This window comes from Hetaerina americana, unplaced genomic scaffold (genome assembly GCF_022747635.1).
Source record: "Hetaerina americana unplaced genomic scaffold, ioHetAmer1.1.p SCAF_52, whole genome shotgun sequence".
Classification (NCBI taxonomy): domain Eukaryota; kingdom Metazoa; phylum Arthropoda; class Insecta; order Odonata; family Calopterygidae; genus Hetaerina; species Hetaerina americana.
In genome coordinates, this window is record NW_027287117.1 from 3176884 (window position 1) to 3248972 (window position 72089).

At 39.1% G+C, this 72089-nt stretch overlaps 2 protein-coding genes across 3 annotated transcripts; one reads left to right on the forward strand and one right to left on the reverse strand.

The window, feature by feature from the left end:
- Positions 1-1793: 1793 nt before the first annotated feature.
- On the reverse strand, positions 1794-49079 carry LOC139694676 (SMC5-SMC6 complex localization factor protein 1-like). The gene is made up of 13 exons (XM_071593173.1): positions 49006-49079; positions 48636-48818; positions 46543-46701; positions 46312-46449; positions 40668-41029; positions 32979-33141; positions 27306-27426; positions 24538-24680; positions 19906-19986; positions 15726-15786; positions 12778-12996; positions 6605-6745; positions 1794-2534 (listed from the first exon to the last, which is right to left on the reverse strand). Exons 1-13 carry the CDS (start codon positions 49006-49008, stop codon positions 2104-2106), a joined length of 2205 nt encoding a protein of 734 aa, XP_071449274.1. The 5' UTR covers positions 49009-49079; the 3' UTR covers positions 1794-2103.
- Positions 49080-49138: 59 nt separating this feature from the next.
- LOC139694673 (protein C19orf12 homolog) lies at positions 49139-54607 on the forward strand. Of its 2 annotated transcripts, none has more exons than XM_071593169.1 (3): positions 49139-49492; positions 49602-49774; positions 53522-54607. In XM_071593169.1, exons 2-3 carry the CDS (start codon positions 49621-49623, stop codon positions 53788-53790), a joined length of 423 nt encoding a protein of 140 aa, XP_071449270.1. In that variant the 5' UTR covers positions 49139-49492; positions 49602-49620; the 3' UTR covers positions 53791-54607. The 2 variants fall into 2 exon arrangements, with proteins under 2 accessions (XP_071449270.1, XP_071449269.1); XM_071593168.1 differs by having other exon boundaries at positions 49139-49464.
- The last annotated feature ends 17482 nt before the right edge of the window (positions 54608-72089 follow it).

Below are 72089 nucleotides of genomic sequence, written 5' to 3' on the forward strand. Positions count from 1 at the left end.
CTTTAATTCGTATGATGTATGAATCATGATATCAGCCATTTCTGAAGTGAAAAATAATTTGAATGTGTCGAGAATTGACTGCATGTTGGTGTTCATATTAGGTCCACATCTCTGTCGCACAACATTATGCCTTGCCACTTGATGTACACGTGTTGATGCCTCAGCCCCCCAAGTACCATCTTTTGCTCTCACTCCTGACCCATTAACTGTCAGTTCTGTTTCACTTTCTTGATCTTCATCATCTTTGTTGAGTGCATTCTCATCAACTTCCCCTAAAAATATACACAATGTATATAATGTAATACATATCAAAACTATTGTTGCACACATTAGAAAATAGAAATGTAAATTACCAGCATCATCAAAATCAGAAACTGCCACTTTACTCTCTGGAAAACGCTCATCGTCGTCACCAGTCAACACTCGGTCGTCGTCACATTCATCTGCTTTGAATATTTCACCTAAATGCTCTCTTCTCTGACAATGGGTGCTTCTATTGGACAAAGTTTTCAGTTTATTATTTACTATTTTTTGAAATATTAAACATATAACATCGAAAACTTACCGTCAAAAACTTGATGAATATACCATCGTTCTACACAATCAATTATTTATAATATTGATAATTTCTTCTCCTTTGCTGTTTGTGATGAGAAGGGAGATGGAGAGGGGGGTGGACCTCCACCAAACGTGTCTGTGCCCGCCTAGTAGCCTAACCGCTCAGCCACGGAACGAGTATGGAGGTATAAGTGACGTGCAGTAGGTGGGTATAGAACAAACGGTGAAAGTTTGGTTATGGACCGGACGGTTTATGTCCTTCCTATCACCATCATTCAAATAGGCCACCCCATTGGGGCCACATGCCTCACTGAGTGACAAATGCTGTCCAGGCTACCTTCTGTCTGACTCCTACCCTTTGACCTATCTGGCATGGGCAAACATACCAGGACAAATATTATTGCTCTCACTAGCACAGCTCGAGGGGTCGTCAGAATGCACAAGCCCTTCCCCTACGTTGAGGTTTGTAGTCCATGGGGAGGGCAACACACCATATGTTCTATATTTTCCTTTTACTGTTATTTATAGCCAGTGCTTCTCAAATAAGATTGACTTGCATGCCCAAGCTAAAAACTTTCATTAAACCACACCATACCTATACACTTTTAGTCACTGTACTTGGGAAATAGTCACCCGAGCACTGAAACGTAAAGATTTGATGAAAGCCGACTGACCAAGAATGGCCAACTCCCTGCTCCCCATTTAGGCAGAATTTAAGGTATTTTTTCTTAGTCAATGTCAGGCATCTGACACCTGATTGGGTACCAGAGAACTCTCCCATGGGATCCCCTTCCCTCTTTAACTCCCCCCCCCCTTCTCCAGCCACAGCACACAACTGGTCGGACCATGAAACAGCTTGTAGGGCCACTGAGCCGTAGTTCCACAGACTGCTAAAATACAACCCTAATTGAATTATTGGGTGTTTGCTTTGAGGGTTTTCTCTCCCCTCTTTTAGCTGCCTCTTAGGACAAGCAGGGAAACTTTGGGAGAATTCCTCTTCCCCCTATCTGCAGCATTGCGTTTTCAGTTGAAAAATCATATTTCACTCATCTTAAATTACAATTTGTTATAGAAACATACCAGATTAAGAATCCATGATTTCACACAATTTAAACACCAGTAGATAACAATCGGGAATCTAAATACTGGATACCAAGGGCAATAAAAGCCTATTTTAAAATGCACCACACCATGTGGCATTTATTCAAAAAATACTTACATTGTTTTTCATTGGAAATAGAGTTTATGTATAAAAATAATTGGCATTATGACAAAATTGTTTTCAGCGGTATACCATCATACACTTAAAGAACAAGCTTCACAATGAGGTTTAAGGTAATGCACGTAACATGGTCAGAATTTCAGAAAGCTGAAATATGATGTAGAGTGAGACACAATAAATTTGAATGACATATGCATACATAAAATTTAAATATGTATACCTCAAAGAAAAAGATCACTGATATGTTTTAAACATTATAAAAATAATTAAATATCTGTATTCTACATTTTCTCTCACACAAACACTGCACTAAATAGAACAATTTAGCATAGGAATATAATTAAATATGCCTCAGGCAAAGATATTTTTCCAGAAAGACGGGATTTAAGATACTTCTGGAAATATCTAAGGGCTTTTATGTCGTGAGACTTTTCCACATAATCAATGTTCTTAGCTACTGAAGACTTATGGCTTGGAGGTTTTCCTGCAATAACTTTTAATTTCGCAGTGATATCATTGAGGCAATGAGTCGCCAGGTAGCAATGCAGTAACATACAGCGTAGACTTATACAATTTTGATCACTCGGAACATTTGGAATCTGAATATCCTTGGACTTCATTTCCAACAGCCATTTCTTTTCCATGATACGACCCTCTTCTTTCCTGTTCATTAGAACATTCTTCATTTTTTCATTAATGGCCAAGTCCAGCGGAGTAAGGCCAGCATTAGTTGTGTCATTCAACAAGCTGGGTCCTGGAAACAAAAAATACTCTGTTTAACAAAATAACTTTACTATTGACACTCACAGAAGCCACTTTAGGCGTGAATATTTATTAATTTATTTACACAGTAAAAAGTTAACTTAGTCAAGTTATCCACATTTTCGTACAAAGAAACTCATTTTGACAATGCCATTAAAAAATTGGAACATTATGATCACATAAAAGCTTGATTAATTACCTAAAAGTGTAAAAAGGTTGCCACAAAAGATGACAATGGTCATGAGTTTTCTGCATTCTTTAGAACTTAATCAAGATTTTCCCATAAGTATTCAGTAATTTTAAGTCAGAACCACAATCTATACAAATAGAAAAAAGAAAAAAGTATATGAGAAATTTGGAATATTAATTATGCGCTAATGTATTACCAGTAACATTTGGGCTGGCAAGATATTTCCAAATCTTACAGTAGATAAAGAGTAAAGATAGAGTTCCCACTCCTCTGGAACAAGAGCTCCATAGAATTTAGGCTATAGAAACACAGGCACAGATAAATAAACATTATCACGGCCAATACGCCACAATACTGGGACATGAATAAGTGCTGAGGAGGGAACTCTCCCAATAATGGCACCCCAGGACTTAATTCTTATTTGCAGAGGCTAGAATACACAGTCTCCTTCCTTCCTACTGTTGAAAAGATGATTGTAACAGAATTATTGGCACCATGGCGGCTTCACCAGCAGATGGAAAAGCAGCAAGTTATTTGCGACTACAAGATTCTTTTCCGAGATGCTCTATTTCCCTTAAGAGTCAATAAGATCATCTTAAGCAAAGCTAGCCCGATAAGTATAAACTAGGCTCTTATTTTATTTTTTGTACATTTAGTAACGAGAAATGGCACAAAAGCTTTGTTAAACGACTGATATTAAAGAAAAACATTAATGAACAATGTAAAAAAATTTACAACAATACAACAGTAATTTATCTAAAATAAAACCACATTTTTTTTTCTCCATGAGAAGAGAATGAATGCAGGCATTGGAACTTTGAGAAATATGAGACAAGTCTTTTTCCATAGGACATTCTCACCCATTGCAGAAATGCAGCTTTATATTTTAAGAAATATGTGATAATGTGACACTATCACCGAAATGACCACCCCCTGGGGTCAGATGCCTTCTTGGCAGTGGCCTCATTGAGGAGTGCACACGGCTTGAACTACCTTTTGTCTGGCTCCTAATACTCGACCTATCTGGTATCATGGGTGACTCACCAGGAATGTGTCATTGCTTCTACCAACAGAGATATAGGGGCAATTTGAATGCGCCAGCCCTTCCCCCACATCAAGGTTTTAGTCCATGGGAAGGGATCAGCCATTTAAGGACTATAGAACCATATGTATGATTTCCCAAGCAGCTAATGTGATTTTCAGGATTATCAATCAATTAGAGGATGGAGAGGTGAGACACACAGATGCAATAGCAGTAATGAGGTCCCCAGCAGAGAGGAACATGGAATACAACCAGGATGTACTTGTCTGTTTTGTAGATTTCGAAAAGGCATTTGATAGCATGATTTGGGAAAACTAATTAATGCAATGCAGAAAATATGAACAGATTGGAGGAATAGGAAACAAATCCATGACCTGTACATGTCTCATAGTGCTCAGGTGCGAGTGGTGGATGGAGAGTCCGGATGGGCAGTGTTAAGAAGAGGAGGATGTCCATTATAATCTGTGCTGTTCAACATTCACGGGTATTTTGAAAAGTTCTCGGAATCGCCACCAGATGTCAGTGCTGCCACAACTAATTTCCTGTAAATGAATAGGTAATCCTTTATGTGTAAACATGCAATGCATCAGTGCTCTAGGAAGAGATCTGTGATGTGGATGCCCCTCTGCTGTTGCTCCCGTGTAGTGATTTGTGAAGATGGAAAAAACTGCGATTCGAGTATGGATTGAATACTCGGTAATGAGAGGTATGAAAGCCAAGGAAATTCATACAGACTTTTGGTGTTCTACTCTGGGGGACACTGCTCCTTCATATTCAACCTTCACCAAGTGGACAAACGAGTTTCACAAAAGCATCAGAATGGAAATTTCCGAATAATGTTTGGCCCGTTTTAAGAGGAAACAACGAGATTTCCTGCCCTGGTTTGTGACCACAAATGAAACTTGGATCGACTACCATACCCCATGGACAAAGCAGCAGTCAAAGCAGCGGAAATATGTTGATTCGACACCACCAAAGAAAACAAAGCCAATATTGTCGGCTGGAATGGTGGTGGCTTCAGTTTTCTGGGATGCGGAAGGGATTTTGCTGATAGATTATCTTCCCACTGGTCAATCAATTACTGAACAATACTATGCTAACCTCCTGGACCAACCACAACAACATCTACGCGAAAAAAGACCAGGTTTGGCAAGGAAGAAAGTCATCTTTCATCAAGACAGTGCATGCCCACATTCAAGTGTCATTGCCAAACTCCCATTAAACTCTTAAATTTCCTCAGTGGGTGGAGATTCTCTTCAAACAAATAACTAAGACCCAAAGTAGATGGATAGTATTTTGCAGGCCTGAAGGAATCTAATTTTTGAAATGGGATCAAAATATTAGAACAACGCTGGGCCAAGTGTATTAGTGTACTGGGAGACTACATTGAAAAATAAAGAAGTTTCAATGAGTTAATTTGTTTCTTTTTTTTTGTTCCATTTATTAATCTACTCGATTCCGAGAGCTTTCCAAATTACCCTTGTTTATGTGGATTAAATAATTAAAGCGGCTTGGGAAGAACGGGAGATAGGAATAAAAGTCAGCAGGGGATTAATAAAATCAGAGAGGTTTAAAGATAATTCATTTTTAGTTTGCCCAACAACCAAGTGTGGCAGACATTGGTGATCACATTGAAAACCACTACACATATTTAACCTCTCTTCTTTAAGTTTACTTTGTCATTTTACATCAAATATATCAACATTTTTTATATAATTAATGTTTACATGGTGAAAACCATTTAAAAAAAAATAGTTTGGCAATACAGGACACTTTTCTGCTGAGGACAATACTTAAATCTATTAATATTTGAAACTAGCATTAGTTTTCATTTACCAGGAAAAGAATAAAGAGGATGGATTTGCAGAAAGTAAAGTCTTTAAAGACAGTTGCTCTGCTTCTCCACTTTTTTTGTAGTGCTGACTATCCTTGTGAATAGTCTTGTATTTAATAAATGAAAAAGCAACACTTTGTTCCAATCCACCACTTTATTTCAGGTACGACTAGTTTCGACGCTACGGCGTCATCCTCAGGTACAAAGTTTAAAGTCACAATCATTGTATATATACCCTCTTCTGGAAAGGGTGGGGGAGTTGTGGGAAGAGGGGGCGGGGAGGGGAGTACGGGGGTAGGTACGAAAGAATGTGGGAGAGGGTAGGGAACACCAGGAAAAGTGTTAGTGAGTGGGGGGGATTGGAAGGTGGGTTAAGAAAGGGGAAAATTTCATTGGTCGGTATAATTTGAGTCAATGGCTAATGGGGATAAAGGTACGGGTTAGGAGTCAATGGGAGTTAGGGGGAAGGGGTTAGAGGTTTTGTTTTTCCCCTGAAACCCCTTCCCCCTAACTCCCATTGACTCCTAACCCGTACCTTTATCCCCATTAGCCATTGACTCAAATTATACCGACCAATGAAATTTTCCCCTTTCTTAACCCACCTTCCAATCCCCCCCCACTCACTAACGCTTTTCCTGGTGTTTCCTACCCTCTCCCACATTCTTTCGTACCTACCCCCGTACTCCCCTCCCCGCCCCATCTTCCCACAACTCCCCCACCCTTTCCAGAAGAGGGTATATATACAATGATTGTGACTTTAAACTTTGTACCTGAGGATGACGGCGTAGCGTCGAAACTAGTCGTACCTGTAATAAAGTGGTGGATTGGAACAAAGTGTTGCTTTTTCATTTATTAAAATGAACTTCCACAAAGTTCAGGCTGAAACTATTGAACTAGTCTTGTATTTAATAATTATATATTTTCTTTTTATAACTATATAACACTAGAATTGAAACAGTGATGAATGGTGGATCCCATACTGCAGCAGCATCTTACCTCCATACTTCAGTAGAAGATCGGCAATACGAATTTGATTCTGAGTTACAGCATCATGGAGAGGTGTGTATCCCATATCACCACCTTTGGCGTGCAAATCCACCGCCAATGAAGATCCATCACTCTTACTCGAACCCTCAACTGAAAGACAGAGATTTCAAGTCCACTCAATGCAGTTGCATTACTTTGCCAGTTGCATGCATTACTTTTGAAGTAAGAATGTATAAAATGTGGTGCATTATTAATTTTCTAGAATGTACCTCATAAACAGCACTCATACAGTCAAGCTTTAGTTTCTCATGCCTATATTAGTCGAAGTTTAGATCCCTCAGAGGAAATTTGATTTATGGTGTCCTTATTCACAGTTTACCAGACAAATTCATTCAGTATCTTTAAGCTTATAGCTCAAAAGTTTCTCTATGTTAAAAAGACATTTTGATTGAGTGAAAACGTCTCTAACACCAAGTATTTTCCACAAGAGTATAATCATTTAAACAATGTGAGGCACATGACAATCTTTTAGGGAGGAAACTCTACAGGAAGTCTTCGCTCGCATTTCAGAGTTTGAAAACCCTCTTTCTTTGTTAGCGGCAGTTTGCCTCTTTCCAGTGGATGCCAAAGCAAAAACTCTTTGCCCTCACATATACGTGGGCTATTGGGTTCTTGGCATTTATCACTTTTTGATTTCTAGAAATTTCAATCACTAAAGCTATTCAGTACATAGTAGTAGTAGTTTTTAGGGGAGGTGACCGACAGCTAAGGTCATTTGCGCCATAGGGGATGGATAGGAAAGGATGAAGGGTGGAGAGAAACCCGGCGTCGGCATTAGCCTACTCTTTACGAAAGGCGCCAAGGGGTCCGCAGTTTTACGTCCCATCCGACGGACGGCGTACTCGCTCAAAGTGCCCTCCAGTACATATACACATGCATTGAGATCTCACAACCGCTCTGGGTGAGAATTTCCTCTTGCAGCATAGAGACATGGAAAAAAAGACACGAGCGCCAAAATCCTAGAGCAGTAGGAATAAAGGTAGGAGTGCAGCGGAGAATGGATTGAAGAAGAAGGCTATTGTGGTGAAATGCCTCCAACCACATTGTCCATGATATTTAAGGATGAAGAATATATTCATCTGGCTTTTGAAAAGAATTTTACATTGGAATGAAAAGGCTAAAAACATATAATCATCCACAGTTAAAGAAAGTAGTGTTCTTATGACCAAATAACATCAGGAACAAGAGTAATAACATTCCACAAACTTTATTTCATCAGCAGTCAGAATGATTTGCTAAGAGTTTGAGCATTGAACCATCCAGGCAAATACTGGAAACATTAATTAGGCAAGATAAATTAAAGAGGCAAAAAGGAATTGTTCAAAAAATCATTTCCGGGGAGGGTGCACATGCATGTTTTCATGTGGGGATAAAAAGCAACGGAAGGTAATGACTGGGACGGGAAGATAATAATTGAGGCTTCTTATAATTTGTAAAGAGGTGAAGCCAAGGTGTTCTTGAGGGGGTGAGTGAGATCTTAGTCTCCCAATTATGTTCCCAAAAAGAGAACATAAATGACAAGTTCAATTTAAGAACCTTCGATAAAAAATCTAGGTAAAAAGTTTAGTAGGACGAGAGAAATATCCTACTTTTTGTAGATAATTGCCCAAATAAGCTGAGAATTGCAAAAGACCTGAAGGCTGTCAGGGTGATAAAATTGCACCAAACATGAGATTCAAGTGGAAAGCAATGGAGCAAGGTATAAATAAGCATTTGAAGCACATATTTTGGAAAAAAGTATCGACAATTTTACAACACAACATAAATGGAAACTTAATTGAAGACAGAAACTTGGTCGAAGCAAATGTTCAGCTTAAATGAAAACTTTAAAATAAAAATATAAATAAAAATGTAATGAACTTAAATAATCTGTGACATGTACATTTTCTTCCAAATGAAATTTGTATAACCCCAAGCATCTTTTCAACCCTGAGGATATTTGACTTATAAAGGTTAGACTATATGCACAATCAAGAGGTTCTTACTGCAATAGGGCAGGTTTAAGACAATAGGAAAAATTTGGTATTAGCATTTTAACTGGGATGTGGTATCCCTTACAGCAAGAGAGGCAAGACCTCCCTTTTGTCATTACATGAAATCCTTGCAAAGTGGAAGAAAAGACAGAAGACGACCATATCAGTAAGAATAAGATATTAGGACAATAGGACAAATTTGGTATTAGCATTTTAACTGGGATGTGGTATCCCTTACAGCAAGAGAGGCAAGACCTCCCTTTTGTCATTACATGAAATCCTTGCAAAGTGGAAGAAAAGACAGAAGACGACCATACCAGTTAGAATAAGATATTGGAATGTTAGGAAGACGCTGAGGCTAAGTAAATTAGAAAATATATAGCCGGAGATAGGGAGGGGAAATAAGGATATGTTAGAGCTGTGTGATGTGAGATGGAAGGATGGTCGGTATCCCTGGAGCGATAGTTATAGAGTCATATTCAGTGGGTATGAAGAGAATCGGTCAGGGATGGCAATAGTATTGAGCAAAAAGGTAGAAAGCAGTAAAGTAAACTTGGAGCAGGTGATTGACAGGATATTATTAGTAGAAGTAAATGGTGAACCAATGAATTTGATCTTTTAAATGAGTTATTCAACACATGCCTAACTTCTCACTCCAGAGCAAAAGGAATCAAAGATGAACATTTGTGCTGACCTTTTAAACAACATTGATAATTAAAAGAAATTTGGGAATGTCGCAAAGTAACTTTTAATGCAGTCATTGGCTAATATGCATTAAATTGCAGAAATTTCAAACAGTAAAAAGCATTCACCTTGACTGGGATTTGAACCTGGATCCCTTGATGTCCAACCGAGTGTGTTAGTCAATAGCAAGCTACCAAGGCATCCTCTGACTCAGGAATTTTGGGGGCTCTAAGGTTAACACCTTTATGTTTAAAATGTTGGCTTTAACCTCATGGACTTAGGCACATAGCACATGAATTCAAACAACAGTGGTATTTCAACGCAACGTCTTGTTACTCAAAAGCCCCCAAAATTATGGAGAGTAAGGGGATGCCTCAGATGCTTGACCGGCTAAAGCATTTGGCCGAACATTGAGGGATATGGGTCGAAATCTCGGTCAAGGCAGATGATTTTTACACTTTGAAATTGTTATTATTAAAAATACACATGTGCTAATAGACATTGTCAGGTGGCACACAAGTCCCAAATAATTGCAAAAGATAATACATAAAACTAGACTTCAAAACACAAATCTCTTTAACAAAACAAGTGAATCCCCATCCCATTTACAACCATTAATTAGCAAGAAACAAAAAGATAAATTAAAAAAAAATTAAGCTATTACATATAATACCATACACCACACATCAATCAAATTATTACATATATGCCTTACATCTATTCTTAAAAGTATACACTCTGTCAGGAAAGGGCTCGAATATTTTTGCAGGTAAGGTGTTCCACTCAACAATTGTTCTATTTAGAAAAGAAAATTTTTTTTATTTGTTCTCTGTGCCCGGCATTTTACCTTAAATTTGTGATCATTTCTGCCTATAAAATTTGGGTTCCCCGCCTCTTTCCTGAGATCTGCCCAAGCTTTCTCCCCTTCAGAATTCGGAACATTCCACAAAGTCTGCTTACTTTCCTTCTAGTTTCTAGAGGTTCCCAGCCCAGCGTTTCTAGCATGTCAGACACACTCTCCATCCTCCCATGCTTCCCCAGTACATATCGGGCAACCTTTTCCAGTTTTTTAATATGACCTTCTTCATGAGGGTCCCATACAAGAGAAGCATTGTAATTGTAAATTGTAGCATTAAGAATGATCAAGAATTGTTAGAGTGATTACCTGTGATGAATTGTGGTTTTTTACCTATGATCCTGAAACATAGCACCAATCGGTGCATTGGAAGAGCCCAAACTCACCATGGCAAAAAAAAAAGCAAAAATGAGCAAATCACTATTGAAAGCAATGATAATTGTTTTTTTTTGGACAAGCGCAAAATTATCTCCATTCACTGGGTCCCTGAAGACCAGATAGTCAATCAAAATAATTACGTCGATGTTCTGACTGCCTTACGTGAATGAGTGAGGAGACGAAGACCCGATTTGTGGAGAAGCAATTCCTGGATACTTCACGAGGACAATGCCATGTCAGCCCATTCTGCCTGGTCTGTGTGAAAGCGTTCTTTGCAAAATACGGCACCACCCACCTGACCTGGTCCCCTCTGGATTTTTTTCATTCCCTATGGTCAAATTGGAGCTTAAGGGAATGAGATTTGAGAGTGTGAAAGTGGTCAAAGCAAAAGTGAAGAACTACAGTCCTTAACAATCTGACAGAAGTGGACTCACGGCATCTCTTTAAACAACGGAAAATTTGTACGGAGAGTTGAAGGGATCAGCAAGGAGAGTACACTGAAGGTGATAAACTTTCTAATGTAAATGGCGATCAATAAAATGTTTTGCAGCACCAGTCCAGTTATTTAAATACCACGCCTCGTTCAAACATGCTTGATGGCATGGAGGGTGATTTCTTATATGAGGACACTTTCTGAAGAAGAGTCTTCACATGATTCTTCATTTATCTCTGGAGATGAATTTCTGGGTTTTGAAATTGGCATTGAAAGGTACCAACTAACTCCCTAGTTATATTGTTATAGACATTAATAAATACAAATTTAATCATTTTCGAAATTCATGAAAAATGTAGACATTTTTTTCCTTAAAAACATCATATGTGCATCCTCTACACTGGATAATACAGTAATGTATATTTTAACTTTTATTCCACAAGTTACCAACCTAGTTCCTTTATTAATGTTGATACACTACACAGATAATCATAATTTCTTTCAAATCTAGCTCATCCTCAGACATTTCTAGTTCGTAAACTATAGTAGCCTATGTTCAAATTCCAATCACTATCAAATGTTTCCTTCCAAGAACATCTGAAATTATATCCCCTACCTAATCATACACTGCATTCATTGGTTCACCTTTTACTTCTACCAATAATATTCTATTATTCTCTTGCTCTATGTTTAATAGTCTTCTTCCAAACTTTTTGTTCTATATTATTGCCACCCCTGTATGGATATGATATTCACTTAATTACGCTTGGTAGGTTCAAGACAAATAGGTATATTTTAATACAATGTTGCAGTTTTGATTTTTGCTTTCTGTGCCGCTTACAAATTCAAATATTCTATTTCTCAGAATTTTAACAGGCATCGAAAAAACCCGGCTTATTTTGAATTACACTGCAGTAATCAGAGCACTTGCAGCCTTCTGTTTAATCATTATGCCATCAGAGTTATGGAGCATAACTGCACGCATTCAGAATGTACAAATCATATTCACTACTCAAATTACTTTATGGTCAGGAAATCTGATATGGACATGAAAGTATCGTGGTGATGAAGTACGTAGAGACTGATACATTTTCATGAATTTTGAAAAATCTCAGTCCAGAAATATTGCCTCTTTGTGTGCCATTAATCATTCGAAATTTTGCCACAAAAATATTTTATCCATCCAAAATGTGAATGAACATAGAAAATGTGCAATTATTCAGGAAAAATTCATGAAAATCTTGCCAATGATATTAATAATTTCTCATATAAACAATGTCAGTGTTAAATAACATGGCACTATATTACCACTTATGCTTGAGTGCCTGTTGACTTTGAGTTTACGACAAGAGAGACAATGTCTGAGCAGAGGGGCGACATCCCCGAAAGTGCTACGTACATACATTTCGCAGCAGCACCACAGGGGAAGCGTAACTAAACCTGCCACACTGCACATATTTGCGATTTAATAGGGAATTTTTAAGGAAGTACTTTCGACAAAATATTAAAACCGTTGCTTACTGCTGACTCAAAACAGTACTATTATCGCAATTTGTGATCAAGACAACCATTTTCTAGGCCTGATTAAGGAAAGAATACTTAATAGTAAGTTTGTTCCCAGCAAATCGGTCCGAGACTAATAGAATGAGGTCATACCCTTAATATCCTCAGACCATTAGATGCAAGCTAGATTTAGAGCACATTTTGGAGTAAAAAAATAGTGCATTTTATGGCCCGGGAAATACAGTACTATGAGCACCTTAGTTAACGAAGAAATGATTACTCTTTTCTAATTTACCTGAAATCCTATGACGTTGTTTCTTCTGGCGCTGTTCCCCTCTGGGCTTGTATTGGCATAACACCCTAACACATTCCAGTTGGCCATGAGTAACTGCTTCATGCACTGGAGTCCACCCGGCATAATCTGCTACGTTAATGAGGTTACCACCTTTTTCCAGAGCCTGGGACAGCTTTTCACTCTTCCCAGCACGAGCGAGGATATGCAACTGAGTCTCACCTGAAGCAGATAAAGAAAGGATGCCATAGATGGCAAAGACAAATTACGGCACCTTGACAAGCTCTTTAGTTTGAAATTCATGCATGCATTGAACCCTCGATGTTATTCAATGTGCTAATGGAGGCATGATGAAGCAGAGATTAACAAAATAACATGGACAACTGAAATAAGTGGAAAATATGGTCATCATATAAATGAATATATATGATATACGTGAAATCGCATGACTTCCACATCACATTTAGCCTGCCCTTCTTCTTTAGCCTCTTCACACTTCTTGAAGACTAGTGGAGTTTCTGAAAAAGCCGGGATTTATTTTTCAAATTGCTGCTGGCATTTGAGCAGAATGGCAGTGTAAGAAAGGCTTTCTTTGACTTGTGGCAACACAACACATTCTCCTTGCTGTTACATGTGCACGTATGGGTTCCCTTTGGCATCTTATTCCAGAGGACAACTGACTGGTCACGATCGAAAACCTTTTGCGGTATGTAACCTTGAGTTTCTTGAAGTCACCAATTAAGTTCTCTGCTGCCATTGAGCTTACTGCTTTACCATGCCCCGCAATGCCATGGATTATGGTTCTCTCTAACACTTCTTGAACAACACAATGTTTCCCTTTAATACTTCTTCAGCTGTTGATGGCCCTGGCATCTTCTGAATGACTGGAAAAAATCACTTGCCCCTTCTCACAAATGATATTCTCATTAGCACTGTCACATGGCCATTGCTTTTCATTTATTAACATGAGAAGTAGCCTTTCAACATTGTTGAGCATACATAACCGCAGCGTAGACATTCTTGTCACTCCCTTTCAAGCATTTATCTCCTTCATTTTGGCCTTGAGGATAGTGCCAATCGTTGATGTTGACTCATTGCATGGGCATGATAGATCAGCCACACTCACAACTTATACTCCCTTTTCAATGATTTTTCTTTTCATTTCTACTGTTATATGATATTCTTTTAAGGATGTCTTCTTGTGGATTTTTCCTATGGGACATTTTTAAAACTATGCCGAAATTAAAACTTTGCACAAAACAATAAAATGTAATGTCAGCGCAAAAGTTTTGAAAAATGTGTGATTGCTAGCAAAACTAAGATGCTAACAAAATGAGTGCTTAACACACAGTGCAGTAGGATGAAACAAATCTGGGAATTCCTCTCTGCACTAGCTACGCAAGTCAATTTTGGGCAAAATATTTTTATAATATGGCAACACAGATGTATGCAAATTATTCACAATGTGACATGCTCGTAACGTGAGATTCCACCATACTTGCTCGCCTTAGAGAGAATATGGAATTCCAAGGCATAGTGAATGTGAGGGAAACGATAAAGGGAAAGCACATTTAAAACTTAAATTTTTTGAAAAGTATATCAAAGTTTCACAGCACTTCATTATCTTCACCATTGTAATTTTATTAAAATTTTGAGGCACTGGAAACAGATTGGCAGAATCTACATAATGGTTAGTCCGCACGGGGTAACACTAATACCCCTCTGATTTCTACACTCAAACGATCTTCCCATTTTCCTGTTGGTGATCCGTGACACTTAATAGGCTAAAAAAACTGCCGTCTGTCTTCCTCTATTTTCATAACAGTCAAAGCATCTACATGTATTAAATTTTTTACCCTCATGAATTTCATACAACTTCATGAAAACTAAAATATGACCTGTGCCTGCATCTGCTGTCAAAGAAGAGTAAGAATTGATGAAGCTCTTCCTAAATCTATACTCTACCATCATAAGTGTAAGCGATATCTCTGAGAATCTCATCACACTTTTCACATGCAACTTCATCGGCAACCAATAGTAATTATAGTAAAATGCATCCATTAAACAAATATGGGCTGTTTTTTAGAAAGAGGTGTCTGTTTGATATGAACTCTGCCACTGGAGAATATGGAGCAGTGAATTTGCAGATGTCTACATCAACACATGGTAGAAATATTCAGTGTGGCATTGCATTGCATTTTCAAATGCAGCCAGAATTTGCCAGCCAATCGCTAAAAACAATTTATTTTCTTGCCACTCCACAGTTGCATCTTGAACAAAATGAGAGAAATGGCTGTATGTATGCACTTCTCGAACTAAACGTTAATGACTCAATCCCAGGCAACGTTTTATTTTTAAAATTATTATTCTTTGGAGAGCCAGCCTTATCTGGTGCGTTAACGTTTTATCTGTCCTCCAAAATAAATGAAGACCTACCTATCATTTTTTCCAAAATTTACCAGTCTTGTAATTATTATTATAATTGCTACTCTACTAGTTAAGGTAGGTTTTGGATGGGCACAGGCTACACAATGGTAATTCTCTTGCCTTTCCCACAAAATACAACCTGGCTTAGATGTACATTAAGCCCCTCTTCGATTCAGCATGCTTCCTATCTCCCTTCATCCCTTCTTACGGGCCAACTCTATTCCTGCCCCTTCCTCGACCCATTTAAAAAATTATGGAATTAAAATTCTAAATATTACAACATCCAGCGTAGTCAACAGATGAGTGACTTTATTAAATTTTCAAACTTGAAAACATGGCGCAGGGGAAAACAATTCACACTGAACGAGGAGATGTCATCTTTCAAACTTTTCAAATGACTTATGATCTTAGTGTTAAATATACCCTCCTGTGAGATGGCACAAGCTGCCAGACCATGGTTGAATGAATTAAAATAATAGGATTTACTACGTAATTGTTGCTACTGCTATGGAAAATAATCTTACCTTTGGCATTTCTTTTTACTCCGCATTTTCTTCTTCCTCTCCTGCTCGTAGTGGGTTCTTCCTGCAAAGGGTATGATCTCATATGAGATGAAATACTATATTTCATGAAAACCAGGACGTAACACTTGAACTGATGTGCAAGCATATCATAAATTATTTCCCATGGAATTTGAAAATGTTGAAATACTTGTACATTAGAATAATCCTCTTTACATATTAGCATAGGAATTTATAAATTAACTGACGACTGGTTACATACAAAATAGTAGATGAGCTGATAGAAATTCATTCTTAATGGCTGCAAAAAGTAACAAATCATGTAGTGTCCGTCTTACTTTTAGGGAATTACACCAATCATTTTGCTTTACACATCAAGCATAAAATAAATCAAAATATTTTAGAGTATTTTTATTCATTGCAATCATTAAACATTTTGTTAATCAAATGACTGCATACTATTACATTTCTGGACTTGATTCATTCTATGGTGATTCCACTAACTATTAGTTTTGATACCCTTTTGCAGAGTGAGTGGAATCACAGAAAAATAATTCTCAAAGCATAAAAATTTCAGTAAATAATACTATTAACCCATTTAGGTTATTATGAAGTGAATTATTTTTCAACAAGGATAATAAGCAGTATTTATATTAGTTCACTGAAAATGACCATGGTAATCACTTCCCCTATTATTGTATAGACTTTCCATATTCAATCATCAAAGGTTTGCTGCCTTTTAAAGGTGCATATGTAGGTTTTGGCCAATCTCTAACAACTATCACACATGCATGTAATATGTGTTATATGAACTTCTATTTCTCCTATATTATTTCTTTCCTCAGTCATCATACATTCCACCAGCTTTCATGCCATCTATAAAAGCCGCCTTCACTTCCTTCTTCCCCACTTAACTTCCTCCTTCTATTAATGGCCTTTTAACCCTCTTAGTACGGCAGACCGATCTTTCGGCTTTTGCTTCTCGGGCCAAAAGTGCGGCGGACCAATATATCAGCATAAGCTATTGCCAATTTCGCTATAATTTATTGAATTTTTATTGCATATTGTGCACTGTTTCTTTAATCATAAATATGACATATCTGCTTTAATTAATGCGTTCATTTTTATTTTCTATTTCAAATACTTCTCGTTAGATATAAATCTTACTGTAATTTTTACGCTCAACTGTTTAAATACAAGGAAGCTCATTCTAATGGTATGCTTGTTTCTTTCGCTGAGTGGTCTTTTCTCAATGAAATCCTACTGAACAACAAATCTGTTTGTGTTACTTATCTCCTTGTGTTTGTAAATCAAATGACGGACTGGAGCAACTTCAAGGTAAAAAAATTTGGAATTGTGTAGTTTGTAGCAGAATACATGGCCAGGAGAGAAAAAGGTCCCAAACAATGCACATACCTTGTAAAAAAGGTGTCCATGGCATTTGTTTGGTTAGCTATGGATGCTAGATGAACCATCCGACAAAGCCTATAAATACAGACTTTTCTACAAAATGTGACTTTGCAGAGGAAGACAGAAAGTTATGCAACTCAAAAAGAAAGTCTTTATTATTTATTATTTTTTCCATGTCTTTTTGGTTAATTTTTTAGGTAAGAATAAGGTTTCCAAAAGAAAATGTAACGAAAAACATATTACTATTGTTTCGTTAAATTACATTTTTATTCTTTCAAGAAATTGTTCCTGTTTAGCAGACAAAAAATTACAATTTTTATCTGACTCAATGTAAAATTTATTCCTAACTGTTACCTAATTCAGTTACTATACAATAAAAAACCCTCACATGGATTTCTTTAAAAATTACTTCAAAATATTTTTTTACATCAGATGATACATTTGATTAAACTACCCTCTGCACCTTTTGCTAGGACTACTGGTAGAACGCAGCACTAAGAGGGTTTAATTTCCACCAACTCTCAATATTTCCTCCACCTGCTTTTTTTAAACTCATTTGGATTTCGATCATCAACTTCTTCTCTCCTCACTCGCATTAACACTCCATATTTGCAATAAGCAATGGCCATAAAAAGCATTTTCGTATCACAGTCCGCAGTATTTAAAGATTTTAAGCGGTGCTCGATCCCATTTCTGGGAGATCTTTCATATAGGATTTCCAACTGCCTACCCACCTCACTCAAAGCAGCCTTCTACCCACCCATAACCCTCTCCAAACTTCTAGCCAATGGAAAAGACACCCAGGATTGCCTTCTCAAATCAGGCATTTATAAAGTGAAATGCGAGGATTGCAACAGCGTTTATGTCGGTCAGACCGGCAGGAATATCAAGTTACGAGTCAAGGAACACGCTAGGTGTCACAAAAATCAGAATAACAACTCTCTCTTCGCCAAGCATTTACTAGAATTCGACCTCAGCAGTGACTTTGTCCCAGAGATATTACACACACTCCCAAAAGGATTAAAAATGGACGCTCTCGAGCAATTAGAGATTAGAAGGCACTTGGTGAACCCCAACACGACACTTTGTAATGAGCAATTATTCCCATACCCCTCCCCACTCCTCTCCGAGAAATTAGCCTGGAAATGGTCAAAACAATCCATCAACGCACCTGCGAGCCCCCACCTCTCTCAAATCCTTCCAACCCTCCCCACCCCCACTCTGTCCTGAGGGTATATATGCTTGCTCTGTCTGTTTCGCAAATTTGTACCTGATGATGCCGCAAGTCGGAGAAACGCATTGTACCGTGCAATAAAATCTGTGGAAAAGTACGAGTCATTCTTTTTAGTATGGACTCCATATTTGCTTTATTAATTTTTCCTAAGCCTATAATTTCTTCACTCATCATTAACTCCCTTCCTCAATGCTTAACCCCTTGCTACTGCACCCATTTCTCTCCATGGCAAATACATCCATTTTCCTCCAAAATACTTGAACTTCTCCACATGCTCCAGTTTAATCCATCCTACTGTTGTGTTAGGGCAACCGTCATAAGATGGTGTGGGTGGAGTGGGTGTTCTCTCAGCGACCGTGACGACCGAGGCTGGTGAACTTTGGACCATTTACTAATGCCAGAGTCCCCTACCCAGTCATTACGCATCATATGATGATGCAAGTGGAGTGAGTGGTTGCCCATGACAATGGTGACGGATCTGGACCCTTGACCCATGCCCGAGTCACCTACTCCTTTATTATACATCTTGATGATGATTACGGATGGCTGAAGCTACCAGGTTGGAGGAGAGGCCGTCAGGGACTTGCAACAGGGTGTCACATTTGGGCTGGGCCTCTCTGGTGGAAGGACAATTTGTGTGGTTTAAGTTTGTATTAAGTTGTTCTTGTCTTTATTAAAATCAGGGGTTAAAATCAGAGCATTGTTGGACTGGCCTTCTTATTTTCCAATATTTTCCCAACACTCATCTAAATCAAGGCCCCAGTTACCTGCAAAGCAGTTGCTCGACTCGCCGGGTAATCTCAAATTGTCGTCCATATCCTACACGAAGACACAGAGACACCACTTTAAATTTTAACTCGGCATTTCTACTTCTTGAAATACTCACCACTTTGGTTTTCATGTGGTTAATAGTTAGTCCATATTTTTTGCAGTGATCCTGTGAAGTACTCCACTTCCATCTCTTGGCTGCCTGGCTATTAGCAATTAAACATTGTTTGATCACCCAAAAACCCAATTAAATCACCTCCTACTGTCCTGCTGAAGTTTCTAGGTATATAAGGACATAAAAACTGCCAAGAACACAGCCCTGAGTATATGATAGCTATTTCTAGCACAACAAATGCAGCACAGCAGACTGCATCCACTGCTGAACTTGGCTTCTCTGCTGTCACCATGCTAATTAATTAATTCTGATGAAGTAGCACATAGGGAGTAATTTTTGTAAACATTTTTCCTGAGGATGATTCATCATTTTTTTCCTTGTATATTTAGAGATCCATAAAATAAAGAACATTCCTACAACTATCCCAAGAACAGATTATTGAAATAATACCAAAATTATAAATTCAATAAAACTTTGACACTTAAAGTCCTTCATAGGAATTAGCCATGAAAGGTAAATATCTCTGAACCCATTAAAATATTTATGTTAAATATTATCCCTTGGTTTTTCCTACAATATGTGTAACTTAAGTGTGTTCCTGTGTTTAAGGGATAAATTAAATTCAAACATAAAAAAGTTTAATATAAATTATTCACCTCATCTTCTGAGCATATACTTGAGTCAAAACTGCAGTCAGCTTCATCTCCCCAAAATACTCCCTGAATTATCACTTTGGCCTGAAAATAATAACACACATCCAATCATGAATAAACAACATGGATATTTTTCAGTTCTACAAGCATTCTATTGAAAGTGATAAATTACGGCCAAATTTTACGTGACTTGAATTTGAAATCTTCTAGCCAAATTAAACCAAAAATTTCAGCTGAAAAATCAGCAATAGAGAGTTTTCACAAGGTTTGGGCATTCTGTTCTTTTAATTAAGATTCATAAGGATAAGTACGAACACAATGAATTTTATTACAGTGGAAAATAAGAAGGCACTCACACAACATTTGAAAATTTAACTCTCAAGATTCATTTCTTCACTGTACAAGGTCAGTCCCTAAGGTATTACGACTTATTTCTTCCTGGATAGACGGAAGGGTGGGGGGTGGATTCTCTGGCTGGGCCATAGGGAGGGGAGTCCCAGGAAAGGCCTCGTTGGCTCCCAGCCTTCGTGGAGTGCCGATCGTTTGTTTGTGAAACTTCTACCATGAGACCTCATTATGCTCTGTTATGAACTGGCCGTTGGAACAGCGCTACACCATCAAATTTGGCGTGAAACTGGGCAAACAGGGAAACAGACTCATGCAGTATGCTCAAGGAAGCTTATGGTTACAACTCCATGAAGTGGATCAGATGTTTTTGAGTGGCACAAGCTGTTTTGGGAGGTTGGAGAAGATGTTGAAGACGCCGAACATTCAGGAGGACGCCCTTCGACCTCAAAAAGTTGTGACATTCTTGCAACAGTGATTCTTTGTTAGACAGGGATTGCAGATTCTTATTAAAATTTCTGGTGATCTAGGCATCCCTAAAATGATGTGTATCGACTTGTTAAGAGTGTCAACACCGCCGGGAGGAAGTATTATAACAGACCGTGATGAGGGAACTTAGCAGCATTCCGAGCGCCACCTTCTAGAAGGCATACGATGCATAGAAAACTCCCTGGCAGTGGTGTTTGGACGCACAAGGGTGCCACTTTGAAGACTTTAGAGCGAATGTATCAAGTCTGGCAATGAATCTTTTTTAATCGACTCAGTCCTACCACTTTCGGGACAGACCCTGTATATTTTTCATCAACCCTAGAAATTTTCATTTTTCTGAGTATCTGCAATTGGTCTTTTAAACTGAACAGATGACTGAGGTCATTTCACAATGCAAATTCAACTCAGGTTCCTTGACAGCATGTTCTCCAAGCTAGCATGGCCATTCTTTCATGTTACGGCCCCAAATCATACAAAAAATTAATGCACTGAGTAAGTCTTAGTCACCTCTTTTGAATGTTCCATGAAAGACCAAAATTTAAATTTGTCCCTAGATGGCTAGACAATCCAAAGGTGAAATATCCAAAAACATATTAGAAAAGAGATACTTTCTCAGATAGCATGATCAAATCACAGTGAAAAAGGAATAATTACAAAAAATAGGAATGCTCTATTTTGTTTTTTCACGGCAAATCTTCAACGTGTATTTATAGTGATGTCTGTTTTAATATGCTAGTGGGCATATTATCATAATGGTGTGAGCTAAGTATTTTATATCATCAGAAGTGAGAAAGGTACAGTAACATCAATCAAGGAGACACACGTACATTGTTGAAAGGCATATTTTAACAAAGGAAAGGTGTAGATTTCTCCAAGAAGTGTACAAAAACCCACATATGAAATTATTTTGATTAAATTAATAGAGGCAGTGGTTATAACTCTTGTGGCCATTATAATATTTTTAAATGTTTATTTTTGGTAATATTTAATGTTTATTTTGGATTAAAATTCAAGGATATATTCAGTAAGCTCTTTTCCTAGCGCAATTCTTCGCCTTACGTCACTACTACTTTGGCCGTGTTAATCCAAAACACTTCCACGATACGTAAACTGTTCTACGTGCTCTAGTTTTTGCCCTCCTATTTTAATATTTAGCTTGGCTTTTTTCTTTCTAGAAAATCGCATAACCTTTGTTTTATTAATGTTGTTTCTGATTCCATGTCGCACTAACTTTCCAATTCACTCAGCAATGCTTGCAGCCCCTTGGCTGACTGACAAACTAAAGCTTGGTCGTCTGCAAACCTAACTGATTTTACGAATTCCCCGCCCACTTTCATTCCTACCGCCAGTTCTTCCCATGCCTCTTTGATCATATCCTCTGCATACAGGTTGAACAGCAACGGTGACAATGGGCAACCCTGCCTTACACCTCTTCCTAACACTGCCCATCCTCACTCCCCGTTCCCCACTCGCACCTGAGCAGTGTGAAACATGTACAGGTTGCGGATTAGCCTCCTTTCCCTCCAATCTATTCCTATTTTCTGCAATATTCTCATTAGTTTTTCCCAATTCACTCTATCAAACGCTTTTTTGAAATCTACGAAACAGGCAAATACCTCCTGGTTGTGTTCTATATTCCTCTCGATTAATAATCTCATCACTGCAATGGCATCATGCGTACCTCTCCCCTTCCTAAACCCAAACTGATCATCCCCTAAGTAATAATTTGCTCTACTCTCTATCCTTTTGTTTATAATCCTGAGAACAACTTAAGCTGCATGGGATATCAAACTTATTGCCCTGTAGTCCTTACATGATGTAGCCTTTACCTTTTTCGGAATAGGAACTAAAACTGATCTCACCAAGTCTTCCGACCAGATTCCTTCCTCATAGATATTACGAATCTGTCTACATAGACTTTTCCTCTCACATTTTCCTAAATCTTTCAGTAGTTCTGCAGGCAACTCATGCCACTAGTGGGACTATATCTCACTAGTGGCATGAGTTGCCTGAGACCCAATGAGCCATCTGTGCTTGGCGGATCGTTGAGCTGTGCATGTGGTTCCAGTTATGTTAGTTTCTGTTGTCCTTATTTTTACTGTTTGTCGAATATGGTAATTGACGAAATCATGGAGCAATGACTCAATATCAAATTTTTCGTGAAGTGCGGCATTAGTTATCAAGAAATTACTGAAATGTTGACAGCTGTTTACAGTGATAATGCTCAGGAGAAAACATCCATTTTCAAGTGGATTAAACATTTTAAAATGGCTGACAAGAGGCCACTTTTGTTGCAAGGCCAGGACGACCTTCAACCACTTGTGTTGACGACAACACTGATCATGTGCAGTCCCTTGTCCTTACCGATCGTCAAAAAACTGTCCGAATGGTAGCTGATGAACTGACTTTAGGAAAATCAACAGGGCTTGCTATTTTAACCTAATGTGATGGATGGATCCTTCACCATGACAATGCACCTGCACATTCAACATTGATTGTTTGTCAGTTTCTGGCAAAAAAATTCAATCACTATCCTTTCTCATCCTCAGCATTTGCCAGACCTTGATCCCTGCGACTTTTTCTTATTCCCAAAATGCAAAAATGTAATGAGGGGACATCACTGGGAAGATGTGGGCACAATAAAGCAAAAAACGACGAGAAATCTAATGAGGAAGCCTGACTGCCGAGGACTTCCAAGGGTGCTTTACACAGTGGAAAAGAAGATGGAATTAGTGCATATCAACAAATGGAGAGTACTCTGAAGAAGGGGGCAAAATCAATGTAGACTAAATTTACCAAAAGTTTTTATGGCCTCAGTTTGCATATTTATAGGACAGTGTAGTATACAGGGTTCTTCCGGAAAATAAGTGTACTGACTCCTGGGCTGGGCGCGCCGCTCCAGGCGCGCCCAGCACCGCTCTGACGGGCTGCGATTGGAGGGGGGTATGTTGGCAAGCGACGCTGAAAAAGGCAGTCGGCTCTCAGCTGTGGTGTAGTGAGGAGCTCTGTTAACGTGAACCTCCACGCTTCGACCCACGTCACAGAACGCGATGCCGAAGTTTTTGGAGCAGCGTTATTCCATCAAATTTGCGGTAAAGCTTGGGAAATCATCTACCGAAACTGTCGGTATGATTAACCAGGCTTACGGGGAGTCAGCCATGTCCAGAAACATGATCTTTCGGTGGCACAAGATGTTCGTGGAGGGCAGAGAAGAGGTCGACGACGAGTCTTCGAGAGGTTCCCGATGATGCCTTCGCGGGAGCGTTCCAGGAATGGGAACGCCGCTGGAACAAGTGTATCGACTCACAAGGGTCCTATTTTGAGGAATATTAGCTTAAGATATGTAAAAGTGTAATAATTTTTTTTTCCTGAGCTCAGTACACTTATTTTCCGGACGAACCCTGTACATATATTTCATAATATTAACTAAATGGAGTTGCACCTCTATTCTCCCATCATAGAATGAGCATGTTAATATCTAATTAAAACTGCAGAACTATGAGGACCCTCTTACAATCATGGTATATAACTACCCATATTTCCATGCATAAATATGGCCTTATATTAAGAACACCTTTAGCAATGCAGCAGTATTTACATCAAAATACAATAAATTAATATTCAATAGCACAGAAGATAAACCGAACTATTTGCCGGCTCACAGCAAACAACTACTAAACAGTTGCACTTCCTAACTGGGCTACTAAATCATTGTCAAATTAAAGGATGCATCATTGAAATAATAATTTTGGAGCAATGATTCATGTGAAAAATATAAACTGGGTTCCACATTGCACTCACAAGCTGGGCAACATTCAGGGGCAAATCTCCACAGGATTGACTCGAGCGGTGGCTGTGAATCTTGCTGTTGACAATTAATCTCAACCAATCGGGAGATAGGCTTGAAAGTGCCCTGTCAACTGTTCCCTCAGCGACACCAGAATCTAAAGTTTTCAGAATAGAATAGAACACAATCCTTACTGTCCTTCGACAAGTCCTGTTGGAAAAACATTATACAATAACATTTTTGGTCTAGCACACAAGGTACAGAGACAACACCTCATGCGGTAATCATTTTCATGAAGCAGAAGTAGAGAAAAATCATTAAAAAGTGTCTTTTTTGGCAAAATGGCAGAATGGCAAAATTGCAAAATTTCAATGTTAACTTGATAAACACAATGCCATGCCCTATTTTCACTGTGCTGTAATTATATGATGCTAAACATTTATTTGATACAAAATTTGAGTAATTATCCCTTCAAAATATTTGGTGAACCAAAAAACTTGGGGAGGAGAAAATATGATATAATTCCTGGCATGCTGTGGTCTTATGTTTTCGCACCATGCAAAACTATGCTCCATATCAAAATTTTGACAACCCTTTTTTAACATCCTTACTCAACATTTCTGTCGAGAATTTCTTCCTCCTTAAGAAAGCTTCTTTGCCTAACATACCTGGGACCATTTTGGTCCAAAACACTTCCAAGATAGGTTCATCAGGATAGGTTTTTAAGAGTTGCTATTTATACCTGTATTTTCAACCTAATAATGAAAAGACAGTAATTCATCGCTGAAAATGGCTTCATTGTTCTCCGAAGTATTCTCCATGATAATCAATACACTTTTGCATGCGCTCAAACCAATTTCCATAGCACTTTTTCCCCTCTGATTAAAGTACCCCCAACAAATGGTTTTTGAATGCATGCATCAATGGCTTCTTCAGGTGCTGTTTTTTCAGTGCAATTTTTTCTTGATAAATGGGAATGCAATTTTTTCTTGATAAACCAGAATAAAAAGAAGTCATTTGGTGCTAAATCAGGGCTGTACCATCAATCCAATGTTTTGGCCAGTCAGATAGGTAGTCGTCTCAGCCCATCTGTGAGAGCTTTACATTGCCATGATGAAAAGTGATCCTTCATTGCCAATTCATTTTCAACATTTCACCAAGCACTCCTGGCAAACAAATGCTCATGTACTTACCATTCATTCATAATTCACAGTTCTACGTTACTCTACACTTGCCACGTGTCCAGTTATTCCGCAGAAACAGGCAATCATTTGCTTTGATGTGCTTTGTGAACGAATCACTTTTGTCGGATTTGGCTTGCCTTGGAAGGCCCATGCAGTGGATTGCTCTTTTGTTTCGGGCTCGTACGCACAGATCCAATTTTCGTCACCAGTTTAGATGTTTTACACAGCTTTTGATGTGCCGTGATTATATTTCTTGAGCATTTCTTTGCACCAATTGACACGAGCATCTTTTTGAGCTTTTGTCAAATTATGCGGGATCCAACATGAACTAATTTTTCACACAGCTAAATGTTCATGTGATATCTTGTTGATGCTCGTCATACTAATCCCCAAGGATGCCTCGATCTCACGATAAGTCACATGACGATCTTCTCTCACTTGTTCTTGCAAAGCACCAATTTTTTCTGGAACAACAACTGATTTTGGACCAACTTCACGACTTTCATTGCTGAGGGAACGGTGGCAATGATGGGATTCGTTATACCAGCGTCTCACAGTGGCAAAGGATGGGGCTTCATCGCCAAAAGTGGAAGTAAGTTGATCAATCCACTCCTGTCTTGATAATTCCATGGCGAAAGTCGTAAAAAAATCATCGCACGAAAGTGTTCACGAGTAACTCCATTTTTTTGCTGAGGCAAAATTTTTCCAATCACTGTAAACAACACAAGTTATGATCAAATGACAAAATGATCTGCAGAAATATAGCATTAAAAAGGCCAAACTTTAGATGTAAACGTTAGATGGCAACTAAAGCACTTAAGTGTTGTCAAGGCTCAGAATATAAATAGCAACCCTCGTATCGGAATGATTCAACAGCCCACAAAGGTGCCAGAGCAATGGGGAAACTAGGGAATCTAAATACAGTGTGCTAGGAGATTCACCGTATTCACCAGATTTGGTTACCTTGGACTTCCGACTATTCTTTAATCTTAAAAAATTTGCAGTCAGACAATGATTAGGATCAAATGAAGAGGTGATAGCAGCTGTGGATGGGTACTCAGCAAATGTTCCAGAAATTCAATTCAGGGATAACATTTATACATTTAGGAAAAAAGTATGAGCTTAAGGGGGGACTAATTAAAAAATTAATTCACCATTAAATAAAGTTTTCACCATGCCCTCATACGTGGTGTGCTGAATGAAGGGAAGATTTTAAGTAAACTTGGAATCAGGGAAAAAGGTCATATTCTGAATGACATTATTTTTCAAAGATATTCCGCACTGATCTGATATGTATTTGGAAGGCGTTTCGATGAGAATTTCTCAAGACAAGTAATGGATATCATTAAATACACAGGCTGTTCACAGAATTGTTCATGTCTTAAGTACAGCACAGATAGGGTGTCCACTCATTATGGGGAAGGAAATTCCTGGGTTTTTGGATTTTACTGGATTTAAGAAATATCATTAAATGTGAGCAGAGAATTGAGATAAAAATGTAAGTGATTCACTCAACATATGTATCTAAGTTCTAAGGCAAAAGTGACAGTGGTGATTAAAGCAAAACTGATCTTAGATGTAGGACCGAGTCAACTCACCAATTAGCGCCATAGCAACATGTTGTGCAAAAACTCTTCTTTGATGTGAATCTGGGGGATATCCATCCCCTCCATCCAGTGGACTAGAAGGCAGAGTCAGGGCAATGAAGTTAACAAGCCGCTGAGGAAGAAGAAACAAATTTTTAATGCATGCATAAAGTCATGACACAATAAGCTAAAGCAAATAAACACCACAAACTCCAACAATGAATTCATTTTCCCAATAAGTATACTTCCTAAAATTAAGCTAAATAATTTGGTAAATAAAAGTATAAAATTAATCCTCCCGTTTGCATAAACTACTCTTAATACTATTATTGGTAATCTACAGTAGGTTTTTGATGAACACAAGCTACCAAAAAGTACAGCGACAATTCCCTTGCCTCGTATAACTAAACAAAACTAGACATTCAAACTTACAACAGGCCTCTCTTCAATTATGCATACTTCCTTCTTCCCTTCATCCCGTCCAACATCCCTATCTATTTCTGCCCCTTCCTCGTTTGCCCAACGCTCTCCCCTATATAACAGTCTTCAACATCCCACTGCCAATCAATATGCAATATGCCCTTCATCCATTTTCCCTGCCTCCTTTGGATTTCCTGGCCCCTAAGGCTCTTCCTTAAGCATGTATTACCAAAATGTCCAGAGCATGCACAACAAAATATCAACGTGCAACTCCCACGACCATGAGCTATCCAAATTTGATATTATAGCTCTCTCTGAGACATGGCTGACTCCATCTTTCAGTGACAGTGAGTTGTTCTTCTCGCGCTCTCACTCAATTTATAGACGAATTTATTTAATACCATGGCAACCCATCGTTGGCTCTCGCCCCGCCGCTGTATATTATTCTATCCGGCCAATTATCACTATAGTAATCCCCGCTATCCTTCCATCTCACCTTGCATAGACCTAAAATATCTACTTTTCCCCTTCCCATCTCTTGCTTAATATTCTCCTGTTTACCTGCCCTGAACATTGTCCTAACATTCCCTGTTATTATTCTAACTAGTCTGGTCATCTTCTCCTGCATCTTCTGTCCTGCTGCTGCTGGTTTTCCCTTGCAAGGGTTTCGTGGGATGACGACCATGTAAGCCTTGCCTTACCCGCTGCCGGGCACAACACACGGCTGCTTGGGCCGAGCCCCGTGGTTGTCAGGACTCAAAATCTCTTTAGTGACCATCATATTTATCTTGGGAATGATAATTGAGGTGGTTCCTCATGGCCTTCCTCAATAGTGTTTTTAACGTAACACCATCACTTATTGGCCGCCCCACTGGGGTCAGACGCCATTGCAGCCGCCTCACTGAGGAACAGACGCTGCGTGGACTACCTTTCGTCTGGCTCCTAACCTTCCACCTATCTGGCATGGGTGACCCTACCAGGAGCAATTATTATTACTCCCGCCAGCACAGCTCTAGGGGTCATCGGAACGCGCAAGCCCTTCCACCACGTCAAGGTGGTAGTCTAGGGTGTATGTGTATGATGTTTTAAACTAAATAAATTTCTCCAAAAATCCCCTCTCCTCCCCCACCAAGCTTAGCACTTCCTCATTTGTTTTCCTTTAGGTACCCTTTACCTTCTCCATTATTCTCCACACCCACATTTCAAAAGCCTCCGATCTGTGCATATCATCCTGATGCAATGACCCTGTTTCCATTCTGTACAAAACCACGCTCCAGATGTAGGTTTTGACAAGTCTTTTCTTAAGATCTTTACTCAACATCCCTGGCATCAGTTTCCTCCTCCTCGTGAAAGCTTCTTTGCCTAACACAATTCTTATCCTTGTGTTGCTATAACTTTGACCATTGCGGTCTCAGACACTTCTGAGACATATTGTTCCACCTGCTTAAGTTGCTGCACTCCCATTTTAACATTTAAAGTAACCATCCTCTTTCTTGAAAACCACAGCAACTTAGTTTTACTTTCATGTATTCACATTACAAACCTATCGCCCTGATCTTCCCCAAGTGCTCAGAAATGTTTGAAAACCCTTTGCTGATGGGCCAACTAATGTTTGGCCATCAGGAAACCTTGCTGACTCCATACATTCCCTACTGTTTCTCATTCCTTCTTCTAGCTCCTCAAATACATCTTTAAACATTTCCTCCAGATATACAGGGTTGGTACAATTAGTATTGTGACTGGTTGGCTGTAGCCTCAACAAAGCGGGGGATGGGGGTCCGACTGGTCGGCTCGGTGGATGGGTCCCCCACCACTCAGGTGCACTTTAGTTCAGTCGCATCCGAGCATGCGTTGAGACAGTAGGCAAATTTTTAGTGACGCGTGATTGTTTGTGGTGTCGTTGCACCAGCATGGGCCGCACCATCGAGCAATGCTACAATACAAAGTTTTGCGTAACTCTGGAAATCCACGTCGGAGACCCTTTAACTCATTACACAGGCTTATGGGGATGATGCCTTAAGCCACACAAGAGGTTTTGAGTGGCACAAAATGTTTAGGAAGGCTGGGAGCTTGTCAAAGACAAGCACTGCGTCGGATGCCTGACGACCACTCACACCGATGCAAAAGGGGGTGAAAGTGAAAAAAGTTTTAGACTCTGACAGGCGTTTAACCATCGCTCTTATCAGTGAGGAGACTGGCCTTTCAGTCGGAACCATCCACGCCATTGTAACAGAGGATCTTGCGATGAGTAAAGTGTGCGCGAAGCTGGCGCTGAAAGTCTTGAACGAGGAACAAAAACTGTCACGGGTGGAAATTTCACAAGAAATGTTGGACTGCATCCAGAAAGATGAATATTTTCTCGACAACATTATTACCTCAAAGGATAGCTCAAAAGGAACTCAAAGGATATCGGTTAGACTCCATCAAGGCGGTTCAAGCGGCGATGACAAAGGCTCTCAAAGAGTATTCCAGAAACAGACTTCCAGCTGTCTTTTGACGAGGGGCAGACGTGTCGAACTAAGTGTTTCAATGCAGGAGGAATGTATTTGGAAGATTATTTAGTAATTGTAATGATAACTGCAATAAATTTTGATTTTTGGAACCGGTCCCGATACTTAATTTACGGACCCTGTGTACTGAAAAGTACAGGCGATATTGACTACTCCTGTCTTACTGCTCTTCCTAACATGCCTATCTATACTCTCCATCCCCTACTCGTACCTGAGCAGCCTGAGACGTTTTTGAGCAGACTGAGAATTTTCCATAACATATAATTAATTCTACCTATTCACTTAATCGAATGGCTTTTTTAAAATCTTCGAAACAGACATACACATCCAGATTGCATTCTTTGTTCCTCTCTATTAGTGGTCTCATTACTGCAGTGGCAGCATCATACGTGCCTCTTCCCTTTGTGAAACCAAAACGATCATCCTCTACGTAATGATTTCCCTTGCTCTCCATTCTTCTACTGATGATTCCAAGAACCACTTTAGCTGCATGCAAAATCAGACACCATTCTGTAGTCCACACATATTGAAGCCTTTTCCTTTTTTGGAATAGGGACTGACACTGATCTGACTTCCAGTCTTCCAGCCAATTTCTTTTCACATAATTACAACGAATTAGTTCATAAAAACTATTACTCCCACATTTTCCTAAACCTTTAAGTAGTTCCATAGGATTGTTGTCTACTTCCACAGCCTTAGTTGATTTCAATTCCCTACCTATCTCACCATCGAGTAAGCCTGAACCTAAGATATCTTCATCTACATCAATTCTCTGTTTGATCTGACTGCTCTTATTTCTTCACCAAAGAGTTCCTCTACATATTTCTTCCGCCTCTCTTGGATTTCTTCTGGTTCAACTAATATATATTTCCTGACTTGTCTAATTATTTATAACAATTTTTCCTTCTTACTTTCTGATACGGTTTTAAACTTCCTGTATAATGCAACAATTTCACCCTTTTCCAGTAGACTTTACATATACTTGAACTGCATTTCCAACCATGCTTTTTTTGCTGAGTGTTTATATTTGTCTGTTCCCTTCCCTCATCTATCTTTCTAATAATTTAATTTGCAACCCATAGTTTGTTTCCTTGTCCTTTTCCTATTTACAGTTCCTTTAGTATTGCTCCTTTGATATTCCTTTTTTTTTATACGTACCCATTTTTCCTCTAAGTACCCTATTCCCTTTCCTCACTCAAGATTTTCTCCAAAGCCTGCTTGCCATTCCAGTTGATACTTCTACATTCCATTTCGTAAACTGCCTCGCGTGTTTTATCTTTTTGAATCAAAAGCTAGACTTTATAATTACTAAATAGGGATCTGAGTCTGCATCCACTTCCAGCAGACTGCGCGAATTGATAATAATCTTCCTAAATTGTGCCTAGCCATAATACAAGGTTTGCACAAAAAGTATTGGGAACCATATTTTCCTGACGTGACTGTACGTCCCAGCTCGTTAGAAGCAAGTAGGTGGTGGGAGGGCTGTCCTTCAGCAAGCACAAATCGCCTGTGGATGTTTGTTCAGGCTAGATTGTGTTTGTAGATTTGTGGACCCCTGCCGAGTGACTTGGTGCAAATGCAAAATGAGACGAACGATTGAACATAGGTACGCCCATAAATTTTTTTGTTCGACTGGGGAAATTGGGTGCAGAGACTTGGGCATGATCTGCCACGTGCTCAAGGATCAAAGCATGTCACATACTGCAATTTGTAATTGGCACAGGCTCTTCGAAGATGGCTAAGAGGGTGCGGAGGATGAGCCCTGCGCTGGATGGCTGTCAACATCAAGAGCCAACAGCAACGTGTGTGAGAAGCGCCGAATTCAGACAATCTGTTAAATGGGCGCATGACTGCAGATCGTATTGGCATTGATGACAGTGCACACTATTATTAGTGAAAATTTGGCAATGCAAAAGATCTGCGCTGAACTCGTCCCAAAGGTCTCCATGGACAACCAAGGACAGAGTCTGCTTTCGAAGACATTCTGCAACAGCATCCCGACGATTCCCAGATGGTCCCAACTTGGCACCAGCAGACTATTTGCTATTCCCCATAAAAATGCAATCCTCCCTCAAAGGACACCACCATGGGGATGCTAATTGCCATCAAAGAAGCTTGCACGCATACCCTTGAGGACCTTCCAGAATCTGCCACCCCGGAAACCTTCAAGTCGTGGCAAAGCCACTGGTAAAAGACTGTCAGTACTCAAAGGACGTACTTGGAAGAGTCTTGAGGCACTGTAACCATATCTGAAACATATTTTTCCTAAACCTTTCCTGATACTTATTATACAAACCTTATATAATCAAATTGATACTTTTCTGAGTCACCTGGCATTTTCCATTGTTATGAAGAGACACCATTTGATTACATTTGTGAAGGTGATACTGAAGACATTGACTTCAGCAACTAAGCATGTAAAAGTGAAAATTCGCCTTTCCTAGCTATTTGAATTTTCTTGCATTTTATACTCTTTTCAGGGGTCCTTATAAAAGTGTAAATAAGGGGTTTTACTGATTGCAAACAGGACCTGCCAAAAGTTGTGGCTGACATGGATTCTGATATCATTCCTGAAAGACGACCTGTAGTTAATATTTGGTATCATACCAGTTTAAGTACGTTTTGGATGGACACCGGCTACGAAATGACACAACAATTCATTTACTCGCCGACCTGTAATAATAATACATATTTAAATGGGTCTTTTGCTTGGAATGCATTCATATTAAATTTCAATAAATATAAAAAATATTACCTCTATCTGAGAAACAACTTCCAAGAGATCATTTCTAAGGCAAACTGCATACATGTTTACAACCATCTTGACTATCATCGCAGAAGGATTTCCCAGATCATAAGGCCAAAGCAACCGGCTTATGATAGGACGGGCCAAGGGATGCCTTTGAGCCTCCTCTGATCTGCAAAAAGATTTCCTAGAATAAGCGAATGAAGAATGAAGATCCAAATCTTCTGAGATTTTTTGAGTTGGTCCATTTTTGTAGGACACCATTTTTGCCGTCATTTTAGTTGGTGTCTTCAGGTCAGAAGTGGCAGATGCTTATTTTTGTCAGTCTCATTTAAGTCTACCTCTGACGAGGAAGAATGGACAACTATGCCCATCAGCCTCCTGTTTAGAGCACACCAGGATAGGTCAAACACAAAATATCAACTTTGAAGAAGCTAAACTGTTCAAAGCTGCTATTCCCCACGACTCATTTGTCAAGCCATGGAAATAGCCAAGAAGGCCAACAGTAGCAACAGGGAAAAGAGCCTCAGACTTAAGTAAGCCGTCTAAGTCCCGCCCAAGCCTAAGGCTTACATAAGATGGGCAAAAATAAGCATCCACCACTTCTGACAGGAAGATGCCAACTGCAATGCCAGCGATATTGTTGTCCTGAAAAATGGATCCATGCAGAAGAAATCCTGGAAGACTTGGCTCTTAAATCATTACACTTTGCAGAAGCCTTTACAGTGAGGGCATCATGATATTCGTTTGAAGTAAAGAGAAGCCTAGACACAAAAGAACAAAATGCTCCAAGCAACATGAAAACATTCCACTGTTCAGTGTTTGGATCTGAACACGTTTTTAACCTTTTTTTGGCTAAATGTCATTGAGAACATTCAGGGAACATGAACTGAACATACAAAAACATCCCAGAAGTTTTGAAACCAAATTTTTCTGTGTAACTGTACCCAGTTTTAATTATATTAAGGTTCCTCGAAATGGTCCATAGGTAACTAATCATTAATCACTCTACTTTTACCTGGACCAAAATGTAACGTGAATACCAAAAGAAATTTCACTCTCTCCAGAGAATGAGACTTGTAAATTTTCCTGAATCTGTGGACTAATGTTTAGCCATCATATATGTCACCAGGAATGATTGAATGGAAACTGGATATTTTGCTGAAATTGGGTGAATGATGGCCAATGATTATCTCCCTGATTTGTGCCAATGCTGGCTGTCCATTTCGGGCCAACCAAATATTGGTCTTCACCCATCGCTCATAATTCAAGTGGTCTTTTAATAAGACTCCTTCTTAATTCCTTGCAGTAGCTACAAAAAACCTATTTTCTAAAAATATTTTGGTCCTGCTAGAGCAAAGATAGCACTTATCATTTGAAAAAATGTAAGAAGAAGACTGGGAATAATTACTTAAGAGGATGTTTTGGTTTGGACAGGGGATTGGAATACGTGATAATGAAGTCTATCATAGAAAGTAATATATCATAAAGCCAGGCTGTATTTGCTTGCTATATTGATTTCAATTACGCATTTAACAAAATAAATTTCATTTGATAAATAAATGTACTGCAGAGGAGAGGAGTAGACTGCAAGGATAGGTGATTTATCAAAACACTTGCACGTCTCCAACTATTTAGGCGTGAAACTTTTTAATGGCTTACCAAGGGATGCAAAGAAAGTCTCTAACTTCTCACAGTATAAATTTAAACTATTTACACATCTCCTGAACAGTAAACTTATCTCCAACACTGAATCCATTTATTTGTAAACTATGTGTTTATATTAATCTGACTCTTTATGTAATGTGTGCTATATTCACATGACTTATTCTACAAATGTGAACCTCAAAACCAGGAGCCAACTAAAATCATTGGTATTATTATAATTACTATATAGGTATGGGTAGTGGATAAAGAGTGAAGATGGGCAGTCTTAAGCAAGGGGTAAAGACACAGTGGTCCAGGATCACCTGTACTTTTTAACCTATGGAAAGTTATGCCAGCTATTTCAAGCTATGGAAATATTTAGAGGCATGGGAAGTGATGGCAATAAGAATCAAAGCAGCTTGTAACTGAGGAAGTCAGTTGATTGGCACTAATTCATTTCCGACTGGTTTCAATGCATTACATCATATTCTTGTGCAGAATGAGTACAAGTGGCATCATATATATATATATATATATATATATATATATATATATATATATATATATATATATATATATATATATATATATATATATATGTATATGTATATATATATATATATATGTATATATATAAATATGTATATATATATATATATATGTATATATATATATGTATATATATATATATATATATATATGTATATATATATATGTATATATATGTATATATATATATATATATACATATATATAATCCGCAACCTGTACATGTCTCAGACTGCTCAGGTGAGGGTGGGAAACGGGGAGTCAGGATGGGCAGTGTTAGGAAGGGGTGTAAGGCAGGGTTGCCCATTATCACCGTTGCTGTTCAACCTGTACGCAGAAGAAATGATCAAAGAGGCATGGGAAGAACTCGAGGTAGGAATGAAAGTGGGCGGGGAATTCGTAAAATCAGTTAGGTTTGCTGATGACCAAGCTTTAGTTTGTCAGTCAGCCAAGGGGCTGCAAGCATTGCTTAGTGAATTGGAAATTCAGTGCGACAGGTATGGGATGAGAATCAATATTAATAAAACAAAGGTTATGCGATTTTCTAGAAAGAAAAAGGCCAAGCTTAACATTAAAATAGGAGGGCAAAAGCTAGAGCAGGTAGAACAGTTTACGTATCTCGGTAGTGTTTTGGACCAACACGGTCAAAGTAGTAGGGACGTAAGGAGAAGAATTGCGCTAGGCAAAGAGGCTTTCACAAGGAGGAGGGAGTTGATGACAGGGACTTTGAGTAAGGATGTTAAGAAAAGACTCGTAAAAACTTTGATATGGAGCGTAGCTATGTACGGCGCGGAAACGTGGTCATTGAAGCAGGAGGATAGACGTAGACTGGAGGCTTTTGAAATGTGGGTGTGGAGAAGAATGGAGAAGGTGAAATGGACAGAGAAGAAAACAAATGAGGAAGTACTTGGTATGGTGGGCGAAGAGAGGGGTTTGTTGGGAGCAATCCTATGGAGGCAGGAAAAGTGGATGAAGGGGGTGTTGACCGGCAGTGGGATGTTGAAGACTGTGATAGAGGGTAGAATGTTGGGCAAAAGAGGAAAGGGAAGGAACAGGATAGGGTTTTTGGACGGGATGAAGGGAGGAAGGAAGTACTGAGAGATGAAGAGGGACCTGATATAGAGTAGGATGATTGATTTTGTGTTTTGTTAGGAGTAATAAAATATTTGTTTGGTAGTTGTGTCAGTCCAAAAACCTACCTTAACCGGTAGATTACTTAAAAAAAAAATACATATATATATATATATACATATATATATATATACACACATATATACATATATATACATATATATATATATATATATATATATATATATATATATATATATATATATATGTATATATATATATATATATATATATATGTATATATATATATATATATATATATATATATATATATATAGTATATGCATATATATATATATATGTATATATATATATTCGTATATATATGTATATATGTATATATATATATATATATATATATATATATATATATATATATATTTTTTTTTTAAGGTAATCTACCGGTTAAGGTAGGTTTTTCGATGGACACAACTACCAAACAAATATTTTGTGACTACTAACAAAACACAACCCTAAATTCTACTCTACACCAGGTCCCTCTTCATCTCTGAGTACTTTCTTCCGCCCTTCATCCCGTCCAACATCCCTATCCTGTTCCTTCCCTTTCCTCTTTTGCCCAACATTCTACCCTCTATCACAGTCTTCAACATCCCACTGCCGGTCAACACCCCCTTCATCCACTTGTCCTGCCTCCATAGGATTGCTCCCAACAAACCCCTCTCTTCGCCCACCATACCAAGTACTTCCTCATTTGTTTTCTTCTCTGTCCATTTCACCTTCTCCATTCTTCTCCACACCCACATTTCAAAAGCCTCCAGTCTACGTCTATCCTCCTGCTTCAATGACCACGTTTCCGCGCCGTACATAGCTACGCTCCATATCAAAGTTTTTACGAGTCTTTTCTTAACATCCTTACTCAAAGTCCCCGTCATCAACTCCCTCCTCCTCGTGAAAGCCTCTTTGCCTAGCGCAATTCTTCTCCTTACGTCCCTACTACTTTGACCGTGTTGGTCCAAAACACTACTGAGATACGTAAACTGTTCTACCTGCTCTAGTTTTTGCCCTCCTATTTTAATGTTAAGCTTGCCCTTTTTCTTTCTAGAAAATCGCATAACCTTTGTTTTATTAATGTTGATTCTCATCCCATACCTGTCGCACTGAATTTCCAATTCACTCAGCAATGCTTGCAGCCCCTTGGCTGACTGACAAACTAAAGCTTGGTCATCAGCAAACCTAACTGATTTTACGAATTCCCCGCCCACTTTCATTCCTACCTCTAGTTCTTCCCATGCCTCTTTGATCATTTCCTCTGCATACAGGTTGAACAGCAACGGTGATAATGGGCAACCCTGCCTTACACCCCTTCCTAACACTGCCCATCCTGACTCCCCGTTTCCCACCCGCACCTGAGCAGTCTGAGACATGTACAGGTTGCGGATTAGCCTCCTTTCCCTCCAATCTATTCCTATTTTCTGCAATATACTCATTATTTTTTCCCAATTCACTCTATCAAACGCTTTTTCGAAATCTACGAAGCAGGCAAATACATCCTGGTTGTATTCTATATTCCTCTCGATTAATAATCTCATTACTGCAATGGCATCACGCGTACCTCTCCCCTTCCTAAACCCAAACTGGTCATCCCCTAAGTAATCATTGGCCCTATTCTCTATCCTTTTGTTTATGATCCTGAGAACAACTTTAGCTGCGTGGGATATCAAACTAATTGTCCTATAGTCCTCACATGACGTGGCCTTCACCTTTTTCGGAATCGGAACTAAAACTGCTCTCACAAAGTCTTCCGGCCAGATTCCCTCCTCATAAATGCTACGGATCAGCCCATATAGCCTCTTCCTCCCACATTTTCCTAAGCATTTTAAAAGTTCCACGGGAATGTTATCTACCCCCACGGCCTTATTTAGTTTCATCTCCCTTAATGCCCTTTCTATCTCATTGTCTAGTATGCCTGGACCTAAGCTGTCTTCCTCTACGTCATTTTCTTTTTCAATGTCTAACTGTGTTGGTCTGAGTTCTTTACTATACAGTTCTTCTTTATACTCCTTCCATCTCTCTTGGATCTTTCCTGCGTCAACTATTACCTTACCCGCCTTATCTCTAACTATTAGCATAGCTCTTCCTTTCTTACTTCCCGATAACGATTTAACTTTGCTGTACAGCGCACCGATTTCACCCTTCCTCTGGAGACTTTCCATATCCTCGCACTGCGTCTTCCACCATGTGTCTTTTGCCTTATTTGTTGCCCGCCTCAATTTATTGTTCAATTCTTTGTACTTCATTTTGCCTAATTCTGTATTTATATTCTTCCATTTTCGCCGCTTATCCATCTTTGTAATCATCTCATCCGTGATCCATGGTTTCCTAGTCCTTTTAGCGTTAACGGTTCCAATAGTGTCTTTTGCGGCTTTAGACAACCCTTTTTTGATCATTTCCCATTTTTCATCGATAGTAATAAGCCCTTTACCATCCTCCATGATTTTCTCTACCGCCTGTTTGTATTCCTTCCTTTTCAACCCATTTAATGCTTCTACAATCCATTTTCTAACTCGCCGCCCCTGCCTTATCTTTTTGAAACGTACGCTACATTTCATAACAACTAAATTGTGGTCTGAGTCCGCATCCGCTCCCGGAAAGCTGTGGGAATTTATCACACTATTCCTAAACCTGTGTCTAACCAGGATATAATCTAGCTGATATCTTCCTGAGTCACCTGGCATTTTCCATGTATACCTGCGTCTTTTGTGGTGTCTAAACCAAGTGTTGGTGATGACTAACCCCTGTCTCCTGCAGAACTCAACTGCTTTCTCCCCGCGGTCATTCCTCGTGCCTAAACCGTAGTCGCCCACCTCATCACCATCTCTTCCTTCGCCTACCGTCGCATTCCAATCCCCCATCACTATCAAATGTTTCCCTGCAGGAACACACGCGATCATGTCCTCTAACTGATCGTATATCTTATCGACCTCTTCTTCCTTATGGTTGCTCGGTGGCATGTATACCTGAATAATAACTAAGTTCGTCGGTTCTGCTTTTATCTCCACTAGTAGTATTCTATCCGTTACCTGCTCTATGTTGACTACGCTTCTTTCTACCTCTTCATTTAATACTATGGCAACCCCTCGTTGGCTCTCGTCCCCACCGCTGTATATTATTCTATACTTATCACTCCAGTAATCCCCGCTATCTTTCCATCTCACCTCGCATAGACCTAAAATATCGATATTTCCCCTTTCCATCTCTCGCTTAACATTCTCCAATTTCCCTGTCCTCATCATTGTCCTAACATTCCACGTTCCTATTCTAACTAATTTTGTCTTCTTCTCCTGCGTCTTCTGTCCTGCTGCTGCTGGTTTTCCCTTGCAAGGGTTTCGTGGGATGACGACCGCGGAAGCCTTGCCTCCCCCGCTGCCGGGCACGACACACGGCCGATTGGGCCGAGCCCCGTGGTTGCCAGGACTCAAATTATCTCTATTGTCCATCATATTTTTCTAGGGAATGATAATTGAGGTGGTTTCCCGTTGCCTTCCTCAATAGTGTTTTTAACGTGACACCATCACTTACTGGCCGCCCCACTGGGGTCAGACGCCATTGCAGCCGCCTCACTGAGGAACAGACGCTGCGTGGACTACCTTTCGTCTGGCTCCTAACCTTCGACCTATCTGGCATGGGTGACCCTACCAGGAGCAATAATTATTACTCCCGCCAGCACAGCTCTAGGGGTCATCGGAACGCACAAGCCCTTCCACCACGTCAAGGTTGTAGTCCGGGGAGGGATATATATATATATATATATATATATATATATATGTATATAAGCCTTACTTCTGGACGTCAGACTTTATTTTAATTTATTTATCATTAATCCGAAAACAGCCATATTTAAGCCTTTACATCTTATCTTTTAATTGGAAAATAACAATGAAGACAATTATAAACACCAAATCCTTCAGTGAAAAAAAAAGAACCCACCAAGGTGGGAAGCAAAGCATGACCTCTAGGCAAAGACAGTCTTCCAACCACCACTGGGGTCAGCAGACTAGCACCAATGCTAAATGCTGAAATTTCACAATCAAGTTTCTCGATCCTCTGCCAACTCTTCCCAATTCCCTCCCCTCCCTCATCAGGCCCTTCCCCCTCTCTCCCTCATCCCCTTTCTCCCTCCAAAATCAAAGTGTACGTACATTAGATGACACTTTCACTTGTATCATGTATGCAAAGATGATGTATTACATCAAAACCTGGTCAGAAAAAAAAATTATAACTAGAGAACAATTGCAATTATTTGGTCATTAATATGTTGCAATTCCAGCACATTTTGCCTGAAACAATGCAATTTATACAAGGTTAATGATCTCAATGTTAAAAAAGTAGGATATGCATGCAAAAACTTACCTTTGGTTCCACACATCAATGTCCATTTGAAATATATCATTCATCACAGAGAGGACACAAATAAGACGATGTATTTTTTGTTCAGTACCAGCTTTTGGCCACCAAAGTTTCAAATGTTTCCCCGTCAGCGTTGTTGAATCATAATATTCTAGCATATCTTTAGCTGGAGCAGATGCATTCCCATCATACTCCTCCTCTTCAAATCTGTTGGCATCATCCACATTTTGCTCCAAGCTGAGACAAGACACATTTACTGCAATACTATGAGAATTGTTATTTTCCTGATCCAAATTGGTCAACTCAACGTCGAGCTGGTGAAGGATATTTATGAACGACCCACATGGGTCTCTGGGCGATGATACCTATTTGAAAGAAGTTCAAAAGTGATTCAATGATTTCTTACTGACTGTATTTTCAGGGTAGGATATTGCTAGCTAAGTCAAAGGTCACAGATCAATACTTTACCTTAATTTTAAAAGTTGAAGAAATACACTAAAATTTAAAACTCATTACTGGGTTAATATTTGTGCATCCAAAAATGTGCCAAGCCAGCACCATAACTCAGAAGAGCAATTGAAACTGTGCTCCAGACACAACAAAAACTATAAACAACAGAAATAATTCAAATTATTTTCTAATATTTCATTCGTATGACTTCAATAAAACGAATGGATTGGATGGCCTATCTGATGTTAAGATTATGAAACATTACAAGGGTCATCCCAGAAGTGTCCCGCCTGACCTCGAGATAGTGGTAGGTGATTGAAAAATATCACTGTATTAGTAAGTATGCATTTGCTCACACTCGAGCAAAACCAGTGTCGTGTTTCAATATGTTTCAATTGACTGCTAAGCAAAGTTTCACAGCAACAAAGCAGATTTTTTGCACCACCGTTTCATAACCATGGATGAAACATGGATCCATTACTTCATACCCAAGACAAAAGAAGATTCAAAAAGGAAAATGGCTCCAAAGAAGGTGAAGCCCATTTCATCTGCAGGCAAGGTCATGGCATCAGTTTTCAGAGATTATTACTATTAGGTAATCTACCAGTTAAGGTAGGTTTTTGGATGGACACAGCTACTAAATAAAACATACTGTGACTCCTAACAAAATACAAAATCCAGCATCCCACTCTATATCTTTCCTCTTCATCTCTGATCTTCTTCCTCCATTCATCCCGTCCAATAACCCTATCCTGTTCCTTCCCTTTCCTCGTTTGCCTAACATTCTCCCATCAATTACATTATTCAACATCCTGCTCCCGGTCAATACCACTTCAACCACCTCTCCTGCCTCCATAGGATTGCTCCCAACAAACCCCTCTCTTCGCCCACCATACCAAGTACTTCCTCATTTGTTTTCTTCTCTGTCCATTTCACCTTCTCCATTCTTCTCCATACACACATTTCAAAAGCCTCCAGTCTACGTCTATCCTCCTGCTTCAATGACCACGTTTCTGCGCCGTACATAGTCACGCTCCATATCAAAGTTTTTACGAGTCTTTTCTTAATATCCTTACTCAACGTCCCTGTTATCAACTACCTCCTTGTGAAAGCCTCTTTCCCTAGCGCAATTCTTCTCCTTACGTCCCTACTACTTTGACCGTGTTGGTCCAAAACACTACCGAGATACGTAAACTGTTCTACCTACTCTCTAGTTTTTGCCCTCCTATTTTAATGTTTAGCTTGGCTTTTTTCTTTCTAGAAAATCGCATAACCTTTGTTCCATTAATATTGATTCTCATCCCATACCTGTCCCACTGAATTTCCAATTCACTCAGCAATGCTGACAAACTAAAGCTTAGTCATTAGCAAACCTAACTGATTTTATGAATTCCCCACCTACTTTCATTCCTACCTCCAGTTCTTCCCATGCCCCTTTGATCATTTCCCCTGCATACAGGTTGAACAGCAACGGTGATAATGGGCAACCCTGCCTTACACCCCTTCCTAACACTGCCCAACCGGACTCCCTGTTCCCAACCCGCACCTGAGCAGTCGGAAACATGTACAGGTTGCAGATTAGCCTCCTTTCCCTCCAATCTATTCCTATTTTCTGCAATATTCTCATTAGTGTTTCCCAATTCACTCTATCAAATGCTTTTTCGAAATCTACCAAACAGGCAAATACCTCCTCGTTGTATTCTATATTCCACTCGATTAATAATCTCATCACTGCAACGGCATCACGCGTACCTCTCCCCTTCCTAAACCCAAACTGATCATCCCCTATGTAATCATTTGCCCTACTCTCTATCCTTCTTTTTATGATCCTGAGAACAACTTTAGCTGCGTGGGATATCAAACTAATTGCCCTGTAGTCCTCACATGACGTAGCCTTTACCTTTTTCGGAATAGGAACTAAAACTGATCTCACAAAGTCTTCCGGCCAGATTCCCTCCTCATAAATACTACGGATCAGCCCATATAGCCTCTTCCTCCCACATTTTCCTAAACATTTCAATAGTTCTGCGGTGATGTTATCCACCCCCACGGCCTTATTTAGCTTCATCTCCCTTAATGCCCTTTCTATCTCATCACCGAGTATGCTTTTTTGGGATACGTGTGGAACAATTTTCATTGACTATCTTGAAAAAAATAAAACTATCAACGGCGAGTATTATGCCAACTTATTGCAACGTTTGAGCTAAGAAATCAAGCAATTGAAGTTTGAATTGCTACCTCATGCATCCTATTGGCCAGATTTAGCCACCCTAGATTATTTCCAGTTCACAAACTTGACAAAATGCTTTGGTGGTCTAAGATTTTCCAACCATGAAGAAGTGATGTTGGCAGTTAATGGCTATTTAGAGGAGCAAGACAGTTTTTATTATAAAAAGGGTATCGAACTTATTGAACATCACTGGAAAAAGTGCTAAGAGCTGAAAGGAGATTATGTTGAGAAATAAATACATTTTTTTCCAAAATTTTTGTGTTTTTTTGTTTGGTCGGGTACTTCTGGAAATACCCCTGTATTACAACAATTACATTGACTGACATAATAACCAACAGTTCTTTGATAATGAGCATACAAATTAAAGATGAGGCACGTAAACAAGATCACCTGGTAGGGACTTAGTTACCTAAATGGCTAATTAGGAGAGAGCTAAAGACAGTAGGTTAAGAAGAGATCCAGTGAAGGCAATTGCGTGGATAGGAAGCTAAATGTGGTAGGAAAGCGAACACTTAGAGGTGGAAAGATAAAATTCTGGCAAAAGAAGACAATTGTTACGTGTATGCCACGGAGAAATGCTGATTGAAAAGATATCCATACACGAATATCTGCTGTGGTGCAACAATTTAGGAGGGTAAAAATCATTCGCCTTGACCAGGATCCTCATCAAGGCCAATGATTTTTATACTCTGAAATTGTTGCATTGAAATGCATAATAGCAGATGACTTCATCATAAGTTACTGTTGCGGCACCACCTGCAGTTTCTTGGGATCTGTTGCGGTGTTTAAACTAAGTATTCATTATGATTAAACAACTTCTCCCACATTAATCTGCTGCTTCCCTGCAGCCATTCCTTGTTCGTAAACCATAGATACCTCCCTCATCCACTATTCCCATCCCCTACTACAGTGAAATGTTTTCTCCCACAAACACTCACAATCATTTCCACTATTTGATCACATACTCTGGACTATTTCTTCCTAACTTAGGTAACTATTTGGCACATAGCCTGAAAAATGATCAAGTTCATTTGTCCAGCATTTACCTCAACAAATAATATTCTATCTCTCACCTTCACCACGTGTACTATGCTTCTTCTGATATTTTTTTTTTCAATTATATTGCCACATACTGTCATATATTTCTGTTAAACTATTCCTTCAGTTGTCCCCAATACCCTTCCACCTCATATCACATAACCCTAAAATATCTTCATTTCCTCAGTCCAAATCCTACTTAATATTTTCTAATTTCCCGATCTTAAACATGATCCTATCATCCCAAGTCCCTATTCTAACTGGTTGGGCCTCTTCTGAGCTGAGACTAGAGCTGAAAAACAATGAAAACAAAAGGAAAAACGGAGAGAAGGAAAACAAACAAGGAAAGACTGAGTATGGGAGGAGAGGAGGTGATTGATAGGAGAGATCCAAAGGAGGTATGGAAGATGGATGTAGATAATTTTGATAGGTTAAGGAATTTTTAAGACTGCGATAGAGGGGAGGAAGGAAGTATGCTCAATTGAATTCATGTAGTGTGGAAATCAGGTTGTGTTTTGTGGGAGAGGCAAGGGAATAGTCATTGTACTGGTTTGCAGCCTGTGCACAAACAAAACTTAACAGTATTACCAATAACAATCATCTCACTAAAAGAAAAAACTTCCTGGTTCACTGACTAGTTATTATAACTGAGAAATGAATTTATTTGTACCTACTACTCTTACAAAATTAATGGGAATATGCAGGTCTAAGATGCATGCAAGTACAGCATAAACTTGCATGTGACTTACAAAGAAGATTGCTGTAATTCAATTGCATGAGCAAAAAATAAAGTAAATAATGGCTTAATTTGTAATCACAATGAACATCACGCAGCATGCTGAGTAATTAATGCAGAAGTCGGTTATTCTAATGCACATCTTAATCTTCATTTCACTCAAGATGCTGTAAATACTTTTTTCTCAAAAGCTGTCGACATGTCCTCTGCAAGTGTCAACTCTGGCGGTAGACAGTATGTTTCCAAATTTTTTCTCCAAACAATTTAAACTTAAAATGGATATTTCTTACTCAATTTGAGATGGTTGGCTACAAAATAATTAAGCACTCCAAAAGTAAATTCTGACACAGTGTGTTTCTCTTAGATAAGGCATTATTGTGTTTATTACACAAACTTGACCTATGTTACTCAAGTCATGGTCTCAATCAGGATACTTTGCAAAAACCCTGAAATATTCCAAAATTGTGTACTTCTATTAAAAAGTAAATAATATGATTTAGGGGATGTGGTAGTCTAGGGGTAGAGCACTGACTGGAGGACCTGAGCTCGCTTCCCAGGCATGCTTTTCAGCACCCTCAACTTAAGTTGAACAGTGGGATTCTTTGGGTACCAGATCTTCCTGGGAAACAATACGTGGCACAGGGAAAGGATCTTGCCACCCTACTTTGATGTGTGAATTTCACACGCCGTATAGGGCTTAGTACTGGGTGAACTCTACCATCACCTACCAAACCGACCTATGGGTTGTGCAAACTGAGCTTATGTTTTTTTTTTAAATATGATTTAGCTAAATACCACCCTATTCCATAGCCCCTGTTTTTGGCAACATTTATGAAGATCTAATATCATATATGTGAGTTTTTTTTAAGTCCAATAAGGTATTTTCCATTTTACAGTTTAATATTTCACTATATCTGGAATATCAATAATTATGGTTCTAGTGTACTGCTAACTACATTATTAATGCTTTTGAAGAGAGAGCATCTCTGTGACACTACGTGGCCTCAGCAAGGCTTTCAATTGAGTTGAAAATGCCATATCACTCTCAAAGCTTGAATATTACTTTGTCAAGGGAGTTGAAATGAAACTAATCAAAACAAATCAAGCAGACTGCAACCAGTTGGTTGTACTTAATAGCTGTTGATCAAAAGCTCATATTATTTCAATTATTTTAAAATGTTTGAAATACTCACTCTTTTTTGTTCTATTTCCTCTTCCTTGAATATTTCCCAATAATAAAAAGCCATATCATCATCTTTTGGTGGGTAAAATGTACTTAGTTGATGGAGGTATATTTGTGCTTCAACAACAAAGGTTTCAGTATCGATCACCTGGTTTAACGAGAGGAAAAGATGAAAGAATAAATTTAAAAAAAAACAATAATTAAGGAACACATTTCAGAAGTGAATGTAGTATGTACTCACCAACATAGTGTCCAATAATTTCTGAATCACATTAACTGGTGGAAGGTTAAAAAGTAGAGAGCTACTCAGATAATGAACTGTTTGATTCCAATGATTTGCTTTAGCAAGATCTTGGAAGATACAAGCAAAACCTTGTGAGCGTCTACATTTTTCAACACCCTGAAAGAAAATAAATAGACTTTATGCACTATAACTACAGCAAACATTGACCAGTTCTCCATGGTTGCTACAAACAGGGCTGTCACTAGATCAACTTAGGAAAGGCAGTGAATTTTTTAAACACAAAGAGATGTTTAATTCAGAGCAAAATGAAAAGTAACACTTCCAGTGAGCAAAAATAGTAAAATAATCAACATAGAAAATAACAGAGGATTGATGCAGCAAGAATGAAGGGTGGAGGATTGAAGTTTAGGAATAATTTTAGGGAAAGGGTGATCAACTCACTTCCTGGGAGCAGGAGAAGACTTAAGAGAAAAATTACTGCTCATGACCTGTAATGATGTATTTAAGAAAATGAAAAAGGGAAGTATAAGAAAATGCAAAGTAGAGGACCTCATTGGGACAATAAACAAAGGACCAGCAGGAATTTGAAGATATTCTGAGTATGGATAAGGGAACAGATGGGGTACAAGTAAGAGAGGGGAGTGTGTTTACAAGGAACAAGGTGGTGAATGGAAAAAATGAACAGGGCATACAAAAAGGGTTAGGAAGCCATGGATAACAAAGGAAATAATTTGGAAGTTAATTTACAAAATAAAATGGTAGGGAATTAATGAAGTATTTGGGAGTTCAAATTAAAAATAACTTTAAAAAAATGAGGAGTGAAACTAAACAGGGCAGGGAAAAAGGAGTGCACTACATAGAAAGGTGATGGGACTGGCAGGATGTTAGAAATAACACTTCATTTACACTAATAGTAGAAGTGAGTAATAAAATAAGATAAACATTTACACAAAGAGTAAATTGGGTAAAATATAATAAAAAAAAGATGAGGTCCTGATGATGTGGATAGAATATAGAGAAGAAAAGTTAGTATGAAGAGAATAGAGTTTTTAGTAGTCACGAAGGCAGGTAGAGGGTAAGAATAAATGAAGAAGAAAATAAATGGCTGAACACAAGGAAGATTATAGCATTAAATCATCAAAAACCTACCAAGAATAAGTAGTTAACATGGAATATATTTTAAATGTGCTGAAACCACAATGAATTTGGTTGAAGTATCTTTTTGAAGAAACTTCTTCAACTCCATCACCGTTCCCTACATTGGTATTATGAACCTCAATTTGAATTGCCTCACTCCATGCTTCCACCACATGAGGACTGAAAAATTAAATGCACGTGGGATTTTCATCATGCTATTGAGAACTACTCATCCACACTGAGTACACATTTAATGAAGTGCCGACTCTCGATGGATCATTATTTGCCGTGGCTCTACATGATTGACAAACCGAAGCTCTTCAAAAGGCCTTGGATTTAGGCATTTATACTTGGTCATTCCTCATGCTGCCTCATGTGTTAACATGCCTTCGAGTGCAACTGTATGGTCTATTTCAATAATATGTACCAGTTTTTCATACATATTTGGGAAAACCTTAGGAATTGTGAAATGAAAAATGCACATGAACTAAAACAGGCAATGAATTTAAAATGTAAATAAGATTTAACAACATAATGGCAATAAAATATTATGAATACAACCAAAAACAGTGATGAAACTAGCAAACGCTTAAGCATGAAACATGCATTAGAAAAAGATTCAAATGATTACTGGTAGTAAAACTGACTTCTATTATATGGTTATCATTTTGGAGCTTCATATAAATTATCAACTTTCATAGAAACAATTTTACTCTCCTCAAAAATTATTATTGATTGAGATTTAGATAAGGATTCGTCCTTGAAGTTGGAAAAAAATCAATGACTCTTTACTCAAAAACAGAAGGTTAACATTAATTATTAAGAGGCAATGATAGCCAGAATGTTCCATTAGTTAAATACTGTCTTTCTTCACCGTAACGCATAAAGACAACATGTCGGTCCCTGGGACACATTATCCTAATGATTATTACCCATTTCAGTTCCTAACGTACCTGTCTCATCATCCACTTGTGACAAAATGTAGTGGCATATGAATAAGAACCAAAACATGATATCGGATCTTTGTAGTATTTATTCAAGCATCCGTTAACGACTCGAATGAAATCCTTTGGCGTCACCTTAGATGTCAATGCGTCATCTCTAATTGACTCCATGTTAGCAGGATTATTCCATTCCTGGTAAAGAAACCCAATGAATATCCTATTATTCTCATGCATTCCACGAGAAGCACTAAATGACTTCCTGATGAGAACAAACGCAGGTATTATCAATTATTAACCACCTCATCGTCGTTACCAACATAACATTCGAATGATATGAACAATATCTATGTGTGATAATAGCTAATATGACACCAATTACCATAAGCTATTGAATGCATAGCGAACACCAAGAAGGGACGACGTCTACCATATCCACTGCTGTTTAATAACCGCGTTTGAGATAATCGTGTATCATTTGTTCGTAAGATGAACAGTACACGATTGGTCCACATATTGCACCCTCCCCCCCCGGACATTAGTTCCAGTGCAATTCATTCTTTCTATTGAGATTACAATCTCCTTTAAATGGAATGCTATCATTTGAAATCTTGTCGATCAAGTAAAAACTAATAACTGTAGCTATGGCTTTTAACGGCATGTGCCATGAGTAAGCCACTGCTTAGTTGCAGTGATAATCAGTGCGTAGTGATTTGGCCGTTAAGGTAAATACTCATAGCCGTCGCTTTTTTAATTTCACGTATATATTCATGGATATAATTTAATACAATTTTGAACGTGGTACAAGAAGAAAGAATTATAGACGACAATTACTACAAAGGTACAGCGATTTATACACTTAATCAGACGTATGTGGAACAAAATCATCTTATCTTCACTTGTCTTGAATGAAATTTGATAATGTTGTCATTGTCTAATCTCCGGTGGAGAGGCTAAGGATGAATTTTGGTCTTCCAGGATCCTTGAACTAAGAGAAATGGCTGTACGTTCAATTTTAGCTGAAGTTAGCAAATTGTCCGAACTTGAAGGAGTACGAGTTACCCTGAGAAATTCTCTTTCGGGAGGAGTAACCGTTGGCTGTGCTGCAACTGCTGGCAGTGTTGCTTTGGGTCCCGTTGGCCTTTTACTTGGTATCTATTCAAATTGACTCTTTTAGCCATTAAGGTTTTTAATGATGCTCGAAAATCCCGTCATTTGAACATATATGTTAGTCATCTGGCGTCACAGGGAGTATTACTGAGTATAATATGTAGTGAGATTACTGTAATGGTGTAGGGGATTTACTTAGTTACTTCTTGCAAAAATATATACGTATATATTTTTGCAAGAAGTGCAAATATGACTGAAAAATCCAGAGCTTCAACGGCCGGCAGATAGTCGTGGGCTAGCTCTCCGGCCAAGTTCATTTAAGTCCACGAGGCGAATTTTTCATTTCCAAAAATGAGAAAAATGTATCCACGTTGATATTTATGATTTAACTTTGTACACCTTTAGTAATTTGAAATGGAGAAGAGAAATACAGAGGCTGCCATTATATTAGGTGTGGGAACACCCCGAAATGTAGTACGGACTGTGACGTCTGGGATAATTCCTATTACGGATTTCCCATTGCAGGTTGTTTCTTCACCCTCTTCCATCAATAGTCTTCTTCTCTGTTCCACCTTATTTTCTACAGTCTCCTCCGTACCTGCATTTCAAAATTCTTGTGTCTAAGACTAGGTTTCAGATCATACAGTGATCCATTCTAAATTAAAGTATGTTTTAAACTTTTTTAAATCTTAATTTAGCATACCTAATAAAAATTTAGAGATCAGTTGAGGTCCAGAAAGGGAAGAAGTACCATAGCAGGGAAGTGATGGCATAGCAAAAATTAGGTTACTCATAGAGAAGAATGTCGAATACAGTTAGGTTGTATTTGTTGGTTTTGTAGATTTTAAGGTGGTGTTAAGTAAAGTGAATTAGAATTAGTAAATGTATAGCAGAAATTGAAGATATAGGAGACATCCACTACCTTGAAGGGCCTTAGAGCAACAAAGAAACCCAATACTCTACAGGAAGTCCCTCATCATCTCTGTGTACTCCCATCCTCCCTTCATCCTGTCCAACATCCCTATCCTGTTCCTTCCCTTTCCTCATTTGCCCAACATTCTCCCCTCCATCACTGTCTTTAACATCCTATTGCCGATCTATATGCTTTGCATCCATTATTACTGTCTCCTTAGGATTTCTCCCTGTAATCCCCTCTCCTATCCCCAGTCTTGGAAAAGATTAAGTTGACAGAAAGGAAAACTCCACTCCCACTTTTCAAAAACCTCCAATCTATGACTATCCTCCTGCTTCAGTGACCACATTTCCGTGCTGTACATAACTACGCTCCATATAAAAGTTTTTACGAGTCTTTTCTTAACATCCTTACTCAACGTCCCTGTCATCAACTCCCTTCTCCTTGTGAAAGCCTCTTCGCCTAGCGCACTCTTCTCCTTACGTCCCTACTACTTTGACCGTGTTGGTCAAAAACACTTCTGAGATAGGTAAACTGTTCTACCTGCTCGAGTTTTTGCCCTCCTATTTTAATGTTAAGCTTAGCCTTTATCTTTCTAGAAAATCGCTTAACCTTTGTTTTATTAATATTGATTCTCATCCCATACCTGTCGCACTGAATTTCCAATTCACTAAGCAATGCTTGCAACCCCTTGGCTGACTGACAAACTAACTAAAGCTTGGGTCATCAGCAAACCTAACTGATTTTACGAATTCCCCACCCACTTTCATTCCTACCTCGTTCTTCCCATGCCTCTTTGATCATTTCCTCTACATACAGGTTGAACAGCAACGGTGATAATGGGCAACCCTGCCTTACACCTCTTCCTAACACTACCCATCCGGACTCCCCGTTCCCCACCCGCACCTGAGCAGTCTGAGACATGTACAGGTTGCGGATTAGCCTCCTTTCCCTCCAATCTATTCCTATTTACTTGAATATACTAATAATTTTTTCCCAATGCACTCTGTTATATGCCTTTTTGAGTATTACCAATCAATTTTTTTCGATTAGATAATTCTTCAGCAAAAATTGACAAGGATTTGAAGTCCCATATTTGATGACAAAAAAGAATTATATTTTTTCCAAAATAATGGCTCAAAAATCATTCATGGTTCTCATATGTGATGGGCTTTAAGCATTTCTCCTGGACAGGTCCTACCGAAATAGTTGTGTTTTATACTCTCTTGTATCGTATTTGCCATCAAAAACAGTTTTCTTCATTTAAAAATGTACTGTATTTCCCTGCCCATAAGATGCACTTGTTTTTCTCCAAAATATGCTTTTAAACTAGCTTGCATCTTATGATCTGAGGGTATTAAAGGTATTATCTCATCCAATTAGTCACTAGCTGATTTGCTGGGAAAATACTTATCATTAAGTATTTTTTTTTTCCTCATCAACCATACAAAATGGTTGTCTTTATTACAAATTTTGATAATAGTATAGCTGTTTTGTGCCAGTATTAAGCAATAGGGATTTAATATTTCTTTGATGATATATCCTGAAAAATTCCCAAATGAATCTTAAATGTATACAGAGTAACATGTTTATTTACACTTTCAATGTGATGCTGCGGAGAAACTTAAATGCATTGCATGAGTAGGGATGTTATCCCTCTGCTCAAACGACGCATCCGTCTTGGTGTATTCAGTCTACAGGCACACAAGTGGTATGATAGAGTTGTTCAATATGTAATAGGGTCCCTTACTTAAAATGTGCATATCTGTTTTTACATTCAGAAATTACGTGGTGCATGAAACGTTAAAATTAAAGCAATCACATAAGATTGAAAGAGGGAAGATGGTCTTACAGTACCGTAGTTAATCTTGAAGCCATGAATTATGCTTGGAAACATGGGTGATTCAGTACATGGCAGCTGAGAGGCATTTTGGCCCACCAATGACTGAGGAGATGATGCATAAATGGAGGAAGCATAAAATTGATTCAGTGAATGCAGATGGAGTATCAAAAATTTTAGGCCCATGGGTTCCTAATTGGCCAAAGGTCGAGGAACATGTTAAGAACTGGATGATAACTCACAGGAAGAATGAGATCACTGTTTCGGCAAAAATTATTTTAATTGATCTGAAAAAATTAGTGTTTGGTATGTGTATTGCTGATTTGTTTGGGGAGACATTATGGTACAAAGAATTCCCAAAGAAAAGTGGTCTCTGCACGCATACCAGAGCAGCAAGAGCACAGAAACTGCCACTTGAATATGAAAGATAGGTAATAGAATTCCACAGCGACAATGAATAAATTAATATATAGTTACTAATTTTTTTATGTAACAATTTAATTTCTTCCTTTAAAGCGTTTACATTAAAATACTTTTCAGCCTCATCGTAGATTTTTTATCAATTCTAACCTGAAAAAATCATGGTACATCTGTGATTTCTAAGAGCATAAAATGTCACTATTATCATGGTTTGTCAATCAAATATTGGTTTATGACAGCTTTCCCCGTTACCTAACCATTTTTCATTACTTCATGGTTTCCTGTGCCTATGACCTCTCTCGTTAACCTGCTTTTTATCATTCATCCTTGGCCTTTCGTTGCTACTGCTTCCCTCTGTGATTCTTTCAGTAATGGCCTTCGGTAATTTGCCATTTCTCAGTTGGTTCATTATTTTCCTTTGCCTTCTTGTGCCTTGCAGAGACTTCTTTACCCTATATAGTACTCCATTCACCTGTCCATTTTATTTCATCATTGTTCTGTTGGTTATGCATTGATTAAGGAGTCAATTACTCTCGTATTAGTTCCTAAATTGTATGTTATAAACTTTATTTTTAATCTAATGTGGATTAGATTTAATTCAAACTTTATTTCTAGGTGGTGTCTTGGGCTCTGTATTGACAACATGGAGCAAGTGGGGATCTTACAGGTCGTTAATATCTGTTATTTCCGAGGATCTCACTCCACGTCAGCAGGAGCAACTGGTCGAGTCCCTGCAGCTAGCTCTGAATCAAGTGAGCAGGGAAGACTTGTTGAAGCTATTGGTGCTGATCACTTCTGGAGGAGCACAAGCTGCACTTAGGGAGATTGCAGTCTCCTCAGTACGAGAATTTGCCTGTCAAGAACTAGGTTTTCGTTTATCCTGAATACTTTCATTGACCAAATACATTTCAGAGCAGTATGCAAATAGAAATTTTATGTATTTTAAGGATATATTTGCTTGAAATGCAAACTATATTTTTTAAACTTTTTCCTAGGTAACAAAAATGAAATCTACTTTTGATGCATGAATTTTGAAAGTGAGGCTATGGAAGAATTTTTGTAGAATAATTTATGCATATCAATGTAAAAATAAATTTATTTAGGATATAAATGAATGATTGTCACCAGTTACCTTATTGCTCAAAGATTTTTAACGCAATGAAACCCTTGAGTGAATAACAATGATTATGGAGGGAGACTTATGTATGTGTATAATGTATGCTTGCATGAGAAAGAAGACTACTTGTGATAATTGATGATTCAAAATCAATTGCATATCATCTTGTACTTGGGGAATACTGGTCCTATTGTCTATTTAAGATGGCCACTAGCTGTGGATCAATTTCCTGTCAGCAAGAGTAATTTGAAGCACTCTTGTTGTTGGAAATGGTGAAACAATTGTAACACTTTTTATGACGTTATATGAATGACAAAGAAAGCAGGGTTTCTGTATTGAGTGTGTGAAAATCTGAAGTGCCGAGGTGATTTTTACGCACAGCATCCTATTAGAATACCTAATTTAACAGCTTTCACTATTAATGTATGTCCACTATGCACCGAAGAAGTGACTTCTGAGTTTATTCATTTCATAAATGATAGTTTAAAATGTACATATTGTCTCATTAATGGCATGAATACTGCATCTGTCAAAGTTATTTGTAATTTTTTGTATAAAATAAAAATGTCAAGTTGTAGTAGGTTGTCTATCTCTGGATGATTTTTTTATCCTCTTCAAGTTCAGTGGTAGTAATAATTGGATGGTTGATGGTATAACGTATTTATTTACGAGTGTCCTTGAAAGGCTAAAGGAATGAATATCAATACAACCAGAATTTAGCTCATCTTGGTTTGCTCAATTAATAAATTCTTGCTGAAGATAGAAGGTATTCTGAGGGAAACGTAACTTATCAGAAACACAAGAATATACCTGACTGCTCAAGTATATTGGGTTGAAATTAGGTGGTGGGAAAAGGGGGTGAGACATGGTTATTGAAATTGACCCATTCTCTGCAATGTATGAATTGAAAAAAACTGGTTAGAGAGGAATTAAAAAGACGTGTGAAACGTAAGGGGGCTTCAGATCTGGCATTTAGATTTGCAGATGATCAAGCATTATTTAGTTAGTCAGCCAAAAGATGGTAATGTTTCCTTAGTTCATTATGGATTTAGCTTGATATGCATGAGATAAAGAGTCTGTTATGAGAGAACAATTGGAAATGAGGGTTTCAAGTAATTTTTAGGCTAGTTAAAACATTCAGCTTGAGGGTCAAATTAGAACAGTGAAACCACTTATTAAGCATGTGTTACAGATGGAAATTGAGTGGCATTAAAAAAAGATAACCGAATTTGGCAAAGAAGCTTACACAAAGAGGAGGGAGTTGAAAACAAGGTTATTGAGTAAAAAGTTATGATAATTTAGTGGATAGCTTGAATGGAGCATAGTTTGTTGTACGTGTAGTTCTGAACCTTTTGTTAACTTTAAAAGTTCCAATGAGTCTTGCATCAATGGTTGACTTCACCTTAGCCAGCCGTGAATTGTGGCCAACAAAGGAGATGAATTTATCCTAAAATATGTGACACTTGGTAAGTGTAGATTGGGGGCTTTTGAATTGTTGGTATGGAGAAGGAAGGATAAAATAAAATGGATAGAGAGGGAAACATATGAAGTTCTATACATGGTTGCGATGGAGAGGAGGTTGTTGGCAGAAAATCAAAGAAGGCAGGGAATGTGGAGTCAGTGCTTACTGAGTGACAATGGAATGATGAAACTGTGATAAGAGAATGTGTTGGGCCAGAGAGGTAGAAGGAGGAAAGATCTACTCCCAACAGCCTATCATTTTGCGTGAACAAAGCAGTTTCTAGGGTATTAAAAACACTCATTATCAAAGTTTTTTCACTTATTCTCTCTTCACATCATTATTCAATGTCCCTATCATCAACTCTTGCATCGTAAAACCTTCTTTGCATGATGCGTACATCTTCATATGTCATTATTACTTTAACAATCTTTATGCAAAATATGTCATAAATGGGTGAACTACTTCTCCTGCTTTTGTTTAAGCCCTCCAATTTTAACTCTTTTAACTTAGCCTTCCTTTTTGTCAAAAATCTCATTACCATGGTTTTGTATGCATTGATTCTCCAAGACTTTGCCTGGTTATTCACCTTTGCTCCTCTTAAAGCTCTCCCTACTATTTGTTTTCCTACATGTTTAAGCAGTTCAATGGGGATGTAATCCTTCCTTGCAGCCTTTTCCCATTTTGTTTCACTTAACACTTTTCTATTAGGGTAAAAAGAAACTTAACACTTCCACAATAAAGTGGAAGTTTATTGTGTAAGTGTTAAGTTTCTTTTTACCCTCATAATGAAGGAATTTCAAATAGTTAAACCTGAAACTGTTATGTTTAATACTTATATATAAAACAATCAAGTATGCATGGACCCATTTATCAACACTTTCTGGCTCTGTCTAAATTTCCTGACCCAATATACTTTACCATATAGCTCCTGACCTTCCCCATGGACTACAACCGTGATATGATGGAAGGTGTTGTGTGTTCTGATGACCCCTAAAACTGTGCTGGTGGAAGCAATGATACTTACTCCTGGTAGGGTCAATCTTGCTAGATAGGTGGAAGGGTAGCAGCCAAGCAAAGCTAATCCATGCAGCATCTGTTCATCTTTAAGTTGCTTTCAAAGGCCCCTGACTGGAATGGGGCTGCTATTTGAATGGTGATATCCCCTTTAAAGCACTATAGAGCAAGGCATCGGGAACCACCATATTATTTTATCCCAAGCAGTCATGGACACAAACATAGAAAGAGTCCTGACAACCATTCGGCTTGGGTGGTGAGTTGTGACCAGCGGTGGAATTGGCAAGGCTCTCAAGTCATCATATCGAGGACTACTTGCAAAGTGGAATCCACAGAAGTGGCAAAATTGAGACTTGGAAGAGGACCAAACTAGTGAGAATAAGGATGTGGTGATCAGAAATTATTAAGTGTAGAGCAAGAGATGGGGAGAGTAAATATGGATATTTTAGGGCTGTGAGAGGTGAGTTGGTATTACTGGAGTGATATACAGCAGAGAGAATGACAGGCAGCGTGAAAGGAAATATTATTAAGCAAAAAGATAGGAAGAGGCATGGTGAACAGAGACCAGGTGAGTGATAGAATATTGTCAGTACAATTAAAAGCTGAAACAACAAACTTAGTCATCATGCAGGTGTACATGCTAGCAAGTAATCAGAGGGAGGAATAAAAAGTGTATATATATGATCCATTTGAGGAAATAATTGGGCATATCCCAGGAAGGATACCTTTGATAGCGATGGGTGTTTGAAATGCTGTGGTTGGCAAAGGGAGTAAATGGAACTGAGGTAGGGGACCTGTGATTAGGAACAAATGGAGAAAGCAATTGAGTTCTGCAGGAGATAGGGTTTAATCATAACAAACACTCAGTTTAATCACCTCAATAGTTGTTGGCATAAGTGGAATATACTAGGAGATTCAGAACAATGTCAATTTGACTCTATTAGGGTCGGACACAAATATGGGAAAGGAAGGATTAATTTGCATAGTTTCCTGGAAGTGGATTCGGACCATAATTTAGAATTAATAAGGTACAAGGTCAGATTCAATTGAAAAATATTGAATTAGGAGAGAGAGATTATGAAAGAAAAATGTGAATTTCTAAACAAAGATATTGGAAACCACAAAGATACTGTGGGAAAATTTTAACAAAACCACGGATTACAGACAAATAATTATGTAAGTAACTTTTTATCTTGGAGAGTAGCGATGCATGGCCCCAGAGCCCATTTCTCTAATTCTGATACACTCGAACATCATCACCAAGACTGTTGAAAGATGAATCTTGGTCCATCACCACCACCTTGTCATGGTGGGGGGGCCCAGTAGTTACAATGATCCTGAGAGCAATGCTGGTGGGAGTAAAAGCTCCTGCTAGGGCCGCCCTTGCCGGTAAGATCAAAGGTGGTAAGAGCAAAGCTAAGAGTAACCTAGAACACAGTGGCTGATTCATATTGAGTCGCTGCAAACAGCATCTGACCAAAATGAATAAAATTGGGCATCTTTCTGCCTGTGTGGTAAGCAATGGGAAAACTATCATACTATTATTCCGAAGAAATCACCAATTAATATGGATCTGTATGCATGAAATTCCAGAGGTAAAGCTTCCCTTCATTCGGATTTCTGAGAGAGGGATACATTGAGGGGCCAAGTACTGAATGAGATACACAAAGCAAAGAGGATTTTGAGAAGAGAAAGCACAACGCAAGAAGTGGAAAGGAAAGGATAAGAGTCGGAGCATAAAACATGCTTGCACTTTTCTAGGGAGGCAAGTAAGAAGAAATAGAATGGCAAGGCAAAAAATGGAAAAAAATAGACACAACAATCTTGGGATGAGTGAAATGAGATGGTGTTGGAGTGGAGAGTATAGGCTCCACTATTCAGGTGAAGAAAAAGCTGGAATAATTATAGGAACAAGGATGAAAGATAAAGCAATCAAGGTAGAGTACATTAATGCCAGGATAATAATGATAAGACTATAAAGAAAAAGCAAAGACCATGTGATAATACAAGTATACATGCCAACTAGTCAACACTCAGAAGAAGAAGTGGATAAGTGCTATGAGAAAATGGACTTATCACTGAAAAGGAAAGATGGCTTGCATAACATTAATGGGAGCTTTAATACATTTGTTGGTGTATGTGGTGAAGATAGGACAGTGGGAAAATTTGGACTAGGAATTAGGAATGATACAGGACAAAGACTAATTGACTTTTGTATTGAAAACTGTCTGTTAGTTGGTTCCGCCTTGTTTGAAACCCATTACAGGAGGAGATATACATGGACATCATGAGTAGATGAAGTGAGGTACCCAATTGATTTCACTCTGATACCACATAGGCACGGCAATTGTATGAAAATATCAAAAAGCTGTCCAGGAGCAGATATCAAATATGACCATAATCTAGTAATAACAGAGTTATGCAAAAAAGCTGAAAAGGGCATGCAAAGGTAGAAAACAAGAGAAGTTGGGCATTAGAAAGCTAAAGGAATCAGGAATATCTGAGGAAATGGAAAACCAATTTATTGGCAAGTTGAAAATGTAATTATGGGCCTACCACCCATTAAATGCATCTTTGAAAGGAAATGTAAGCAGAGCTTTGTTGGAATGGACAAAATAACTTGATGGGTAGAAGATGCAAGAAGAATAAAAAGGCCATCAATGAGATTACATTGAAAAAATGGCAACAGGATGATGAAGAAGAAGAGAAGAACACAGAACATTGAGCCTGACTTCTCACTTCTCGAAAATACTTGCTTGGATAATCAGCCGACGAATATGAGGAAAGGTAGAAGAAAGTCTCTCGGAAAACCAATTCAGATTCAGGAAAAACCGAGGAGTACGTAAGAGAGGAAATACTCAGCTTGAGTGTACTGGCCGAAAAATGTATCCTTGTAAACAAGCCATCATATGTGGCATTCATGGACTTGAAGGCCTGCGACAATGTTGAATGGAACAAAATATTCAAGGTACTAGAAGCACTTGGAATGGACTACAGTTACAGAAGAATAATCCATCGCCTCTACAAGAATCAGGTAAAAACCATGCAAATGAAAATCGGAAGGGAAATAGAAGCAAAAATAAACAAAGGAGTTCGACTAAGACGCAAGCTCTCGCCAGCACTATTCAACGTTTACCTGGAAGAGGCAATAAAGGAAGCGCAAGAATTGTGCACCAATGGAGTCAAGGTGAATGGCGAAGAAATAAACATGCTACGGTTCGCAGATGACATCGCAGTAGTAGCAGAGATACGAGGGGACCCGCAAGCAAACCTGAATACAATGGACCAAGTACTTCGGGAATATAATATTAGCATAGACGAGAAGAAAACGAAAATCCTTGAGTGTGGAAGAGAGAAGCTGAATGCAGATATTACAATTCGAGGAGTGAAACTAGAGCAAGTGAAAGCCTTCATCTACTTGGGCAGCAGTATAACTTGGGATGGAAGACGCTTCTTGGCAAAGAAGGCGTTCATTGAGAAGAGGCAACTACTATGCTCAAAGAAGATAAGGCTGGAAACAAGGAAGCAATTTGTCAAAACGTTCGTGTGGAGCATGGCACTCTACGGATCGGAGACATGGAATATTGGAAAAGGGGACCAAAGAAGAATAGAAGCATTTGAAACATGGTGCTGGAGGAGAATGCTGAAGATTAAATGGACAGACAAAGCAAAGAACGATGGAGTATATAGAAGAGCAGAAGAGGAAAGGACCATACAGAGAACTCTACGGCAAAGAAGAAATAGATGGATTGGACATACTTAGAGGCACAATGGATTAGTTAGAAACATAATAGAAGGATAAATTGAAGGAAAAATGCGGCGCGGAAGGCCAAGAGACAAGTACATAGGGCAAATTAAGAGGGACGTAAAACAGGGAACCTATCAGAGGTTGAGGAAATGAACACTAAATAGGGAAGAATGGAGGGCTGCAGTAAACCAATATTAGGATTGAAATACTGATGATGATGATTCTTAGTTCGGAAGAGAGCAATGTTCCAGTGGTTACGATTTTTCTAGGTTAAAAAACTATCAATAGTGTACCTCAAGGTAAATACTAACAAAGTTAGAACCCCATGGTAGCGGTAGAAACATCCGGGGCTGTTTTTAATACTTTTTCAATGGTCGGGTAAAAAGAGTAGTCATGTATGGTGTTCGCTCAAATACAGTAGAAACCACTTCAAGAAGTGTTATAGGACCTATTTTATTTATTATTTACGTAAACGAAAATAAATGTAAAAGCGACTCGTAGGCATTATTGTCTTTTCCCCCTGTTTTAAAACTATATGTGCTCCAATTAATAAATGGAGCATTGAAATCTCAACCGTGTATATTGTCCCGATCGTTGTATTGGGAAGTGAAACTTTTGATCTGTCTTTCACTTTAGCAGATGGCCTTAATGATATACAAAGGCGGTGTAACACTTGGCAATTAGATTTTATTCACACATTTACCTATAAGGCACAGATAGTGCGTGTGACAGGGTGTACCACACCACACGTACCTTTGACCCGAAATACTTTTCTCCCGCAGCGCGGTTGAATAACGTTTTTCTAACCCCTTATCGTTCGTGGAAAAAATGAAATCTCCAAACTATCTGTTCTGCCCTAAATCTCTCTAATTTCATTGGCATGATCTCTTCTACCGTAATGCGATGGGGCGGATGATATATTTTCAATAATACTGCTAAAGAGACGTCCTTCCAATTTATGCAAGAGCTTCAATCTGTAATTTAACCTTCGCTCCATTAAGTGATTCCCAGCCTATCTCCTCTAATATTTTGGATACGCTACTAAGTTTATCATAACAAAGTTTCACAAATCTAGCTCATCTACGCTGCACTCGATCCAATTCGGTAATCAATCCAACTTAGTGAGGATGCCATACTGGCAACATATTCTAAACGAGGCCTAACCAGCAAAACATAACATTTCTCTTTGATATTTTGAACACATTTATCTAGTGCTCTTCTAATAAATCCAAATTTTTTCCTAGCTAGTCCACATATTCCCCGTATGTGTTTCACTCAGGAAAGATCGTGAGTGAGGGTAACGCCTAGATATTTAATCGAATCTACTCATTCTATTTCGGTGCTCTTGGTGCAGTAGGCGTTCGGGAGGGAATTGCTCTTTTTCCGAAAATTCATCACTACGCACTTTTTTTTTAGTTGAATTCATATTGTCAAGTGTCGCACTTTCTTAGCTACTCGGCCCGTGAATCGCCGTCTGGACATGATTTTCCGCGATTTCCATTTTTTCAGCCAGGGTCCCACAAACGCAAAATTGCTTCGTCACCCAAAAAATATCTACCCGCGGTCTGAATATTATTAACTTTTCACCTAGGCTTATAACTAACTCCCTCTCACCCCTTCCCGCCCTCCCCCCCACCCGAAAGCAAGATAATCCTTCTCTCCCGATCACGCCGCGAGACGTCATATAGCTTTAGGAAGAGGGTATTATAGCCTCCACAAAGATAAATAAGGAGGATTAACCTTCCCTCTCGGGTCCCTTCCCCTCCGAATCCTATGAGTCACTAGCCACCTGGGGTGAGGTGGGTGGGAGGGATAGGGGGGGAAGGAGGGAGGCAATGTGGGAAGGGGGTGAAAGGGAGGGCGGTCCAAAATAGATCAGAAGAGTCCAACGGTGTGGGTTGAAAGCGGGGGAGAGAGGCAAGAGCGCTTCTAAAGTCTTTTCTTCCTTCCTCTCTCCCGATGCCGTCCCTGTCTGGCCGCGGGGGCAACCTTCTCCAGTCTGCGTCGCAACTTTGAAAACAAAATAAGAAAAAAAGGCGAGAGAATTCCGCAATTAGCGTTTCCGATTCGGTTCCCCGGCAGGCTTCGGGCGCGCCGAGAGCGCCGGCCGACGCACTGTCTCCGAGTAGAATGAGTGAGGGAGTGTCCGATGGATGTCGCGACGGTCGAGAGGGCCGCCGCCGTCGCAGAAGTCCCACCGCCCCCGCCTGACATTTCTTGAGCTCATCGCCCGCGAATTTAGTCCTCGCGGCGTGTGACATAAGCCGCAAGGGGGGACGGGGTCGTGGCGGCGGGGGTGTGTGATGCGTGCGAAGGCGGGTGGGGCCGGCAGGTGATTGGATGCTTCGACGGAAAGGGGTTATCGGGGAAGGGGACGGTCGGCGGGGGAGCCGCGACCAGTGGTGTCGCCAGGCGGCGATCTCGGGAAGAGGCTTTGCCCGCAGATTCTCTCAGGAGCATTGCTGAATTAATATTCGGTGGGACCCTAGGACACGCTGCGAGGCATCCTGTCGACACGAAAAACCACACCTGCGTTCAAAGAAAAACTTCTAATTCCAAAAAAAACCCTTCCCCAGGGAAATGTTACCGATCTTCTTTTATTCCTACTTCACGTTACCGACATTGACTCCGCAGTCACTAGTAAGATGCGTTTATTTGCCGACGATGCAGTGGTTTATCGTTGTATCCCTAATCCTGAGAACACAGCATCTTTATCAGGTGACCTTACGGCTATACAGCGCTGGTGCGACACTTGGCGATTAGAATTAAACTTAAAAAAGTGCGTAGTTATATATATATATATATATATATATATATATATATATATATATATATATATATATATATATATATATAAATGGAAAAAGAGCAATTACCTCCCGAATGCCTGCTGCATTGGAAACACCGAAATGGAATGTGTAGACTCGATTAAATATGTTGGCTTTACCCTAACTCACGACCTCTCCTGGGTGAAACGTATGTTCCCCATATATGGATAATTTAATTTCACCCCTGGGTGAAACACATTCGGGGAAATTGTGGACAAGCTAGGAAAAAATTTGGATTTATTAGAAGAGAACTTGGTAAATATAATGAAAAGGTCAAAGAGAAATGTTATCTGTCATTTGTAAGGCCTCATTCAGATAATGATGCTAGTATAAATGGGATCTCACGAAGTTGGATTGATTGCCGTATTGGATCTCGTGTAGCTAGATTTGGAAAACGTTGTCATGGAAGCTGCCCAGCCTAGCTGCTCTAATATGTTGGATACGCTTAGAAGCGTATCCAACATATTAGAGCAGCTAGGCTGGGAATCACTTCATGGAGCAAAGGTTAAATTACAGATCATATATCTTGTATGAACAGGAAGGGCCCTTCTTTAGCAGTGATGCTGAAAATGTGTTATTACCCCCATCGTACTACGGTAGGAGAGACATTTCAGTAAAATCATAGAGATAGATTTAAGATGCCATTTTTTCCACTAACGATAAAGGATCAGAATAACATTGTCCGACCGTAGTAGGATTAATATTCAGAATCTAAATTAGGGAGTAGTTGGGTCAAAATTAGTATGTTTGTGGTTTTGTTCTCTTTTACGGGTGGTGACCTGACACCCTCCGACACACGCCTTTGCGGAGGCTTGCGGGGTATTATGTAGATGCAGTCTGGCGTGTATTCACCCCCTGCCACACTCCCTAGTGGTGGCTTACAGGGTTCTAAAATATCAAATATACGAAAAATAAGAAATTAGAGTTACATAATTCATTTTTCCATGGCTTTAGAAATATTTCATTATCATCGGCAACCTACCAATAACTGACACGTTTTAGACAAGCCCTGACAACTACTATGTGCTAGGTGCGGCGGCGTGAGCTTCCAGTTATTAGCCCTCACGTATATGTATATTCTTCAATTCTCATACCCTTAAAAGAATTCGTGCCATCAATAACTTATCCTTTTCCTTACTATCCCTCCTCCCTACCTAAAATGGAATAAGGGACCATTAGGTCTCAATTTCGCCCAAATAAAGACCTCTATCTATCTATCTACCTCTCGCACTGGTCTTTTAAAATGCCCAAAAATAACTGCGATCCCTTGGTTGTTAGTATTGCTTGATTATTTGCACAAGTTAGCCAGCCATTCTGCCGAGGATTTTTTCCTAGCTAAACAACTCCAACCCATGCTAACCTTAACATTTGCTCAGCATATATTAACTTACAAATTCCAACTAAAGATAAAAATTAAAATCAGGGGACGATAATAATATGACCCTCAGGAAATGCTGGGAGCGATGTTTGAAGCAGATATTAAATTTAAATAAAGTATGAAATTGATAATTTTAACTTTGGAGAAAATTATGTGCCTTCATGATTTAGCTGTAGCTGTGCCTCCGGATGTTTTTAAGAATTTAGAAAAGCGCTAAGAGAATTCAAAAGGAACTGATAAGCGGAAAAGTTGAAAGAGAAACCGAGTCAACAGTTAATTCACTCAAAAATGATAAAGGTGAAAGAGTAACCGGCAGTTTGAAATGGGCTAACTAATTAAATTCCTTCTTTCAAAGCGTCTTCACTAATGTCCCATCGAATGTCTAGTCCAATATTTTGGATAGCTACAACTACACGTCTGAGGCCGCTAGGTGTGTAGCGGGTAGGATTTTCGAGCACTGCAGGGATTTTTTAGATTAAAGTGTAGGTTATCGAGTAGTTCAAAGAGTGGTTCTCTAAAATCTTCTTTGCCGAATTGTTTACCTTTAAATGATGTAAGGGTCAGTGCTAGCAATAGTTCTTTTGACACAAATCAGATAGATTCGACGGGGAACTTTAAAAGGGGTTTAATATTAATAAGAAAACGATTCTAGTTCAAAATTCAAAAAAACACATTGTTAAGGAAACATTATCTGGGTTTTTAGTTGATTGCCGGAGTTTAAAAAACAAATTCGCATAATATAGGGCTCGTTCCGATATTAATGCAATTATTTTTTAAAAATAATTCATTGAACAGATTGGGCACAAACACTTATAATTCTTCAAAGTACTGTCCTTGGACCACAGCATATTTTTTACTCTGATGACCGGTACGCGCCCTGGAAGGTGTCTTAGGGGACCTCTCACCAAGTCTTCGTCAGGGCTGATTGAATCTCTTCTATGGGCGTAAAACGGGTTCCTTTCAGGGCTCCCTTAATCCGAGGGATCAAAAAGAAGTCTGCTGGGGTGACGGCAGGACTATAGCGGGGGTGGGACAGCGTCGGCACCTGGTGTTTAGTCAGGAACTCGCGGACTCGCAGCGCGTTGCGGCGAACACCTTGGGCTCGAGCTTGGCGCACACTTTCCTCATCGCTATATCTTCAGTAACAATGCGTAACGCAACTGTAGACATGTTCAGTTCATTGGCTACCATTTTGATAATCAATCGACGGTCACAGTCCAACGATTGTCGAACACGAGCCACATTGTTGTCGGTTTTGCTGGTTGACGGCCGTACAGAGAGCGTTGTTTGTCGTGAACCACTTCCCGGACATCCTTAAAGGCCTTTAACCACCTCGAAACTCGTGAGTTGGACAGAGCACAGTCCCTGAAAGCTCCAAGAATCATTTTATTAGTTTCCTCAAGAGATTTTTTCAGTTTAGTACAAAACTTAGCAATCGCGTAACCTTGCTCGATCGTCGATTCCATTTTTTTCGTGTCACGGTCGGCGGGCAGAGGTTTACGATAACTGACGTCTGCCGCATCCACAGCTTGGAGAGCGCTGAGACTGGTTTCGCGGCAAAGCTTAGCGTTTCCCCCAATTATTCCAAGTGGTTTGATTGCACTTTGACCTATAGGAGCGTCGCGAGAAATTCAATTGTATTACTTTTGGAACGCACCCTGTATCCTAGGTGGGGTAAAACTCTTTTTGAATGGTCGGGTTTAAAGAGTAGTGATAGATGGAGTCGGCTCATATACTTCAGGTGTTCCCCAGGGAAGTGTCATCGGACCTCTTTTATTCCTAGTTTATGTGAACAACATTAGAAAGATAACTTTATTTGCCGACGATGCAGTGGTTTACCATTATATTCATGATCCTGAGGACAGCAGCTTTGTCAGGCGACATAAATGATATACAGTGACACTAAGCAATTAGAATTAAACTTAAAATGTGCGTAGTGATATACATTTATGGAAAAAGAGCGATTCCCTCCCGAACACCTGCTCCATCGGAAACTCATAAATGGAATATGTAGACTCGATTAAATACCCAGGCTTTACCCTCACCCCTCACCCACGACCTATCCTGGATGAAACACATATCGGGAACATGTGGACAAGCTAACAAAAAAATTAGGCCTCATTTTGTATATGCTGTCAATATATGGAATCCTCACAAAGTTGGATTGATTGACGAATTGGATCACGTGCAGCGGAGAGGAGCTAAATTTGTAAAAGGTTGTCATGCTAAACTTAGTAGCGTATCCAAACTAGAGGAGGAGCTAGACTATTAGAGGAGCTAGGCTGGGAATCACTCACATAGAGAAGGTTGAATTGATTGCTTGCGTAAATTGATGCTCTTGCGTAAATTGGAAGATCTCCCTAGCGGTCATGTTGAAAATATATTATTATCATCATCAAACTACGGTAGGAAAGATCATGTTAATAAAAAAAGATATATTAAGTGTAGAACAGTATAGATTGAAGATGTCATTTTTTCTACGAATGATCAGAATAACATTGTCCGACCACAGTAGGATCACATTCAGGTCAAAATTAGTCTAGTTCAACTCCTGCCACACACCCTGGCGGTAGCTTGCTTTATTAAAATAAATAAATAAAAATATACGAAAGGGTGGAAAAGGTAAAGTGGACAGAAAGTAAAATAGGTGGTTGTTGGGAGAAGTCTAAATGAAGCAGTAAAGGTGAATGCCGAGCATTTTGATTGGCGATGGGATGTTGAAGACTGTGATAGAGGGGAAAATGTTGGGCAAACGAGGAAAGGGAAGGAACAGGATAGGGACGTTGGACGGAATAACGGTAGGAAGGAATGTGAGGTATTAAAGAGGGGCTTATTGTATGTTTGGATGGCAGGTTCTGTTTTGTTGAAAGAGACAAGGGAGTTGTCGCCGTGCTGTTTAGCAGCTTGCATTCATCCAAAACCTACCTAAACCAGTAGATCACCGATAGTTTTAATAATTTGTAATTTCTTGGAGACCATTACAGCCCACAAAAACAAGAGACTGAAGTGACGTTTTACTCAACCAAATAACCTTGACAACACTTGAGCTCCAATGCGGCTCAGAGCATTCCATTAGACCAATCTTAAGTTTGTTTTAAAATATCCGACAAAATAACGGGTTAAAATTTCATCTGAATGAAAAATATCGTCACAAAAAGATCATTACAGCGTGTTTTTCATGAATAAAAAGCAAAATGATAAAAGAAGATTGCTAACCAAGAAGAGAAAGCCACTTGAGGTAAATCCGATAACCACAAGAACTTTGAAAATACATAGCTGAAAATGAGTTATAATAATTTTTAGGATGAAAAGGTTTCGAAACTTAAAATCACATAAAGATCCAGAAGACTCAGGCTATTTTCAAATGCCGAAGAGAATCTTTAATAAGAGGAATGTCGCAAGGATTGCATCTGTTCATTATCTCGGAGTGGTATTTTTTTTTAACTCAAGGCAGATGGAACTTTTTAATTTGCAATACGTATTAACTTAACTAAAACATACGGCAATCAGTGCCCCACGCAAATGGTTATTTTTTTTAGCTCAAAGATATTTTTTTTTGCACATCGCAAATCTTCGCGCGCGCACGTGCTTCTCAAAGAAGAAAGGAAGCGGGAAAAGTACGAATAAAAACCTAAACTTCAGCCAAAAGAAATAAGGCATGCCCTCAACTTCCCATCGAAGGCCAAGCGCAAAGGAGCATCCCATCACACACATATCCTCAAGGTCGACCAATTTTTAGGATCCGCGTGGAGAGAACACAGTTTACCTTCTCACTTAAATTTTTCCCTCGAATAAATGAGCTCATTTAAGGAAATTGCCCCCAAGTATATCATTCCCGTCGTCTCCCAAGTGCCCGCATTCGAGACGTCTCTTAAGGTGGTGGATTTCAAGAGGAGGAGGAGAGCCTCTTGAACACTCCACTCAATAAATATCCGAAAGCCTCGATATTCGGACCATTGGAAGAGAATAAAGCGCCAGGAAGACGTCAGCGTCATCACTCTTTAAGACTTATCAATGTCAATGGGACGTGATAAGATAATGAGGCCGAATCGGCACTCTTGCAGGTATTTGAAATGGAAAGCAAGAGGATCATAAGTTATTACGTTATGCAATCAATCCTCTTAGAAGTGAACTGTTGTGTGGAATAAGAAGAGATCTGCCTTGGAGGATGGTGCATTGAAATGTTACGCTTTCACTCCAACCTGCGACTTTTGATCACTACTCATGACACAAGCCTGTCGGTAATCTTAGAAAAGAGACGATTAAGATATTAAAGAGCTCCTTTGATATTATTATAACCTTTTCCGTACAACCCTTATTCTCAAGTTAATGATCACTTTGATCTCTCGGATTGTTGTAATAAAGGCGTTGGTAAAGGAGTCCTAATGAATAATTTATAGCCGAGAAATTAATGGAGAGCATGCAACACGAAAATCCAGATAAACGAATTAACAAAGGATCCGTACGAAAGGACACGATGGAAACTCGGGAAAACATTAAAATACAGGGCCTGTCACAAAAATAAGTGGAATGATTTTTTATAAACAATGCAGATGGCTGGAGTGGAGTGATTTGTGTTGGAAAAGGTAATGAGAGATCTTGGGAAAGCAACGCGACTCACTTCATTTAACTGTGGGCATTTAACGTACAGAGTGCGCATTGCTAGTAGACTGGACACCTGTTCGACATTCATGTCAAGAATTCACGATGCCACCATCCATGGAGCAATGATATGCGATAAAATTGTACATTAAGCTTGGAAAATTAGGTTCAGGGACCATAATCGTGATTGAGGTTGCTTACAGAGATGGAGAAATGCCCCAAGTGATGGTTTTCTGCTTCCACCGGATGTTCTGGGAGGGTAGAGAGGAGGTTGACGATGAGGGATGAATGCCCTCGGCACATCCATCAACAACGCGGGGTGATGAAAATGTGCAAAAAGTGAGAAAAATGCTCAATTCTGATAGATTCATTATTGGGGAAAAAATTAAGCTGGTTAGGGAGGTCACCTTGGTACCATTACCTATTCTCCCGGGAGATTGGTTCGTATCCAGGGAACGGTAACTAACCCAAGTCATGATCAATATTTTCAATGTGGAGAGATCCAGGTTCGAATCCCGGTCAAGGTAAATGTTTTTATGCTTTATTAAAAAAGTTTCGGAAATTATGAAATGCACCTTATGCAATTTTGCTGAACGTACTACCATTATGCTATTGTATATATTGTAAACCGTCTTCCGGCATTGAAAAACCGGTAAGCACCTCAAATTAATGCATGCATTATTTATTTATTTTTATTCTTTTATTTACAAATATACCCCGCAAGCCACCACCAGGGTGTGTGGCAGGGGTTGAATATACACTAGAATGATTTAATGATAGAATAAAATATAAAATGTGCTACTTTACCTAGATAGGGATGCAATTAACATTGCTAACTTATCTTTTCAAGGGAGGTCTCAAACACTTTGTAATACGATCACAATTACCTTTATACATTAGATTTCTTGAATCCTTATTGGAGATTAACCTGCATGATTTTCTTCAAGCTCTGATTCAACCATAACTTCGCCTAAATACGAATATTGTCTCCATCTTCCTCGCTTGCCCAAGATTCTAGCTTCGATATTAGCCTTCAATTTCCTACACCCTCTCAATATCTTCTCCATCTGCCTATACTGCCTTCAAAGTCTACCTGGCAACCTCTTATCTTCTGATAGACTTCTTTTAAATACCTGATCACGTGAAAACATACTTATTCATGATTATCCATAAGACTTATACTTTTTTTAATTTCTACATTTCCACAGATTTTTATTATAAGGTACCACGCGTTTCCCCGAATTGCGGCATCATCAGGTACACATTTTCTTAACAAACAGTGCGAGAATATAACCGCTCAGGACAGAGTGAGGGGGCGGGGGGAGGGAAAGGAGGGCCTGAGAGGGGTGGGGGCGTGAAGAGTTGGTTTTACCATTTCCAGGCTAGTTTCTCGAAAAGGAGTGGGAAGGGGGACGGGAACATTTGCTCGTTACAAAAAGGGTCGCGTTGGGGTTTGCCAGGTGACTCCTTATTTTCATTAGCTCGAGAGCGTCCATTTTAAATCCTTTTGGGAGTATACGAGGGTCATCCGGAAAGTAGTACCCGTTCGTGAATTAAAGACACAAAAGTAAATATTAACAAACATAAAAAATTTTATTTGAAAGAGGATACTTTAAACTACTTCTCAACATAATCTCCAAGCAAATTAAGGCATTTGTCATAACGTGTGACAAGTTTCTGTATTCCTGCTGCATAGTCCTTCGCCGCCAGCTCATTGAGATACGCGAGGGACCCATCTTGCACAAATTTTTGCATAATGCAGATGGTGTTTAACAATTTCATGAACAATTGTTCGAGAAACATTGGGAAAATGCTCACAGATGTCATCAATTGTGACGCGCCGATCGTTCCTCACGAATTCGTCAACTGAGCTCACCAGTTGGTCTGTAATGACAGACGGTCTCCCCGAACGCTCATCGTCGTGTGTGTTCCCCCTCCCCATGTTGAAGTTGCGACACCACCGCCGAACAGACGACTCGTCCATTACATTGTCTCCATACACCTCCTTTAATTGGCGATGAATATCACATGGGCGAACGTTTCTTGCATTGAGGAATTTAATCACTGCCCTCACTTCACAACTGGCGGCGTTCTCAATTTTTTTAAACATTGTAAACAATCACAGAAACAACACAGGCAATGCTAGCGTCACGCAACTTGGCTCAGAGAAGGCAGACAAGCCACTGAAGCTATCTGACCTCGTCCAGCGGCTACTCGCGTCGTCAGCACTTCATGCGGCACGAACGGGTACTACTTTCCGGATGACCCTCGTACATATGTAATATTCCTGGGACAAAGTCACTGCTGTGGTCGAATTCTAGTAGGTGCTTAGCAAAGAGAGAGTTGGTATCCTTATTTTTGTGACAACTTGCGTGTTCCTTGGCTCGTAACTTGACATTTCTCCCTGTCTGACCGACATAGAAAGTGTTGCAAATCTCGCATTTCAGTTTATAAATACCTGATTTAAGAAGGCTATCCTTTGTGTCTCTACCATTGACTAGACGTTTGGATAGGATTAGGGTTGGGTTAAAGGCTGCTTTTAGTGAGGTGGATAGGCAGTGGAAATCCTATATGAAAGATCTCCAGGAAATGGGATCGAGCACCACCTAAATTCTTCAGATACTGCGGACTGTGCGGAGGAAATACTAACTATGGCCATTGATTTTTGTTCTTTCTGAAGTAATTTTTCAACCAGCTTCGGGTTGTGGCCATTGCTGGTAGCTATATTCGTGATTGTTACGAGTTCAATGTTGAAATTTTTGGGGGAGAGGGGGATGTGTAGGAGGCGGTGGATCATCGAGTGGAGGGCCGCATGTTAGTGAGAAAAATGGTGGGCGGAATCATTATGAATTATGTGGTCTGTATAAGTGAGTTTCCTGTAAATTGCAAACTCGTGTATTTTTTCCCTTATGGTAATTGACAAGTCGAGGAAGTTGATTGTGCCGTTGACGTCTTTTTCCATGGAGAAGGAAATATTCGGATGGGGTGTGTTTAGGTAATTGAGGAAGGAGTCTAACAGGCGCAGTTGGTTCCT

Coding starts and splice junctions, on each gene's coding strand:
- LOC139694676 (XM_071593173.1), bottom strand. Junction 24,681..27,305: donor TGTTGCTATGGCGCTAATTG/GTGAGTTGACTC, acceptor TGAAAACTTTAG/ATTCTGGTGTCGCTGAGGGA. Junction 12,997..15,725: donor AGTAAAAAGAAATGCCAAAG/GTAAGATTATTT, acceptor TATCTGCTTCAG/GTGAGACTCAGTTGCATATC.
- LOC139694673 (XM_071593169.1), top strand. CDS start 49,621: ATGGCTGTACGTTCAATTTTAGCTGAAGTTAGCAAATTGTCCGAACTT. Junction 49,775..53,521: donor TCCCGTTGGCCTTTTACTTG/GTATCTATTCAA, acceptor CTTTATTTCTAG/GTGGTGTCTTGGGCTCTGTA.